This window comes from Varroa jacobsoni, unplaced genomic scaffold, assembly GCF_002532875.2.
Source record: "Varroa jacobsoni isolate VJ856 unplaced genomic scaffold, vjacob_1.0 scaffold_898, whole genome shotgun sequence".
Classification (NCBI taxonomy): Eukaryota; Metazoa; Arthropoda; class Arachnida; order Mesostigmata; family Varroidae; genus Varroa; species Varroa jacobsoni.
This window is the reverse complement of record NW_019213800.1, coordinates 117,965-190,053: the sequence shown is the minus strand read 5'-3', so window position 1 is coordinate 190,053 and position 72,089 is coordinate 117,965. Positions and strand designations below refer to the sequence as shown.

Here is a 72,089-nt window from a genome sequence, read left to right as displayed (position 1 = left end):
GTCTTAGTAAGTTTGCTAGTAGTCCAAGCGGTTTGGTTTTCGTAGTTATTCACGCGTTTCGTCTCTGTTTCGTCGCTATTATCGCGGCTGCTAGCGCAATCACCATCGATGATTACAATACGATACAGCCTTCACCAGCAACACTCGTTTGCTGCTGTGTGACTGTTGTTCCATGTTGCTGAACGAGCAGATAAACACTGTGTAAATGAACAACATGTACAGATAAACATTTCGATTGTGCTCTATTTAAGCAACGGGGTATAAGTGCAGTTATTGAAACACACACACATACAATGGGTCTTACCGACGGCAACGGCAGCGATGGAGGGAATTTTACCTCCGATATCAGTGCTAGGCGTTTCAACAGACAGATGGCTGCTCCTGCCGACACGAAGGGAACCTAGGCTGCAACGTATCCCTAAAATTGGCAGGCACATTGGTTACCCACTGCGCCAAAACTACGATGTGTTTTTCTCGGAGAAGCGCCAACTGACTCTAAATACCTGAGAGCCGTTGAAAGTACAGTTAGAGCATATTTGTTGTTATTTCGACAATTCAATTCAATAGACGCGTTCTGGCGAGCGGTGTTGTTATCCACGGTGAAGTAGAAAATAGATTTACTATTACTGGCAACAGAAACGCAGTAATTTCAGTTAACAGTGAAATTACGAAGACAACTCCCGACAAATCAACAGACAGAGGATGAAGACAAGGACTAACAAAATGTCGTTCACAACTGCTGGAGAAATTGCTATACGGACATCAAGCCCAAGACAAATTGCGCTTTTTTGTTTAGCACCCTATGACATCCGCTTGAACTGTCTTTAATTCGACTACCGGCATCGCTTAGCCCTTCTGGACAATCGCTGCCTACGGGAAAACAGGGCTAGAAAGGGAAAAGCAACCCTGTATGAATTGTATAGCTGAGATTACTCCTGATATATTTATGATAGAAGATAGAGAACTCGTATCGCTATAAGATACACAATATCTAAACGATCGTGCGATCGCAAAAGTTTATTTATGATAAAATGACCAATTAATCAAACAGTTGTTTTATTCCAAATATTCGTCATAATGTAGAACATCGCATACAGGCCAATTCTATCCCGTCTGACTAGTGAACGCAGATTCACGGGGCCGCTATCGCCGTCGTCGACACTGTGGCACAGCTTGCGTGCATAATATAGGACCTAGAGTTCTACTAGTGCTGAACGACAGAGGCGCTAAAGAAATACAAGCTCTGAACAACATGTCCTTGCGTTTTTGGGTTTATTAGAAAAGCGGAAGAAGGAAAGAGCCGCCTCACCGTGCGAACGCAGCCATCTTGAATAACTGACAACTCTTGTAAGAAACCTAGGTTGTAGTGTATTAAACGGAAATCTAACCTTTAGCAGCATGGATCGCCGTAGCATAATAGGATATGAAAATATACGACGAACATTACCTTAGCCTTTCTGTAACATGCATTTTAACATTGAACGCTGGAAAATCATTTACCGCTGTTACATCGCTGCCAAAATCCGCCAAAAGAAATAATTTCACCGTCGCTGTTGGGGTCCAATCGCGGCGGCACTGTCCACCGTGAAATAGGTGAAAAATTGCAGAAGTGTTCGCTTTTACGTGAACCCGCCTTCGCATACGCGTCATGCTTAGAGAACGCGTGACTTTCTGAAATTATCGAGTTTAAACGGACGTAGCAAAAATGATTATGAATTTTAGATGGTCGATATTTGATTTTCCAACTAACCGTCTAACAAACAAAGATACTAAATTAATGGCGGCTGCCTTTAAACTATGGCTTGACAATGATTGCCAAACAGGCCTCTCACCGACATAGCTTAAGTGTGCATTCACCTTTTAATAGATAGATATGCATCCCATCACGCACACATCACTATGGCACACCTTCTCTAGATGATTCCTCAACGGCGCGCCCCTGGCGAACATTGCAACCTCATCAGACTCAGCACTTGATGCAAACTGACATTAAAAAAATTAATTGATCCGTAGCCTTATTTCATGTGGCATTAAATTGTACGACGCGAAAGAGCCAGCCACCTATTACTACTTATTCCAGCAATGTCTAAAGGGGGAGACCTCGTTTGGCTTAGTCGTCAACCGTCAGTGCTCGAGAAGCGTACTTATATCACACGCATAAAAACAGGCCAACTAGTATTGTGTTTGAACAAAAGCAAAGTATATCAACAATAGCAGCAGCGTCGAGGAAAATGAAAACAAATATATATATATTATTGACAAACAAAGGTACGTTCAGCTCTTATTATAGCAACTGCAGATGCATCGCTGGAGCCTCGTCGTTATTGCCATTGTGATAAAAACTTCCTGGGTTCTTTCTTGTCGGTATTAGCATCACCGTAAACGTAACTGCAATAGCTGGCGTTACTCGCGTGATTCTTGCTGAAGCTGAGCGTTTTCAACGTTCTTCATTCTACTGCTGGCAACAATGTCGCCGTTGGTGGTATTACAGGCCGTATCCTATGTAATGAATTCGTTGCTAATGTTACTACCGTCACTGAAACTGCGTATTTTGGATAAAGCATTTGGACCAGGTCATTGGGCGTCGAATTTTAACCCGTAGTCCCTGCTGGTGTCCCAAATGAGCCATCGCGTATCCAGTTAGCCTTTGATTCGCCCAATTTATATGATCACAGTCTAATTTTTGCTCATGCACAAGACTGAAACTCCGTTTATGTACCTAAAAAAATCGTTAGCTTCCTGCTGCCATCGTCGTTCTTGTCGCTGTTCAATGCACAATGACTTGAGCTCGCGTACGGAAACGACTGCTGAAACCGGCTGCTTAGTATAATTCTCTAGCAATGGGTTATTGTTTTGATTAATGCTTGGAGTGCTGTTCAGCCTGCGACGACAACTGCTTGAGCGTTCCTTTAGGCTTTGACTAGCGTCGGAATAACCCTAGTATTACCTTCTAGCGATTGTTGTTGGTCGATCCGTTTACGAGACGCTCGCTTACTGTATAAGTTACATCGTCAGAGACGAATTGGGCCACTTTAGTGACCCTAGCTCGTTTATTTGATGCTTAACGATGGGTTCTAATAGGGCAACCCAACTCGTCAAAGGATAAATAGGCAACGAGAGCGCTGGCAATGCCCCACCGCTGCTATCGATGCTCAAGGAACTAGGTGGAGGACAACAAAGACAATTTTATATTATGTCTTACTTCGTTACTAGGCTTATCACATTCTCTCTCTCCCTCCCTCCTCTCTCTCTCTTGTCTTCCTTTTTCTCGAGTAGTCTCTATTTATGCATATTAAGATTTTCGCAGAAAATTGAGAAACCCGTGCATGACTCTGCAAGCCTGAAGAATTTGATCTCAATCCTGCTCGTCAGAGATCAAATTCTTTATTTACTACGCCGCTGACGACAACTGTTAATATTTTAATCACAAAGCCCAGAAATGAGGGAAGTTCTGCACGAACCACCGCTACCGCAGCTGGCGACAACCTTTTCTCTGAAAAATAAACTTGACAGCAGAGCGGGTTCCAACGTCCGAGACGGTCAACAACAACAACACAGGCTCGAGCAAAGCACTTCTTTCTTCACACCGCCTAAACAACTAAAAAAGATGCTTCCTCAAGCGTTCTCTATTGCTTCTTTACCGCACCGTGATCTAGAACTATTGTTCAATTGGAGTGTCGATATCTACGTTCAAGTCGGAACGTCACTATGTTTCTATATTTTTTAAACAGAGACAGCGATAGTTTCTCTATGTATATTTATCGAGACTCTATAAATATTAGTCGATATAAGACCCATCTTACTGGCAAATCTAACTCATATTTAAAGATTCGTTCTCGACGGTATTGAACTTTCCGATACGCGCAAACAGGTGCGATGTCGTACAGATAATCGAAAAAAATAATTTCTAAAGATCCACCCATGATTGAAAACAAAGATTTAAACGAATATATCAATGACTAAAATAATGTGTTTCCTTAATCTTAGTTATAAACTACTGTTCATATTAACGCCGAATTTGTTTTTTGTAATACAATGCCTATGGTGCCGTCATTGAGTGTGACGGCTAGTACCGCGATCCGAAACACGGCGTGATAAAAATATCACATCAACGAAAATGTAACGCAACCCTGGCTAACATCGACTGTGACTATAATTGAAGGTCGGTTGACCTACATTTATATTTATATGTAGGCTGCACCTAACTGTGTTAAATCGACGTGAACGGCTCTTCACGGAACAGGGCCGTGCGATGGGGTATCTCAAGAAAGAACTCGACGGCGACAACGAACCGCGAGGTCGATCTCTGCGAAGCCGTTCCGGGGTCTTCAACCGCAGAATGGCGAAAATTACATCTAAAGTGTCCTGAGGCGTGCAAGAAATCTTCTGTTTTTTCGTATGTAGTTGAACGCGATGACAAACGCGTTCTGGTCCGGCAGATAGCTGGGCTCCATCATCATATGCTGAAGCTCATAAAAAAGCGTTTGGAAGATTACAACAAGGGCGAACATTTTTATTAAATTAAAAGGACTACGCCAACAACAACAGCAACAGCATTTTACGGTATGTCCTTTATTAGTTAACTAGTTAGCTTTTTATGAGGGATAAAATGAGACCTCCATTTAGACAACTGCATCACAGCAACGGAAAAGCTTGAGAAGCTGGAATCGCTGAGGCCAGATTTCCAAAAACCAGAATTCCAGAACAACGCGCTTCGTACGGCGGAATAAAGGAGAGCGTAATTAAGGAAAGGTTCTGGCATAGGGACAGTAAGAAGTGGAGCAGAGATAGTGGGAAAAACAGTTGAGAATGTAGTAGTATTATGGTAGTAATGCATATTTATTGACCTGTTCTTAAAACTGCTTTAAAGATATTACTCACTTATACAGCAGTGCGCGGTTATTGACCCTATATAAAAACATTCGATTTTTTGTAATCAGTTTATAGACTTATCAGTTTAAAATTGCTCTATCTTTCAGCAATGCTCCAGCTGCTTAAAAATTGGGGTTGAATATCGCCACTGGCCTTCTAGGCAAGATTCCATAGAATATTTCCATATATGTATCCGGTAACAGCATCTTCACCTACGCATTGATATATTCCATTTACTACGTGTGTCAAACACTAATATTTGTCAGTAGTTCGTGTGATACATATGGCTAACTAGATCTACCCGGGAGCTTTGTTCGCGTCGTACTAGACATAGGTAACTGGGTCTCGCTCTCCACATTGGACATTGAGATCTACGTCCAGCTTGACTTACTGATGACTATTTGGCTTTTGAAATTCAACTGATGACACCTCGCCCATCCAAGTCTCATGTCATCTTTAAGCTCTAAACTCGTCACCGTATATTTCGACCTGCAGACGCGCAGCTAATTGTGGAAACAATCATGATCTTGCACAGTCCTTGGAAGCTATATTGCATTTTCTGGTCGACCTCGAGAAATGAATATAATTATTCGCTGAATTTCTATGAAAGAAGTTACAAGTAAAAGATAACTTTGTTCTTTCGACTCAAGTTTAGAGGAAAATCGATAACGGTTACTTTTATTTATTATTATTTATCTATTGATGGAACACATTGTGGTAAACCTAAACGCAATTGAATAGGATGTACGCGAACGAATTACCTGTTAAAAAGTTCAAAGCTCGTCGTGATTTTCTGTTTCTCTGCCGTCGGGCGACTAGAAACAGTAGCCGCGAGAAACGACGTGGCTTCAGGGGCTATACTGACCGAGTTCTCTGTGCGAGATAGACGAAGACGTATAATAGCAATATATTCTAGACTTATTAGTGACGTTTCTTCGGCAGGCGCTGTTTTTCCCATTACGGCTCGACTTCAACAACAGCTGTTTTCAGAGTTCCCGGACGGCCGGCTTTACCGGACGTCAGAGAGTCATGTAATCTACTAAGTGCGTTCAGATAGGTTGAACGGTCTTTGCCCCTTTGACGATACTCAAGTAATCTAAGCTGGAGAGTACGCTTGTCGTTTCCGTCAAGGGATTTTACTAAAATGTTGTTAAGGCAAATTTGTTCTTCAAATGCACTCCTCTTTAACGTCCTATACGATATGTACGAACATTTTTTTCGGTGTTGTAAAAAACGCAACGGCGACAAATGGGCGGCTTCGGCAAAATCGCACTGCAGGAAATTAAACATGAAGCGTAGTTGCAGCACCGATGTTGGGACCACTTAGGTAATAATTGTACACTACTCTATCAGCTACGTCAACTCTATCCATTTATATGTTCGACTTTAATTAGATGTAAACAGACTCCAACTCTAACTGTTTATCTTTTTTATATATTCAGTTTATTAGAGGCGGGGTAGTTCTATTTTTATCTAGGTAAATGTAAAATGAAGCCCGCAGCCATTATTTACGTGTAAATCTTCTACTCTATAGCAATGGAGGAAAACGCTTGTTCCAATAGGACTCTGCTGATAAACACTCTTTAAAATTCCTTACTGTATTGCGCACCTATTTTTCCAAGCATTTGTGCCAACTTCATGGGATCTGAATACATATCGGCGGTCTATTTTAACGAAGCAACAAAAGATTGCTTCTACCATTAATTTAAATTTTGTTTAACTAAAAAACTGCTCTTGAAGGGTCGTTATCAGTGCATTTGCATTAGGAACTTTGAAATATATATGGTGAGCTCGATATATATATATATATATCCTTTTTTCTCCTTTCAATAGACTTGGGGATAAAGCTTATTTGATTCCACTTTCGCTTTGAGTACCACTTCGTAGTATGTTATTAATCGGAGTCAAGCCGTTAAATTGTTTACAGACGGTCTGATTCGAAGTATCTTGGCAGGAAGCCGTATTGTTTCTCCGAAATAGACACTGAAGCTGCTAGTAGTGCGAAGAAATCGGAGATGTTATTAGTCAGAAAATAGAAAAAGTAGAGCTTCCGACAGGCTTGCAGTTTTCCGTAATTGTCCCTGTATGTTATTTGACACAACATATTTTTCTAGGGTTACCAGGAATGGATAAGTGAAATCGCAGACATGCCATATCTGCTCATGTTAGGATTCGTCAGACGTAAGGCAAACACGTGGCTAATTTAGCCTCATTAGTTAGTAGGAGTGGCAATCGGAGCATCGTTAGGCGCAAACGCGAATGAATTTAGCCAAAAAATCTCAAGTGCCGAGCTTTCAACATAAACGCTCAGGTCCTAGGATCTATGTATGAGTTAACCCGCACTGACGACAGCAATCATCGTATTTCAGCACATAGGGACGACTATTGAAAACGTATTTCAATCAGATTTATAATAAATATGTGTAATTTAAAACGTAAGTAATTTCGGCTGCAGATAATGGACTGAGCTTTGCCGCATATTGTCTCATTTTCTCAGAGACGTCATTTTCTTTTCTTCCACGATCCTTTTTTCAGGTAGCTGCTACTACCTATCGCGCCTTTACAAGTAAGGTACAGTTTCATATAGGCGAGCGACGCTAGGCACATCCTGGCTCTTGCGTGCTTTTGCTTGACTCAGATAACAACAGAACCTGCCCAGGTCAAGCTACCTTCGACCAAAGACTGCGGGAATATGCTAACATTTAAAGTTTCAAGAAGGGCATAAGGTGCTGGCGCTACATTTCAAATATTGGCAGAGCACAAGGCGGCCGGGCTGTTGAACGATGTCTGCTAACTACTGTGTATTGGAAGACTGCCACCTGCTGTTTAACAGATTCACTGTTCCGTTTTGTAAAGAGAGAGCAAATGAGAACTCTGTTATCGTTGCGTCGAAGTGAGGATTAGAATGTTGGCTCACTAACGGCTCATGGGAAGAAATCCGAGTAGAGAGTAGGAAAAGGCGGGAAAGAATGTTATCATACTCAAGGGCGGACGGAACGGGTAGGCGGACCAGTGGGGCAAACGACTGAGCAAGGCGGAATCTAAACGCTGTCGTTGCTTCCCCTGCGGAAAAGTTAAGTCGGTAGCTCAAATTGTAAGGGTGTGAAAGTGCTCTCCATCAGTGCTTAAAAGGGATCGTTATGGTCTTCGCGTGCACCTCTACCCGATGAATCTTACTTCTGTTTAACGGGCGGCAGGTCTAGTGCTCCATTTTCTCGTAACGAATCGAAGCTGACGTGCTGTCTCTTGTCTCTATTGTTAGGACTGACCTTGTAAGGTCTTGGCCTGCCGAAATAAGAGAACGCTTTTTTATCAACATTTGAGAAGAAGTTTTTTTTTGGAAAAACTGTTCTATTTTGCCTATTTAATGAGACACTATCGAATTTACCTATGGCGATCGTTTAGGTAATAGATGCTTCTGAGGTACACCAGTGATCATTGAATTACTGCAGAGGTAATTCTAGTCTGCCTCAGTGGCCAGTTTTTTTGCAGGAAAGTAGAAGTGGAAACTGACAGTCCTATTAGAGTTTTTTTTTTACTGCAAACGCAAGATTGAATAATATGATCTGTTTCTTTGATTACGTAAATGGTCGTTTGGATTTTGGCTGTAGGAGTTCGAGGTTGGCAAAGTACGCCTGTACGCGTCTTATAGCAGTAATACAACAACGCCGTCGTAGTTTAATTTATGCATGTTAGTTCATAGCATCAAGGACACCGATTATTTTTATTCTAGGCATATGGACAGTGGCACATATTTAATGGCTTATGGGAAACATTTTAATACTTTTTGCTAGAATCTTTTTGAGCACTGCTACGGAAACTATGAGATACGTATTATTTGCCTTATGAGCGCGTAATCTTTATATTGGTCTCTCCTGGCCTTTAGGTGTTATCTCAAACCTGGTTCACGCAACTTCAATTTTTTATCTCATGCTAGTTAATGATACGAAGTAGCTTTTTTAGAGTTCTTAAGGCACCGAATGCATCCACAACTAATACCTGTCGCTACTAGCAGGCCTGCCTCAGATCTGGGTCAATTTACAGTCCCTAAAATGATGTTCGCAGTTCATAATTTTGATTATCAAATTATAACTAAACGATGAGAAGCAGCCAAGGGTTTTCCAAATGTAAAATAATTCCTATCAGAATCGTAAAGATTATGATAAAAACTCCGTTTAACAGTACCTCACCTTGTGATCGCTAATAGTTGCACGGTAATTTTTGAAAATAAAATTAAGAAAAAATTATGTGACAATAACAATTATATAATATTTGGGTAAACCAGCAAGGCTAAGAAGCGTCGTTCTCAGTTTATGGGTAATGGCCGCAGTTGTAACTTTGGGCTTATATACACAGACTTCTGAGCGACTTCTGCAAGAGTATTTTGTCATGCGAATACGCGGTTAGTACGGAATGACGATGATCATAAGAGTCAAGGAGTTTTCGATGGATCAGGCCAAGCGGACAGGCTGAATACTAGAAGTTAGCTCATAAAGAACGCGGATCGACTGTACTCAAGTAGTATCATAGTCAAAGGACCTCAGTGTATTTTATGCTTCATCATATCAAAACTGAATACGGTCGACAGATGAATATAACAGTATCAGTAATGTTTTATATTTAATAAATTTTAAGGTCAGAAAAACAAAGAGCTACATCGAGCGATAGAAAAGTACGTAGATATAATGATCGTAACCGTTGTTCATGTACACAAAAACACAGGTTAGAGGTTACAAAGCGTTACATATTGGGCAGCTAGGAAAATCGCTTGATGGAAAGTGGGTCGCAAATAATAAATTTCATTATTCACTACAAGACTCTTTTGATAGACTCATATGAAATGAAAAATTTCGAAGAAATCTATCTTCCTATTTAAATAATATGTTTGTATACAGATAATAGTTCGACCCCTCCGATTCGTACTTTTTGCTTGTGTCTCTAGTCAGTAAGCCACCCTCGACACTAAAGCACCGTCATCACAGAGCTAAGTATGAATGTACGACAGATGATCCGTAAATCGCTCAGGCCTTCCGACGAAAATGATCGAACGCAGTTAACGCTCACCGACTGGCGAAGCTTTTCCTATGATTAAAAAAGCTAGCTTACAAACTGGGTGCCATCACTTTCTTTTAAAATTAACCTCTCACTATCACCTTTTTCCTATATCACTAGCCACTGTATATCATCATAGGAAAGAAAAATTACCAGTACTGAATCTGGACACTTACATCTATATCGAAGGCGGGAAAGAGTGTCCTAAACATCATATCAACAGATTTCGAAGAGAAAAAAGATAAAATTGGCTAAGCAAACCTGAAGTCGTATGGCAATGCCTACGTCGAATTGTTGCCTTCACCAGCCTTTGCGACAGCACCCGGCAAACATCCATAGCCAGCGCTATTTCCCTATCATTATTGCATCTACCCATCTAGTCATGCCTAGGACATAAAATCCGCCTTGCGGCATTGGTTACGGCGCACCAAAATTCCGGCCGTAGCGCTACCTAATCTCTATCGCTATTGACGATAAATAAATCGCAACGCCTGGATATTTTCTGCTTACGAAGATACGAATATTTCTATTTCTACTGCTGTGCAGTACGCACCGGAAAACGGACTATATATGTACATGTCCATACTCTTTATTATACCTTGTTGATACGGTCTGCAGGCGAAGCATGTTGACCATATAAAACGTGCAAAAAACGGCATAAATAATTACATAGATGTTTTAGGAATTATCTAGTATGATGGGTTTACAGGACGCACGGTGTAGGGATCTGACAAAACCTTTGCTCTCCAATGGAACCTTAATCCGTTCTTGTTTCAGTGTAACAGATCACTGTTAAAGAGTTGCCTCTGTCTCAAGCATAAGTGTTTAGTATCAATTAGAGAGAGAGATTTTTCATTTTTAGTAGGAAATTACGATGCAGGTGGGTTCATGTCGTGGCGTGTGTAACTAATGCGCACTCTTCCGAGTGCTATACCATGGCAAGCCATTAACATGCAGAGAATGCTAGTATATTCATTCACAAATAATCATTGACAAATGGTATTGGTATGTTGGAGAAGTTTTCACTAGCATGAACCACACTGGTTAACGCTATGCCGATGAAGTAATCCCAAAAACTCGAGGCTGTGAAGCACAGCGCGGGTAGCCAAACAAATTTAAGAACAGATGTCGCGCATATCACTTTATGACCAACTCTGATAAAGAAAATAACCTACTTCACTTATCAGGATACTCGATCAAATGCCAACGCATAAATTACTACAGGATCTTTTTGATTCAGGGAAATCTAAACAACATGCTCTAGTAGTTAAAGTATTAGATAACGTTCCAGGACGCGGTTTGATTAATTTCATAAATATTTTAATTACAATATTTCCTAAAAATATTCTAGCAATAAGTCACATTGATATCGTTGATAAGTGGTATAATCTTATTGAGTACGTGTGTTATTGTGTTCGGGGGGCAACCCTCATCCCTTTCACATAGTTTTGTTATTTTTTATCGATCGATGAAAATTAAAGGTTCAAGCCCAACAGATGTCTACTTTTATGACGTTTATCCCTTAATACTGCACATGTTTGATTCATCGGGTCATCAATAATATTGTTGGACTGTAGAGGTGACAATTGTTCTCCAAACAACAATGTTTCTACAATGTTACTGGGAAGTACGGTCGCTTGCAATAAGATTTTTGAATAGTACTTTCAAAATTTCCTAGCTTATTTGCTTCACGGACATAATATAATAATCCATAATCTGATCATTAAAACTCACTTATTTCTACGTTGATATCAAGCCATCAAATAACTACCATATAATAATGACGCGTTACGATGTCTATAGCATAAACAATAAGCTATTTAGATTTGGGTTGCGTACCGCCTTGACAATGTAAACAAACTATCGTTTATGTCAGTAAAGTCCAAAAATTCTTTTTCGTGCAGAAAGAAACTGAGAGAAAAAGGATTTCCCACCTATGCAGCTCTCGAAGGTATCCCCTGTTACATCTTTTTTTTTTACACCTCTGGAAAGCAGACAAAGATAGAGGCTGTTTGTAGGAAACAGAAGCTGTCTTGCTACGAAGACAAAAACCCGCTCTGTCTTCCAGTCGCATGCTTCAATGTAAGCCGCAGATGATTCGGATCAATGTACTTGTATTTGATATGGGTCTAACTCAGGAGCCCTTTGCAATGATTTAAAAACTGATTAAACCCAAATAGAACTTGGGTATGAGTCACCGATGGTATAAGAAAGGACTATATAAGATCGTTTTCTGGAGAGGTGGCTGAATAGTTGAACACAGCATTAAACCTAACGTACCTAAACGGATAGTTCGAAAAAAGTGGAGATCGAGACGAGAACACGTCTCAGAATTTGACTAGGAAAAAAGAAAAAAAAAACAGAGATGGATCCCCATACATATACTATCGAATTTGCAGTTATCGTACTTCGGCATATACATCCAATCGCTCTATGATTGTAAATGTGCGGGTTCGACTTCTTATTGCGCTCTTCCTATAGCGTGTTCGTTGGTTTTAGGGTCGTGGCCGTAAACTTTGTTGTGAATATCCGCCAATGCTACGCAGCATTGGTGGATATTCACAACAAGCATAGCCGAACGATTACCTATTCGAATTGTCAAGTTGAATCCTCAAAAATGACCTTATAAGCTGGAAGATTTCTCGCTGGCAACGTTTGCGCCAAACTATCCACGCTTATTTATACGAGGGCGTCTATAAGAATCGGGATTTTGTCACTATTAGGGTATAGGACCACATCATTTGGGCAGTTATAGGCCAACTGCAGATTCTAACATTGTGCTTCGAAATACATTCGTTGGGTAACAAGTAACAGGCAAATACGTCTAAGCAAAGATGTCGAGGTCTTATCTCGAACGACGTTGGATGTGGAAAGCTGTATGATTATATTTGCAATGTAAATTTCTACTCACTTCACTAGGTAATTGCTATAGCGATGGTGTAGCTGCTAACCGTAGATTACAAAGTGGAGGGACATTGAACGAGTCGTGTAATCCTCACGAAAGAGCTTCACTAACCCAAACATGCCGATCTTTCTCGATAACTGACATGCTTGACTATTGAGATATGTAGCGAATCTCTAATCTTCAAGAAATTTTTGCTAAAACGACGCGTTGTCTATTCGAGGAGCATCCAAAAGTATCGAAATGAAGATACATATCTGATATATTATGTAGTTCGCTGACGGTACCAGAAGCAGAGGTTCCTGATTCTTTCAGCCACGAACTTGTTTTTCCAAAACACAACGGTACTTCTTGAACTTCAATGCGTGCGCCTTAGTTTTCCCCTGAACAAATAGCCTGTTACATATGCAGTCACATATAGCTAGCCTTTTCAGTTATGAAAGTTCCATTAGCTAAATTTTGTTTCTCGAATTAGAACGAATCGGCTATATAATATGATAATGCTCCTAATATATATTGATCATTCGCTAGCTTCCTGTACCCTGTTTCCATCGTACTCGTCATCATCTTCTTATGCTACCTAAATAAATCTCCTATGCTACCTCCGGTTCAATTCCCCCGCACTCGCTCCTTCTCGTTCGGTCTATCGTAGCTTTTCATCACTGCCAACGTATAAACAAGTATAATACGTACTCTGATGCATTTAATGGTGATCTATTAAGTGTTGACATTGTTTATACAACGAGAACAGGTAGGATGTAGCCGAACGGAAGACAACGCCCGCTCCTTTTCTGTTTGATGACCAATGCATCTAGTCCCAGAATAAAACGATTATACGATCCGACACGCACAGTTCGAAGCCACTCCTTCAAGGTGCACGTACACACTGCTATCTGCGCATAAGATAGCACACAAACGGAAAAGTTCTGCCTTCAAAACAAACCGCAGCTGCAGACCGAGGTCGAAGCCGTCCGTCCATCAAAAAAGTACTACTTACCCTATGCTAGCATGATTCGGTTGAAAAGGTCGCGGCTGTTCGCCTGGATTGTGCTAGATTGGTGTACTCTGGTGTAATTGAGAAACGCAGACCTGATTGAATGGGGCGGCTTCATTGAGAGTGGCACGGCTGTTGTAGCTGCCGATGCCGCTATCGGGACGACATGCGGCTCTCAAGAGCGTCTAAGTCTTCATCAGAGTCCATCCTGTCACATTCCCTTTTGCCCCCTAATCTTACGAAAAAGACGCTCGTATACCGCAGCATAGGACGCTTTAGGTCCTTCGTTGCTGGTCGGCTGGTTAGAGAAAGAAAATGGTAAGTGGGCTTAAGCGGATGCTACTAGTTTGCCGCTGTCTACACCCATAGCTGTGCAGCTGACCCAACTCAACCATACAGAACTAAACAAGACCACTAAGCTAAGGCAGATACCCGTTACCTGCTAGCACACATACAATACAATTAGATTGCTTTACCGTACCAGCGCTGGCGGCGACTGCCTCCGGCGTCACCAACCGCTTCGTTTGAGACCTCTCCTCCCAGACGGCTGTCAGCTCCTCGCGTTATCCGAGACTTCCTGTTGTTCTCTTTCCGTTCTCGCCGCCTTCCGACGGAACAGACCATACCATACGATGCTAGGCACGTCACGTTCGACGTGAAGGGGTTACAAGGTAGTGAAACGATTCGCGTGACAGTAGTGTGGGTGTGGACTATTGTAGGCCGAGTTGACCCGGGGAGGGCATTGCTGGAGCTACGAGACAACTGTAAGGGTCGAAGCAACTATCGTAGATAGAGACAAGTAAATACAGAATCTCAATTAAGCGCGCTGAGCCTATCCAGGAGGCAAGCCGCTCGGCAATTTTAAACTAGAAAAAGAGAGGAAAAAAGGGTGGAAAAACTACAATTTTCAGCAAACGGTTGGGACCTACGACAGTGCAGTCCGTAAAGGACTCCAAGCGAAGCGAGTACCGCGAGGACAGGTGAATAAGAGAGTATCACTTTTTTATGCATTAAATCAGAGATCTCGGATCACTGGGCATGGCAAGGTAAGCGTTTGTGTATTTTACAAATTCCCAATTGAAGTTTATATATAATTTATTCTTTCATAATGAAAACCTTAGGGGGTGCTATTGGCTTATCAAAAGCTATTCAGTCAGTAGAACAATGCAAATAATTTCATCGTTAGTAGCGGGGACCGACGAGATAAAGATATACTTGCTTGCGATCATAAGGTAATTGGGTGTCATCAAAAATTAGTGAGTTTAGAGAAAAAGATAATGCTTAATACTGATCCTTGTGATTAAGTTCCTATTTCTCTAAGACAACTGAACTAATGATGTAGTTCATCGACGATTAGTGAAAATACTGCAAGAAGGGAGATATAATTGTGTTACCGATGAGGCCATTCCGAAAATAGAAAACCCCAGAGACACTGTCGGGCCTAAAACGGAGAAGATTCTGAATAATTAGACACGGATAATGCGCTACTTTTAGTTGAATAACAGGATACTTCGGAGCACGTTTTATGAAATGGTAACGAATACGCTGAAAATAAAGAAGATACTATTTATATTTTGGCCATTATCTACGACTCCATCCTTGGCTTTTCTTTGTTTTTATCTTAATTAACTAGTGAACTTCTTCTTTTACCTTTCGCTTTCATAGTATGCGCTAGCTTTTTTTCACTTTCCCTTCCTTTCATTGTTGCAATTATGTTATTTAAGATAATTTTTTATACCCTTCATGTAGGTCAGGCTGCGCAAAACGAGTGCATTATTATTATTATTATGACTATTAGAAGAGCAAATTAGTTAGTTAGATCGGGGCAAATTTATCATGCATGCTTGGTATTTTAGGGCCAAAGAAGGACAAATATACAGTTACTCTAAATATACGATTACTTGCGCCTATGATTTCTCCATTGGCCTTGAAAAAACCTCCTTGTATACAATAGCTCCTCCGAAGTCTATACAAGACCTATGTGAGATATATGTGGACCAAATACAGTAATCCCAAAACGTAGATGAGTGAATAAATACAGCTTAGAATTAATCGATTTACGAGTTAATTGGCTTGCTCCGAGCTACCTTTTTAGACCTGTTTTCTTTCCTGTGTTCGTGGGGTAAGTTCCTGGGCCAAAACAGAACCAGGAAGCTGTGGTGAGAGATGATTAAGTACCTACCGCTTGTCCTGCTCTGACATGCCATGTACATATACTGAAAATATTTGAGCAGATAGGTGATACTACGTAAATAAATTCGTGTTAATTGGCACACGCACGGTGCGGCTTCTAATTTTGGAACAGTGACAAACGAGCGAACTTCTACACGTACGGGTCAGATGTACTTCAGTGCTCTTTAATATGGACGTTGATATGTAACGTAAGATAAGATAATGTGTACCTTACCTTCGAATTTCGATTACAGTGACAGCTGTCACAAATCGGATTAGGTTTAAGGATTAGGTTTGAAGAATCCTTAAGTGAAGCATCTGAACGTACCAATTTTAATAGATGAATAGATCTCATACTAAATGTATAAACCTTAATAATAAAGTTATTATTATTTTATGTATAAGTGAAAAGAAAGATATGGTATTAAATTCATTTTCTATTTTTGATCCTAGTACTTCGTCTTGTTTTAGAATAAATTGATTGTCTATATGTATATATATATACATATATATTTATTTACTTTTCTCTATTTTGAAAAATAAATCACGAGTTTATTTATATAAAATAATTAATTTATTATTAAAGGAAATTGTAGTAAATTTTGCTAGTATAAATAAAATTATAATTATTTTATTTATTAGTATATTTTTTATTTTATTAATAGTAATTTTTTAGGGTTATTACCTTATATTTTTACTCAGATATCTGTAACTATAAAACTATCATTATCAGTCTGAGTCCATATTTTTGCCAATTTTTCACGCTTTTTTTGTTAACTCTAGCTTAGTGCTACAGTCGAACGCTTCAGTAGAGAGCGACAAATGCCCCTGACATCGGCAAACTCGGACCACAGTCACTTTGCATCTTCATGACAGGTATGGAGTTGCACTTTTACCCTGCGTTCTACTCGAAGGATGAAATGATTATGGATAGGCTATAGGCAAGCTTGCGAGGTCCAAGTTAGTCAAATGCATACTATCCCCTGAGACAAGCCAATTCAAGTTACAGCCTAAGTCATGTATACTATCACCGGCACTGATTAGCTCAACTTAAACGTTCGACGCCATCCATCTAATGGAATATCGTGTGAAAACACTTTCCGACTTAATCTTGACTTTCACAATAAAATTGGGCATCTCTTTGGATATTGAGGGCGGGACCACCTATATCTATAGCACCTGTATTTTTGTAGCTAGAATAGACCTATTTAAGGTCAAAATTAGCAAAAAAAAAAGCAAGCATACGGATATAGGAAAGTTATGCCCGGCACCATCTTCAAAAATTGGTTAGTAACATTGAGTAGTGGTTATAGGCATCAAGCTTATAAATTGTGTCTTTTAAATTTAAAAGATTTTAAAAAATTTATATCTAAACATTTTGACACTTGCCACTTGGGCAAATTACAAAATTTAATACTGTTAGCTTTAATACCTAAAGCATCAACCTGAGAGCTAAGTATAACTTCTTAATCTTGAGCTGTTCTTTTTTTCACAAGTATTTTTATCTCCTTATAAACTACTTTTGACACTTATAAAAATTGTATATCTTTTTTTGGGCATCGAATTCGATAAGTCAATATCACAGATGGCTGCGTGACCATTACGCCCGTTCTGTTTTTTAAATGATAAAATTAAATTCGTTCAGCACGCAAGTGGGCTTGCGAAACAGTTAGGCAAATCATCATAAGGTGTTGAGAATTGTGTCTATAGGAACCATATGATGAAAATGAAACTATGACCTTAGTGAATATACTCCGATACCGAAAGGATATCTGTATTAAATAGTTGAGCACGTACCGGCTCTGTAACTAAATACTGCCCACTACTGTTAATCTTTATACCTATATACTGAAATCACGTTTTCGAGTTTCACTAATCTACATTTATAAACTCAAACAGTACTAATACAAAACAAACAATCACTGTTATTTTTTAACTAAGGATTTCGACTCCTAGCGTACGATCACATCTACGATGTAACCAGTCCAGAAATATCATTTCTGATGATCATACTGATAAGATATCTATCTTATCAGTATGTACGATACTTAAGTTCTTCATTGTGTAACGTTTACGTAACAATACAAACACTATGGTAAGCAACGTTGGCAATAGGTATTCTGTTAAACCGTCGGTTGTCTGTCATCGTCGAATGGGTGGAGATAGGACAGCCAAAAAGGTGAAGTTTAGGTTCGCCTATTGAACTCGTCTATTATGTACACTGTATGTAAAATAAAACCGGTTATGATATTTCAGCCACAGCCACGATAACTCGATTGATTCTATTTGTCCGTTTATGTAAGCCTTGAAAAATCCTTGAGACCTCGCTTGTCCCAAAAAATGCGTGGAGCTACTATCTAATTAAGGGAAAACAATCCACCCTTTTATTTTTATCTTCTACAACAGTTACAAAGTTAATTTTTAGATATTCACTTCCTGCCAAGCCCTAACGTACAAAAGTACATTGTGATCACTCAAACTAGGAGCACAGGGGTTTCGCTACGGTATAGCCAGATGAACAGATGTCTTCATGTGATGATACATACATTTATTGAACGTAGCATCCCCTTGTTGAAGTATTTCACCGACGGCGCCGTTAACATCGACGTCAAACTTTAGGAAAGAGATTCAAAGTGAAACAGTTCAGAGGCTTGATCGTAATGAAGGTTTTACTTGTTGAAATACGCTAGGTTGTCTCAGCGTTATTATAGATAGTTACTATAGATATTTACCTTATCTGCAGGAGATACCTTAATATCCTTAGCAAAACACTCTGGTGTGGTTCTCGACAGCTATATGTGAGTACAGTTCACAGCTAGATCTTTCATTGTAAAACCATGTGTCAAATAGAATCTCATAATGCGAAAAAATATATAATAGGAAAAACAGTTCAAGGCATTTTGGAAAAGTAGATACATTAGGGCACGCGGTGAAAAATCATACAGTCCAATACACAAGCTACAAAAGGGATTAACTGGAAATAGCTTCAAACACTTCGGTTTCACTTAGAAAAGGCTACGATTTCATTAAAAAAGAGTAGATGTCCGTTTTAGAACACTTAAAAGTATATTAGCGACACCGTTGAGCGACCTGTTAAAGAGAATATAACTATAATCTCAAGCTTGTGAATTACTCCCAATAAAATTCGTCAAACGTACGATTTGGGGAACCAACGTCGCAAGCCATGCTGGATTTATGTTAGGAACCACGTTTGAAAAGGTAATAATCATTACCGGAACGACGCAAACAATCCGGGAGCGTGTTCCATGCTGCTGCTAAAAAAATATAGAAATTTCTGATTGTAGTTTGGTTTTCTGCTTTTTTTTTTCTTCATTCGACTTCTGATACTTAAACTAATATTGAAAGATTTAATAGGGCACTTTGGCCGTGTAACACAGGATAGTATTTACAGCGGTAATTAATCTACAACTGGAGAGGACGACCGAGAAAATCTCCTTCTACCTCAGCCTACCTTCTCGAAAGAAGTTTTCTCTTATAATAGTCTCGGTATTTTTTTTTCAATTTACGTCTGGTGCCATCGGTAACGACTAAGACCCTTGATGTATCGAAACCTTTCATGTTGTCATTGGTAAAAACTAATATAGCAACCTTTTTAGCTCAACGGTGATCCACACTCTAGCGAAACGAGAACACAGGGTATGCGGGATCTACACGAGGAGGGGATGGCAAGGCAGAAATTACTGACCACACTCGAACCGCCTCAAATGTGAATGAGATGCGGATAATTTTCATGACCGAATAGGGGTTAGCTGAAAATACTGTTCCAATCGTAAAAATCGGCGTACTCTAATAAGGATAATGAGAGCTGGTCAATCTGTTGTGAAATTCCGAGCAGAAACTTTTCAACCAAATACCGATTTTCAAGTTGGCATAGGCTATTGCATTGACACGTCAGTTTCTATACGTTTCTAACAGTATTAAGCAAACAAAGTAAATAAAAAAAAAAAAACCTGATGCTATTTACAGTGTCTTCTGAAGACATTGTGTACGAACACATGGACGATGTTCTTACTGTCTACTTTTTTTTAGGTATTATTAGATAATATTAGAAGATAAATACAATAGATCTCAAAGAATAGAAGCAAGTAAGGATTTGTTGTTATTGTGCTTTTAAAACAGAGACTGCGATCGCCTTTGGTACATTATACATTCATACCATGTGGACGTCTCATTATGCCGAGAATACAATGGCGGTGCATAATATTATATATTCGATACTGTTTATTTAGACATAACAGTAGTGGGCGCTATCTAATTCTTGTTCAACCTGAAAATATTTAGCACAGTCTTGTCCCTGGCTCTATTGGGTGTTGTGACATACCGCCTAGTAGAATGTTGGCCGACTTCACTGGCTAGAAGGTCTGCTTGGTCTTCTACGATTTCTTTCTAAAATTACACGAGCATGCCGTCGACACAGATTACCGACCGTTTGCAAACTAATAACTTACGGGTTTCATGTTTTTTTTTTTTTTTTAAATAGATTGGTTGAATAATTCCGTCATAATCAAATATATCATTGACATAGTCCTATACAATGGAGTATTTTGTTCGACTACCTTGACGTTGTAACCGAAACGTTCTACGTTCCCGTCTCTTTCGTCTACTTTAGGCATTAGTTCCACGTAGAATTCCTGATATAAATTTTAGCATCTAGTGGAAGAAATAGGCGGGTGTGAGCCACGGTGCTAGCGCTTCAGCCGCATGCTCAGCAATCGTGTGCCCCGTCTCTTGCATGTCAGTCTGTATATTAGACAGTTGCTGTAGGGTCAATCTAGTATTATTTATGTCCATCTCAACAGGGATTTCAACGGGGACCATTGCCGATTTGCTAAGGACACGGGGTATCTAGCATAACGGCAGGTTATTTGTGCGAGGCGTCTGTTCGAAAAGCCACGCTAGCGCAAGGTGCCCTGCCAGGAACCTGTTACCCTTGAAAATTGGAAGGCGCTGTCTTGCTATTCTGACAAGTATACTGTCTTGCCTCTAAATCTAGCTTTCTACGCGGAGGAAAGCCTCAACCTTCATAAATATAATGATCCCCGATGATAAGTTGAATATCATTATTCCAACATAGTTATACGTGGTTCGCTATTTCATGTCTCATCTTGGACATTTGTACGTAAAACGATAGTCATGTGTGTTGTTCAAATGAATGATACATGCCGCTTATAATAAGTTTGATCCGACAATTAATCCAACGGGCAAATGGCGTTGTAAGGTGTGTTTAGTGTCAATATCAGACTGGTCAACCAATATTTTATGAAACGTTTGCACATGGCTACATTGGGGAATGAATCGATAAGTTTCGTGATGTTCCTATTTCATGGAGTGATGGAGCTGAAAAAGCAAGTGTCAAACTTACAAGCAAAACAGAAGCGTCAGTGAAGGTAACTAATTGTAAAGTACGATATACCTTCAAAAGACTGTCGGTTGGCCTGACTCTGCCCTGCCACGGAAAACAGTCTCAATGGTGAAGTACAGCATCGTGCAACCCCTCAGCTCTATGTTTACAGGGGTTCTTCCTATGAAAACGTCGTTTGGCGCCGAAAATCGGCACCGGCAGTGTCCTATGCGAAGCAGGGAAGAATATGTACAACGCCGATGGGTCAAGTGCCGTACGTTTACAGTCTGATTATCATGACCGCATGGATATTGAAAAGGACATATATCATCAAAATGGAGAGTTCGTCGGAGACGTTAATTAGCTCGTTATCCAGGTCAGAAGTAAATGTGCTCTCCAGTCCCCTCCTTCGGCCAGGGCTGCAAAGAGGCAAATTGTAAAGAAAGCAGTTTAAAAAGTGCTAGCTTCTTGGCTCTTTCGTTCTTCATATATTAACGTAACATCGTCGGGTGTAAACGATACAACTCTACAGGCGAGGTGGCGGGAAGATTACCTAGAACATTGCCAGGAGGATAAAGCCTTCTTTAGGCGTGGGAATTCTGGCAGCCGAAAAGGCCAGGAGACAAAAAACGTTCACCTCACGCCTACCGATGACAACAGCACGAAGGGTTTGAACAGCAGACCTAGCTAAGTCAATCGGATTCTCAAAGGGTCAGTTTCAAAAGGATGAATCATTGCCAAGCGAAGCCACCATTAAAGAGCCGCCGATGGGAAAGGTAGCACCAAACCGAACAGTTAAACTAAGGCTGGCGGGTTTTTCTTGCTTCAATAGTCGAAGACCTTATGAAGCAGGTTCTAACTGAGTTGACGCCCGGCTCAGGGCCCGGCTTTACTACGTGAAACCGTTAATCACCACGACTGCTCGCGAGGACGATTACGAAACTTGCAGCGAAACCAGACCTTGAAAAGACACTAAGAATTACACAGCGGAATTGTAAGGTCGCTGTAACTCTGGCGATTCTCTCCCTGGAATTCCGAGACAGTACAGATATCCTTAAGCTAACAGAAATTTGGACAACTAGGCTTTTTAACTTACCGCGTTGCCATTCTGTGCATTGCCCTGCTTCGAAAGATTACGCCGCTTTAGCGGAATAATTTTCGGTTTCTACTATGATAAGATGGGCAATTTCAGGCCATATCTAGTGGACAATAACGTCATTACCTTACGTGACCAGCGATTAAGTGTAGTAGCAATCGATATTCGACCGGCAACTTTAGAATCAACGTATATACTCACGTAGAAACTCGATAGTGGACTGGAAGCGCTGCTCACTTGTTCTGCCGCTCCTCTAGTCGTTGCCGGTGACCTGAACACCAGTCTCGACCAGCACCAAACTCGAGCCGCATTGCTAATTTTCAGGGCACGCTCGCGGATTACGGTTGCTGTGTGCTCAATACTCTGTCGAGACTAGCTTTCCTAGGACATACAGGAACTTCAGTTATCGATACATTTGTGACGAACGCAACCAAGAGTTAGGTAAAGTTCCACGGTGAGAATCGTTCGCTATCAGAGAGCATTCATGCTCGCATATCGACGGCGATAGATCTCATTGTTTAGGTTGTACTTGCGGGGACTCTTAAACACCAAACCTGTCGCGACTATGTAGGGGTAGGCAAGCACCTACGAATATCTCTCTGTATTTGATATGGTAAATACCGAAACTTATGCGCAGCATCTGGTTAGGATTGTCCCATCTATAGCACAACACCTTCACCCCTCCCCAGAGCACAGGTCGTAGTTCAACTATACTGGCAGCTTTGCCCGGGAAACCAAGATGCCCTTCAAACGTATAATCAGAGTACAACTTAAGTTCTACCTTTTATTCTACCTTTTATTTTACGTTTTTAGGACGATTTGTCGACAAACGTGTGCTTCACAAAGGTAACAATACCCTTGACAGCTGGAGACTCGTTTGACTACTGATGCAGAACGTCAACCATACAAGTGGCTGATGCATCACGGTGGCCCGGTAACTTGATCGATTAGCCCCTCAGGCCTCATAGCCCCTTTCCCGGAGATGTTTGTCTCAAAAAATACGATATCATATGCAGTGCCCTTTTTCGCCACAGCGTGGGAAACGGGACTTTAACACAATGTGATACCCTCCTTCAACAAGATTTCACAGAGTGAGCGCAATCCGTTATACGCGGTGTCCGTTGATTTCAAGGCAGCCTTCGACTCGGTGCCCACGAACAACGTTATGCCTACGCTGGTTGAGGTGGGTGGTCCCAATGAATGCACTTGACCTGTTTACTGCACCTCTACAGGAGAACAGAATAACCGTCACGAAAAAGTGGTCGAACCCCCACTTTCCCGTTACACATGCAGTAGTCTGGCCCAGAGAGAAAAGCTAGACCTATTCCATCTTGTTGAAGTGACTCTCTTAGAACCGAAGGAGTCAGTCAAATTTGTTTTATATGCAGACAATTTAGTGGTGTACGGTCGGATAGGTTACAAAAGCAGCAGGCCATAGCCCAGCTAACGCGGAGGTCACGGATTTGGGACCGACCGTAAACAAGATAATGGCGATGAGATTTAGAAGAAGCAAAGCAGCGGCCACTGACATCTTATATTTCGCCGGGTCCTCTCTTGCTTGTTTCAATCAGTTTCCGGTTCTCTGGTTCAATCAGGTTTCTCTTTTCTATGAACAGCAGAAATTTTACTACGTACGATACTGAAACCTGCAGGAGGGTAGAGTTGGCCGCATGGGCGAAATCGCCTCATCAATTGCCTCGTAATCGCTTTCAGCTTGTCCGACCTCAAAGTAGCTCTGATAGCAGCACACGGGATGTGCATCATCTGGAAATATCTTGTAGTAAAAAACCTCTAATAATTAAATTGCGTCCAAGCCTCCTTCCTCAAGGAAACATTAAACTGTACATGGAGCCTCGAGTATCTCCTAGCACAATAGCCTGTTGTTCGAAGGCCGACGTCGTCGCTTCGAACTCTCATCAACGGAAAGCTTTAGAACTGAAAGCGAAAATTCGCCGAGATAAATAGGGATTTGTTTGCTTGGAATGCGACAAGGACCAACGAGTGGAAAAGGATGAACTTGCCAAACAAACATGCTGTTATCCGTTTTGCCGTACACAGGTTCCACCGTAGGCTCTGCAGGAAGCCAGGCATGCACAAGTCTGATGGTACACGAAGGCGCTTCAGATGCGGGTAGACATCATGCCGCTCAAACAACATCTGGAAAATCTATGAAGTGAACTCGTATAACCCATATGGCGCGAAGTGTTTTAAATGATCCTTTATGCTTACTTTCACATTGATATATTGTGTTGTTGACCGGTACATGCTGCTACTGGCAAAGGCGAATAAATGGAACTAGAGATTTTTCGCAGAAAAGGCACCTACTGACGTATTTAATTTAAAAATCTTTTTGCTATGGCAGGAATTCACTGCATGCACCAGTTCCATCTTTAACAGTTTAACAACAAATATATTAGTAATGGGGCTGGCTATATTATATATATATATTAAACAGATATAAATATGTTAGCAGCAGATATAAATGTGTTAATGATGTGAATTCACTAAAAATATGTAACATACTTTCAAAGAATATTGAAACACTGGGTGATAAACAGATACTATTCCAACAGTTACCAAAAAAAAGAACTTCTTAATTCCTTGTCTTTTAAAAATATGATAAATATAGCTTCCCATGATGTTTCTAGAGAAAAATACGTGCATATTTGACCGTGGAGTATTATTACAATTCAAACATTTACAATTACAAACAGACGGCCATTGTGTCAAAAACACCTCTATGTTTTCTCTTTTTTTGCTCACGAAGTTGACCTTTTCTTAGAGAATTAGCTTTACGATGATTATCAATTTCACTTGTAAATTTAAGCTTTGCAAGATTCTTCCTGTTTTTGGGAAAAAGCACTTGGTTCTAGCTTGTTGTGTAAAAAACTTGTAATTATTTTTTACAAACATATTTGTACGTTTATATGCTATCCAGTTCGAGTAAAAACAGTAGCCTATTGAACGTATAATTTTTGCACTGCACTTAGATCAATGCAAACCAGTATATCATATAGCTGGTTATAACATTTTGAAATATCGGAGAAACACTGTTTTAAGCACACGGACAAAAACCACGTTGATTCGCCTGAAAGTCGTGCAGTATATTTTCTGAGTAATAATAATTCTTCACAATTAGAATCCCTTAAACTTACTTAGCTCAAGCTGCTGTCATTGCATTTCAAGTTAGTCAACTTCCGCAGTAATCTATGAATAATTTTATAATAGTAACCGTGTGTCAAGCGATACTGGTAAGTGTGAACACGCTGAGCGTCACTTAAACATTCTATATACAAAAAATCCCAAAATTAAATTTTTAGGCTCTTAGGGTACCAAAACTACTAATACTACAACGATTCAAAACGTTTAATAAATATAAAAAGTACAAAAAACACAAGGTCTCCAAAAAATTTTTCATCGGAACCTATTTGGGCCACCCAATCGACAATCGATATTCCCCGACCATTAAATTCCATTTAGATATAGTATACATTTTTATGCGGAATTTGGTACATCTTCAAGCCGTTTTAATCTAGATTCTATGGAGGATTTTGCAGTTCCTTGTTTGCAGAGGTCTTGTTCGGACCTTCCAGAAGCTGCACGACAACTAGAAATAACATAAATTGTTGATTTTGGACAAAAAAAGAAACTTCACGGTTTCGGTGGAGGTTTGTTCCGCGTAAACGCATTGGATAATAGCTGATGTTCGCTCAAATTTCGAAAAGACGCACTATTTTTTGCCATAATAGGTACGCTATTTTATCTTGGAAAAAGCTAACTTTCCTTTGGGACCAAAAATTACGAGCGAACGCATCTCTGCTTCAACAAACAGCCCGCTAAAATTTGTCCGAACCATGTATTTATCTATATATATATTCATATCAAATATTAATATCAGAATTTTTTTGCGATCAGTTCTTAAGCTGTAGGCAATGCACAGACGCATTGTCTACAGCTTCAGTATTTCGCCATGTATGCAGACATAGAAGATGAACGAGCGGACACCAAGCATTTTTTTACGCACCTTCCTAAAATGTTGTTGAATGTATATATTGCCATGTCAGATCACATTATGTATTATAATCTGATCTAATCCACTTGTTAAAATAGCAGATAGGCGAACCAATATGTTCTGGCCCGGAAGAGCTGTCTCCATGCTATATAGAAGTATCTAATTCACACTGTTGTATCTACTTACTGCTACGAGGCTTCCAAAACTAGCGGCGACAGCGCACAGCATCGATTGCATGCTATGCCAACAGTGCTTGATAGCCAACGTTTTCATTTTTCTTTCGAAATAGGCCTAGCTAGGTATCCGCCAATTGCCGCGTGAAAATTGAATCGAGTAAAGTAGTTCTCTTGCATCAAATATGTTTTTTGGCCGGAGCTATTGTTGACAAAGAAGAAGTATGTTGCCTTTCTGTTTCTAAGGCTTGCGGTTCTTCTCTGACAGCTCCACGTCTTTCGACAAACTTCTTCGCATTTTTAAGTCGAAATGACTACAAAAATTACCTGTCCAGATAACAACGTTAAGTTATCGATGTTTTTCCATACCTATATACATGGACGTATGTCGACGTGTATGTATAATTAGTCGTCAAAGTAGCTCGATGTCCTACATTTCTAGGAATCTACCTGAAAATAAAACAGGAAACTGGTAATAATTCATCGGGAAGAGATAAATATGCCATGAGAAAATGCAGCTAACTAAAACAGAGCAGGTCATCATAGCGCCAAACCAGTTTAGTTACATATTCCATTCAGTCTTTTATGCTGATAATACCCGTACATTATGCTTGTATGCCCTACTGAGGCGTTTTCGGCTACGTTTAAGAAGGAGGCTAAATACACCCTGTACCTAAAGCAGAATCTTGCTATGGGGCTTTCGTCATATGGCCGGAACGCATTTTGCTTCAAATGACTGCAATATGTATTCTCAACGTGCATACCAAATGAGGATACTTTTAGCAGGTATTCTCTGGCCATCAATTTGCTAGTATTGGAACACTATTTATTTATAAGATTGACAAACAGTGCAACAAACGCGTTTTGATCGTGCGTAAATATTTAGGAGCCTCGAAATTGTATTTACTTAATCAAAAGGGCCTCTTGGGGGCAGCTGTCACTTGGCGCTGTATCTAGCAATGGTACTCACCAAAAGGCCAGAGCATCTTATCTTTAGAAAATGGAGCAACCTTACTTCAGCTCCTGCATTAGCGTGCTGTGCCTAACAATAACAATTCTTACATGAAACCTATTGTCGAATCACTGCTAACCACACCTTATCAGAGTAAACTTAAGCCGAATATTTTGAAAATGACCTCTTAATCCGGCCCAAGACGCATTTTTACCGCCAATCACATACCATGTTTCAGTAAAACTAACACATTTAATACATCATTCTCACGCAAACACAGCTGTTTAGTTGCGTACGTGCATAGAAACGTACAAAGATTATTATTATTTGCGTTTCGAACAAGGGGTTCGGTTTTACTGAAGGTGTCGTGGTCCTATCATTACCTGGGTAAGTGATGTCAGCACCGGACACTTTTTCTGACGGCGTCAAATATGTATCCCCCATTTGCGCTTTCCGTACGCACGTACGTACGTAAATTTTGCCACGGCAGAAGCGTCCCACGCGGCCAAACAAAGGTACAAATGACATACAGAATGAATGATAAGCGGCGACTAATGGATAGCGCTAGCAGCAGTTTTTGACAAAGCCAGGGCAAATAACATCACCCCAGCAGCAGCGAAAGAAAACACATTTCCTAAAAAGAGGACAAGACAGGGTAATACATCCATAAAAGGCCTGCTCTCAGACGCAGCTGCATAAAGAGCGAACAAGTGCAGCCTATACAATGTTTCCGGATGGACTGATGAAAGACATATATATATTTGTTTCGCGTGCAGAGTGATTGTTTTTTGAATTAATCAGGTACCATTTCAATTGTAAGTTTAGGTTTAGGTATGCCCCCCCCCCCCCCCTGTATGCGCGGTAATTTTTCATCGGAAAAATCAGTCCACCTCTAAAAAATGTAGTAACAAGCAACATTACTAAAATCACTTAATTTTTTTATACTTAATAGTAGCAGAATTCAAGTACCTTTATTCCTTAAGATTATGTTTTACTGTGTATGTCATCTTTTTACGTGTATGCGCATATCATCTCGTACACCTATACGACGCCTCTAATGAAAGGAAGAGCTTATACATAATACATGTGCATATCAATCGGAGATCCGCAACGCCCGTGTTAGTACACGACCATCCAAATGCTTGAAATATACTGAAACAAAAAATGATGCCAGACATTGCAATAGTAAACCTTGAAGTACCTGGCAATCGTGATGTCTTTAGCGGCTAATGCAAGAAAATAGTTCAGTTGTTTACGGGTAGAGGCTGAAAAAACGCATCGCAATGAAGTGGCAAGAAGGGATATTTATCCGGTTTTTTGGCACTGGTGATCCTGCCACATTGTCGTAATAGAAGGACAACAGCAGCGGAAAGGCCATGCTTGTTTCGTCCTCTAATGCATCTATTAGTTTGTGGCTTTGGTGAACTTGTGGGCGCAGCTTAGCGGTAGTCTGGATTATTCCTGTGTGTATTTCTTATCTCTTTCGGTTTCTGGGAATTTTCCCCACATGTAGTTTTGTCGTTAGTTATTTCACTCTCGCCTATAAGGACTTGTTAATAAAGACACCATTCTTCCGATAGGAAATTATGCTGGCGTTCACTAAACAGTAAAGGCTAAGCTAAATGGATTTGTAAGTTAAAATGTGAATGCCTAGGCCTAAAGGACGTTCACCCATTGCGGTCGAACGTAAGAGAAGAGTTAGAATTTATTGGCTTTGGCTCGCTTGCATAGTTTCCATAGAATTTAAAATAGCCTGTACTGATTATTGTAGTATAGTATGTTCTTACTTTTGGCTAGCTGGGGACTGGTCAGGAGACAGGACGTTATATGCAATTGAAATTATGGTTGTTGTCTTATTTTTACTAAAGCTACAAGCTGTAGCAGACGATCCGACAATTGAATATGTTGAACACAATGGCAGTTTATTTGATGTTGATAAAAGCAGCAATCGCTATCCTACGTGCTGTTCCCAACGATCTAGGATCGCAGATAATATTCCGTAAAAATTAGTGCTAGTACTAAAACTAGAGAATTTGAATTTAGGAAACTTCCTTTTGCCGTAACCACGATACATATATAAAGTCAATTAGCCCTTCGCGTTCCAATGTGCGGGCGCCCGTCGGCCCGGATTTAACTTCTGTAAGATTTAGCTCAGACGCATGCGGATCAACTCCCTGAGTTTGTCACTGCTGGAATGGGTCGAGCACAATGATTTAGGTCGGAGAATTTTTTTAAAGGTATGTTTCTATCGATTACCAGGCGCATAAGGACCTTAGGATTCACACATATATCTTGCTCGCTACAGAGACTGTTAAGAGGTTTTTCTATGCGCGAATTGAGGTTAACTATCGGAATTTGTTCTTGAATAATTCATCTCTGAGATCACAGTTAAATTTTCTGTGCTATAAATTGATACGTTTACAGCGTTTTATCACATTGACCGTTTAGCTAATACCAGTATAATCTGCATGGCGATTTATTTCGACGCCTATGGTATTTAGGTTGCTTATACCAAGTATAGTGAGCGGGAATTCCATACAGGTAGCAAGCAGCCTTTTATAAACGTTCGTTAGCCGTGGCTGGATGTTCTCCGCTTTAAATAGGAAGTTCTTCGTTGTCCTGCCTTTTCAGTGTGAATTTATACTACCTTAAAGCCGTTGTTACTAACCTGTTATGTTAGGCGTTCTGCGGCGGGTTAGACGGCGGTTGGTGGACCTAAGGGCACAAAAGCTTGCATAAGACGCTAACCAGCGTCACAATGTAAAGTATTTTTAGATAATTTAAGCTGAATCCACAAGGAATCTAATTTGACGTGCGTCGGCGACTTTTCATCGTATCTGTACAAACTGTATATCTTCCTCAGTGCATATATGTCCATTATTTATTGCCTATTTATTGCTGTTCTCCTCCACTCCGGTAGATTGGCGTTTGTCTATTAAGACTTTTCCTAATCCAATGTACTTTCGGCGTGTAAATATAGCACACAAGAAACCCCACTACTGCTACTCAAATCCGTTACCCATATCTGCTAAAGTTGGGGAAAAGTAAACCTTTTATTTTATCCGGATTTGTACCATATTTCTTCCCAGTAGAGTCAATCTGATCTCACAGACCAAACTTTCAATGTCGTCGCTGAGTTTGTCATTACCTATAATATGCAACTGAATTATAAGAGTGGGAAATTATATTTTAGCTTAGTATTCAGGTGTCTTCCTAATTCAGAGTTATAGACTCAACAACTTTTCCGCAACTGTTACAAGCCTGAATAATGAAGGTTGCTAAACATTAATAGACCTATGATCAGCTATTTTCCTTAGGTACTTTTGCGTGCTTGCGTACCGCCCATGGCCAAAAACTATTAGCACCGCTGCTTCTACCTGGCGCTTCACTAACAATGGGTATGACTTAGAAGACAGCTTTTTTCTTCATTTCTTCACACAGCGATGGCGGACGGCTTTATAGTTCGCTTAAGTGCCCTGGCACTTTGTGAAGGTCTCTTTAAGTTGCACATTTGTCCTGACGTGGTGTCACTGTCCTTGCTGAACATAAACTTAGTTGGATTACTGTGTTTATCGCATGCTGGCTTACTGGATGTGTGAGGCCTCGCTCGTCTATAGCCAGCACGCTCCGGCAGATGTCGTAAGCTGCTGTATGTTATAATAAGAACCAGCTAAACCATCTGCTATTAATGCATTGCTCGCAAGGCAACTACGGGACGTGGAATACGCACGCGGTTTGTCTACGCTGACACACGAACGGACACATAAACGCAGTAGTGTGTGTTACTCTATTCTCGTTACTAGAATAGATACTTATTAAATGTTTGGATGAAGGTTCCTGCCAAAGTACAATTTCTTGTCCACAACGTTTACTTGAACGACATGCAAAATCCGCTGTCAACCCTACCGAGAGAGAACGTATTCTGAAACTCGTAGGCAAAACAGTTTTGCGAACTCAGATGCTGCTCAGATAGCATTACAACAGTGTGACAGTAGCAGGGTTAAAAAATGCGCGTGTATTTATTGTGTACGACTCTTAGCTAGATAACTACATCATCGAGTACGTAAAATGAATTAGGTTAACGATAGGAGTTAGAAAAAATTATTCTTCCCCAAGCATCCATAGTCCTTGAATTGTAAAGCTTTATATACATACGCAGAACAATAGCTGCTTCATAAAGTGTTGGCATTAGTGATGGTGGGCTTCATTACATAACACACTGCATCGTTTTCGTACTCAATATATCTAACCACGTTCGATTGGTCTAAAAAAAGGTTTTCGTAGTTTCAGACTTGGTTAAGCATGCAATCTGGTTTCGGTCTAGGCCACGTTATTACACGTGAACGCTAGGGGAAAATATTTTCTTGTAGGAAAGCAACCGCAAAAAACCAACGAGACTGGCATTGATAAATATATATATATATATATATATATATATATATATAATGTGGCGTTGCGTTATTGACTTTGTAATATGCGGCTACGTATGGAGTAAGGCCTTACTTTGTTTAGGGCCTTATCGTCATGATGCAAATTAGATACAACCTTCGTGGGGAAGCTGCTTTGCATTTAAAAGGCATCTACGCACCAGCACCATAAGAAGAAAAAGGCTTGAGAACTTGGAGAAAAATAAACTTTCAAGTGGTATAAGTGTACGCGCACTCTCTCTGAATGTTCACCAGTACCTTATAGTTTAGTTATCCTTATTAGAAAGGCTATCTACGCGTACAAAGACCGCTTACGAATCATTTGGTAGCAGCGTTGAAACTAGCACTGGCCTTTTGTTTGAAAATGGTCGCACTTGCTATTTCCTTTAAACAACGATCGTAACGAAAATAGTCCATATAATAACTAAAAAGGCTAGCTCTGATTGATTGTTTATCTTATAGACAAGCCCTTAGTTGTTTCATCTATCTTTTTCAGTGTCAACAATTTCTATTGAAGTGCTTTTCCCCACCGGTTGCAGCAATGCTAATGTAGATAACTAATAGAAACATATTTATTCTGGCAAAGACACGGGGAAAGTAAGTGGATTTCAGTGTATTACTGGCGAAAGAGTTGCAAGTTGAAACTCCATATCCGCTTATATAGCAGACAGCCCACGTTGTGAAAGACACATCGGCGATTTATAATAAAAAACAAAAAGCAGACCAGTCATGTGTTCTTGAGATATAAAAAAAAAAAAACTGGCAACAAGTAACATTCCAATTATGAATAATGTTGATATTAACTGACCGCTTGACGCTACGAAAACATGTACCCCACGTTCTTATTGTGTCTTAAATTAATGCATATTAGGATTTGAAAAGGTACCTTTAGAAAATCGACCGAGTAGATTGTTTCGAGGTGTATAAAATTAAGATAAAGTTCCACCAGCCCAGAAGATGCATCATTTTCCTATCAAGGCTAATCTTATTGATGTTATTACGGTCTATATACTAGACACGTCGAGGTGAGGCTGGGCATTTTTGAACTGGCATACCTTCAAAAAAATGCGTCGCTGGAAAACTACGTTTTGCTCGTTAGCAGTATAAACACTTGGTTTTGATTTGATTATGAATCTTCGGTTAAAGTTTTGGTGATATACATTTGTGTTGATAGTATAGATCTTACATCGGCACCCCAAGGCAGAACAAAAGATTTATGATATTCTTTTTTCCTCTGGATATCTGATGGACATATTTGGTTTAAAAACACGGTCCGTTTCTGTCGAATTGAATTTAGGGCATATTAGAGGGAACTTTTTTCTCGAGTCCTACGACTCACGGGCATGAAGAATTTCCGGGCTATAATCACGATCAGGATTGAGGATCACAATACAAACTGCAAGTGTGTTTTACAGACTCATACTCATTTAACTATACTTCTTAACGTTAGAAGCGACAAAGGTGACGAAAAAAAAAGCAAATGCCAGTTTGCCGGGTGAAGTACTTGATACTGAAATCAGCTATAGCAGATACAGAATCGTCTGGAGGGCTAATTTTGATCAGTAAATAATAACGAATAGTTAGATCATGTTAAAGGCCTTTCGATTTCACCCGCCCAATTCAGAAGTTATCGCAGTTTAAGGTAATGGGCCAGTACTCACAGAAACTTGGTACTAGTGCACGTATTGTTGAGTTTATATTGAGCTGATGGTAACCAGAAAGCCAAGGACCAGGATAGTTTCCAAATAAACTCAAGTGTTCATTGGAGTTTAAGTCATCGTAGCAATGAGTCTGAAAACGCTAAAACTGAACGCTTTTTGTGGTTCCTCAGTTTGAATGTATGTGAATTCCATAGCTGTAGTTGTACAAGCCTGTTATTATGTCCTTTGAGCACTGCTGTTAATTGGCGAGCCCTGCCAATCAACTAGCGTGACCAGCAAATTTATGAAATTCTGTGTCTCTCTGAGAAGTAAACTAGTTTCTTTTGCCTCTTCCTAATGAAACTCTTCCCTATCAACAAGCATGTGATTAAGGAAAAACCATCACGTAAGGATTCCCTGCAGGCTCAATAATATGTTGTTAAATGATCTATAATTTTTTCCAAATTGTTTTAAAATTGGGAGAGGCATTCCTAGTGGCTGATAACTCGAAACCTGATCTTTTAATGATAAATGATTCTAAAGTGTTGAACAGCATCGGTCCAAATATTTGCTCAAGTTTTGTAAACAAGCTACTCGAGAAACCAGAACCTATGGTCATAGCTATAGCGTCCGTGAAACAAAAAGTTAGGCCGATTTATCGGTTAGCTGTTGTTTTTGTTCATAGACCTGCGTGAAACTCTATTCTCTGATCTCATCAGGAAAGCCTGACAGCAGCCCGTACAGGTTATATGAGAGCCGCCAAACCTCTTCCAGTGGTTTATTTCTATGTCGCCAAACTTTAAGTATTCAACCTTAATCATGAGAGTAGTAAGTATGAAAGTTGACCAAGATTTTTTTCGATAGCTCGATTAACGCGACGATGTTTCTTCAGCCTTCCTATATAGGACAAATAAGGTCGACAACCAACATGAGAACATCTAATAAAAAGTAAAATAAACCTTTAGATACACCAACTTGAGGGGAAACAAAGTCTTTCTTAGTGAGCCAGTATAGATACTGGCTCACTAAGAAATAGATAGACAATGGCTACGAACTCAAGTTCCGGGCCTAACAATCCTTTTAAAGGACACGTCATTCTAGGCCGTTCGGTGAATTTTCTAACTAATATATTAAACTACTTTCAAAACTGTAATCGTTATGAGCCGTTACCAGAATCTGACAATAGGTTCAGTCTTCATATAGCGGTTGCCTGCTGTAGCCGGATTCTAGATGAAACTGTATACAGGGCTGAATTGATATCGACCGGATGACTCAGCGAGCTGGCAAAGCTCTAGACATTTAGATATTATACAGCCAAATCATAATAGTCCGAGATGTCTCAATATTAGAGAATGCACAATGAGGCTCATCGCTGACGATGCCAGTGGTATCGGAGCTCCAACTCTAATAGCAAACAATTTTAGTTTATACCTTATATTCTCCCTTAAAAGTCCGTGATTCAAATAACATGGACAAGTAAAAATATGCTAATTGTTTTTCTTTTAATTATAGATTTGACTGAACTGAAACCAATTGAACGTTTGTGGTACGACAAACGTGTCATACCGAACGTAGAGGACCCCATGATAGAAAGTAGGTATAAATACGTAAATAAATTCAGTTCATTACAGTTAAGTGTAGTACTGTTATTCGTAGAATAATAGAGAATGACGATGTTGTTTTAGAGGATAGATAAACGTCTACTATAAATGTGATAATGGTGATTTCCCTGTGGAACACTACCATAGCTACTACTGACCTGTCATAATCAGCTGACAGGTAGTAATAACTATACGCTTGGCATACTGATAGCCGGAACGAGTATTATCAGATTGATGTCAGATATTTGACATCTCGTGCAGCAAGACACGCATTTTCCATGATCTATCGGGATATATACTTGTCTTTGAAAAAAAAGCCTTCAGACGGTCATTGTTTCCCTCGTTGTTGGCTAACGAGCGTTGAGAGTCACAGCAAATTCGACGGCAGGAAACAGATCTGTTCAGTGTTAGATCACTCGCCATGGTAAAAATTGATCAAAATAGGTGACGCAGTAATAGCTCTCGAGAAAGCTTATAGCGAACGGTCGGACGATATCAGCAGACATAGAAGCGGTAAAAACCAACGTTGATTACCACCCTCAAAGGTCAAACCCGCGCCGAGGATCAGATTTTTCGCGACTATCAAACGATACGACGAAAGAAATGAGAATAGCAGAAACAGCGAGGTGTCATGATTAGAAAAACAGCATGTTTTTCTATTGAATTGCCAGTCGAGGCACGTACACGTGGTCATTATGAATTCCATGCGATAGTGCAGTAGTGGCGGCAGTGCTTGCACACCACACTTAGGATTTAGGTTCGAAACAGGGAGCACACACTTCACTTCACGCACAAAAAACTCACATAGCACAAAACAAGAAACATCAATGATTTATTAACGTAGTTCCTATGGGAGCAAATCCATCTTCCATGGTACGGCGTAATGATCTAATTCTAGTTTAATCTTTACTGATGGATAAAAACTTTTGAAACCTGTTACTTTTATATTAAATATTATACTTTACGTCTCTGCAGTGAGTCCGTCCGTCCGTCCGTACCTTCAGTGATACAACTGCATATTGCCGAAACGAGCAAGGCCACAGCAAAGCCTCTTAAATCGTTTAACGATCGAAGCAATGAACGCCTCAGCGGCCTTTAATCTTAAGGACCGAATAAAGGAGTCGTTGTAATCCGGACATGCCATCACAAGATTTCAGTTATTCACAAAGAATAGATCCTGCCGAAGGTATTACCTTTCTATGTTGTGCTGTACTTCTAGCGTTAATTACGATTAGTCAGTATTTAGTAGATTGTGCAACAATGCCCACAACATTTTGCCCACTATAAAGCGTGCTTTACGTTTCTTCAGGTTCTGCAAAAAGCCTCTGCGCATGAACGTCTAAATTTCCATACTCCTAGCTCTAGCATAGGTAATACGCTCTTCAATGTAACTAATTCAGTCATGTACAGAAATATATACGTCAACTGTTTTAATCACGAGTAAACAGAATGATCGCACCGCATAGTTAGACGATAAAAAAATCAGATAGCAGCTAAAGAAATAGGAGGACTAATCGGGCATTAGATGATAACCATATATTGATCAAAGGGTATGAGTTGTGGATATCCCCGTAGAATCCTTTCAAGCATTGACTGATGCCTAGCGAAATCTACAAAACAACATAGTTTTAAGGGCTAAACTGCTATTTTACTTTGTTGGTTATTATTTTGCGAAACGTTTTTCAGTGAAAAAAAAAACACATGGTAATGGTACGTTTGTCATAATCGGGCCACATCCGTTTTTATACAACAAGATGTTGATGTTCATACTCGAATGGGTCAAATTATTTCGGTCAACTGTTAACTAACGGAAGCTGGAATCGCACCACGTAGTCCTAATGCCTATATTATATATACAAATATATATATAAATAAAACATTGCTTGTCAAAATACAAATCAGCTAGAATAAGTATACAGTTTTTGCCTACTCACACATATTTGTCTACATTTCATTTTTAACTAAGAGATTTATTGCCGCGCGAAAAAACAAAGTCCCTAGCTTTTATTATATTAAGACCATATACGCCGGAGGTTAAAGTCAACCTATTAAATACCTCAGTATTATGTAACAGAGTTTTTTTACCTCGATGATAAAAGCTCGATTTATTTTTTGGGGCCTAATCAATGCTTAGGTGCCATATTTAACCAATCATCTGGTAAACTAAGGAGTACTGAATATGTGTCTTTTTGAAGCAGTCTTTATTTCATTTAACCGCTTATATTTATAAGCAGTTTTTTAATTTACGATTGAAACAAAACAGAGGACTCTGGGAGAATCTATAGCATTTTTTTAAGAGACTTCACAATACCTTACGTCCTAATTAATTTTTCCTATACCTATTCGCATTTAGCTAAAATACAATATTATTCATTTATTTTAATGTGTATTTTAAAAATATTATACATTCGAAACCTTGAAATCTTAGACTCTTTGAGGCACATGGCACTCAGATTATAATCGGCATTTAGAGGGCGAGGATTCCCTAGGATAGAGGATGGTGACTTTTTGAAAAAATTAAAAAAAACATATTTTACTAATGTAACTACTCGAATATAAGGGAAAAATATAGATTGTTTTTTAAACGGTCGGAGTTGTTACATTTCCAAATTGTTACTATACTGCTTCATTTGTGAGTGAGCCCTTTTCATCCGAAGATTTCACGGCGCTACAATTAATGGAACCAAAGGTAGTCCTTAAAGCTTCGAGGGCCTTCGATTCGGACTGTAAGATCCTGCAAAGATCAGTGTGAGCGCAGCCTTTTCGAAGAATAGGTTCTCCACTAGGCTAAAGTGGTCCTCGTTCGGAATAATTTGAACGAATTTTTTACGAAAACGTTTCCGTTGCATCGACGCTGCAAAATGCTCCGCTTGCTTACGGAATCCTGGAGGATCATATTGACTCACAACTAACTGTAGATCCATTATATCGTAGCAGGGATGGGGAGTAATCGAATACTTTTCGCACTGCCAAGTAAGAAAGAAAAGCCCAAGTTTATTTAATATGCCCTTCAGTGAGAGTTATATACATGTTTTTTTCTAATATATTACATTGATTTAACAGCATTTAAAATAAGGCTATTGAGGGGTTGGATTTCGAGAACGCAAAGTACATTTCAAGCAGATTCGTTAGTCAGAAGTAAAACATTTATAGGATGATATCAATATCATTTTCTTGCGCCTCGTTTCAAATATGAGTCAGCCATTATATGTAGAAGTAGGGGTATGCAGGGCGACCCGGCTGCCTCGGAACGACCTAAGGCACATGCAAGAAACCAAGCCTAATGACACTTTGTTTCATATAGGAAAGATACAGCCATAGTTATACTAAAATTACACTGTCTGTAGACATTTGTTCGGATTGTTATGTTTATTTTCTATGCAGGCAAGTCGATGGCAAGAATAGTTGAGGTTATATTCGTAAAACATTACAGCGAACGTACCTGTTCCTTTGTAAAGCCGACCTGGACGCCAACTGAGGTATGCATGACTTCCCAGAGCGAATATATACCCGAAACACTGAACACTTTTCGAATGCCCTGCAGACTTGCCAGGCGAGGCAAAGCTGCCATAAGCAGGTGTCCTCCAGCGCTGTGTCCTACACCGATAGGCAGGACTCGATATAATATTTACATTATGTATAATGCAGGACGACCCGTCGTCATTGAATAAAAGAGAACATCTATATACGCACACACTGTGCTTAACAGCGAATGACAGAGTCGCGGTGAATTTGTGATATCAAGGCACGAATCGCGATAAATTATATACATAATAGCAATAAATCTGCTGTTCGATATTATTCAATGAAACCAAAATCGGACAACTTTGTCTGATAAAGCTTGTTCGCAGATGTTCCCCCAAGATTCATAAGGCGAAAGAAATACTTCGAAGCATTCGTACCTGCCAAAAATATGTTGCTTGTCGGAAACGTTTCTTGTATCTTCTCAATGCCCAGAACCACATCATCAACACAATTATCAAGACCCGATCCTTTAGTGGCTAGACGATAGCCTAAGGTAATCACGCTGATGTTGTGAAGATGCATGCCTCGTGCAACAAAGTTATGCATATGACGATCCCCTACCACCGCAAATAGAATAATGATAACATCTTCACGAGCATCAATACCGAATTTAATGTATAAATTTACAAAATCAAAATAGTTAGACGGACTAGGCAACTTCTATTATAATGGCTTTGTTTCGTTAGAAAGTTTCAGTATTCAAAATCCCTAAGCGTCAGACTAGTAACGCTGACTGAAACAGTCCTTATATGCTCAAAGAAGCTTCAGTCGAGATTACAATGTGCCTACCTTCTATCCAGTAGCCTCCATGGATGAAGACAAGCATTGTGTCATTCTGTCTAGTCCCACTACAGCGCATCACATTTAGACCTTGCCTTTCGTCTGGGCCGTACGCAACATGCTCTATCGGCCCCGTAAGGCCTATATTTTGGTTTTGAATCTCGTATAGTTGCAAACACCTGCCCGGACAAGTTTATTTTAAATTAGACAGTGTCACACTTCTCTGCACGCTGATGAAACTTGTACAGTAAGTAAATTGTCATACACATTGGAAACAATATCGGCAAGTTGAATTCTATTAATTTACTCAAAAACTGATAGCTCCCGTATAATACCACACGAGCCGGATGGTGGCAATAGTTAATTTTCTTTCAAGGATTCCGTCTCTATGCCATCAAGTATGAAGTCAATGGATACATTGTGTTGGCTCGAGCTTTCAGATCCCACACATTTAAAAGCTCCTGTCAAATTTGAACATAGAGAAATGTGCCTAAATAAGAGCACAATGCTGTGATGAATAGCTCAATGGGTGGGATAAAAGATACTGTATTAATGGAAAATCGTTTGAAGCGTCTACCTTAGAAGTCTGGCAGTGCCTCTAAGGCCCATCGACCATTTGGTGGGGTTGTACATCTCGTCGACATCTTTGTCGACTGACATTGGTTCCATTTCTGAAAGTAACTATATTATAGATCAATCATAATTAAACATTAGATGTTTGACTAGATCAAAAAGTGTTTGGGTTTCCACTCTGTGACTAGCCAAATATATATTAAGCGTAAGCTATTTGCCGTTCTGGTAATTGATATCGTTTCCATGATAGCGTAGCGGCAACAGCTAGTATACTCAGATATACGTGAAGTGACCTAGGCTGGAAACCGGCTGTATTGATGTACACCCTCATTTTTACTGAACAATGATAATTAAATTGAGCGATAATCCCTGCATGTCTAGTGAATTTAGAACGAAAGATCAATGCTGAATTAAACTATTGAGCCAAGATCCCACTTTTGGATATTGACAAATAGTCACCACAAAAATACACGCAGGCTTTGTTTGTTTGAGTGTTTTTTGATATGGGTTATTTTTTTTTTTTTTTTCTAAATAAACTCAGCTTTACGTATGGGATGAAATAAAAAGCAGGCTCTATGAGTTAGCGTTTAGAATTCACGAGGTAACGCTAAGGTAGGGCGTTACTTGCGAGGTTAAACTGGAGCTATATTCAAAGATTGCGTAATACTGCCATGATTATTCCTCATGACATACTCGCACCTCATGCGCGATACATTCGTTGCATACTTGGAACAAAGTGTTTGTACAATACGAAAGAATGCAGTGCACGATTTAGAATGTGATGATTTAACGTCTCCGGCCGACTACGGTTGATGCCGTTGCTCCTAACTCACTAAAGCTGTACCTGCATAGAAATATTCGCGTCTGTTTCACATAATACTTTCAGTAGTAACGTTTGTTCGACAAATATTCATTTGTAGCAATATAATAATATCCGTCGACGCTGAAGAGCGCTCTTGTCAACCGTATCAACCACTAGATAATACCAACTAATGCCAATAGAGCTAAACACAAAACTCGTCTATTCATCAATGTTGAATTTGATCATTTCACATACCCTTCGATCCGTATGATGTTCAACAACGGGAAATTAGCATCACTTTGCATAATCTACTCGTGCTCCTGGTCACCGTTGGGTGTCTCACTCTGTTGTCTTTCGAAGGGATCGCGGTCGTCGTCAGACGGCGGTGGGCCCGCTGTAGATACGCGCTGTTGATTGCCACTTTGTTTGGACAGTGTTACGAACATAACTCCACAGACGAACGAAACCAATACGTCACAGATTAATGCGACACTGTCCGATAAGCATCCTGTTAGCAGCCACTGCTGGATTCGCATATATATCTCTAGCTATTTCTCTGATTAGTCCGTCTGCTAATCTTATCGTGGAGCATATCTATCCATCAGTCAGCAACTACTAATTGAGGACCGAGAAACCAACGCCAGACGCTAATGTGGAGCGTACGGGCCGTATCGAAGCTTTCATTCGTATCTAGTCAGCCACTCATATTAAGTAGTAAAAGTGTGACGACTCTTTCTTGTTTGTCGTAGACTGTGTACGAGATTCAAGATGCTTCTCATCTAACTCTCACTCCTCGTTAGCTAAGCGAAAAACGCGTTCAGTGCTGCCCTTAGTGGACACACGAGAATTATTATCTCAGATTTACTCAACTCTATGCTATTAATCAATTACAGATCAACATAAAACGCTGCGTGCACGTGGCCACAAATAGAATTTACGTCTAGAACCGTATATTCATGATCTCTGGTAGGACATTTTTTTAGATACTTTACCTGACAAGCTGTAATTGGATTCTACAGTTTAACTAGTAAGGCTATGTTCAGTGAAGATGTGCTATCTAACGCAGATGCTCACCATCTTCGTCTGAGTCTTCCGAGCGGACTTTCTTCTATGTAAGTGATACTTCGGAACCACTGTTCCGTATCGATTTACACAATACCAGAGCGGACCTTATTTGGGCCAGAATCCTTCGCTTATTAGCAACTCTGATAATCAGATGTAAAAATCATTTCTCACGAATCAGACGACCCGTATATATGGGCTTAAACCTTAAAATGAGGCCCAGTTAAGATGTAAACCGCATCGCTTTACAGCCAATTTACATGAACGGTTGAACGGTATATTAGTAGAATGAACTAACTCGTTTGTCGAAAGAACTAGTAAAATTTGTATACACAATCAAGGTTGTCCTAGAATATGTTTAAAAGCGTCAAACGAATACTTGTTCGCCTAAGAACATTTAAGTTTCGCTAGCCCGTCTGGCTTAACGCTGACATCTCTAAGCGGGCTCGTACTTGAACAAGCGGAGAGGCGCGGATGAGATAAAGGCAAACCCGCAGGCGCAGCTGCCTAGGCGAGGCTGCCGCCGGCCGACCAGCGCCATGCTATAGGTAGTACTGATACTTATTTTCTTTGGACTCCTGTTTGGTCGTGTACATCCGTATGCGAGCTCCAAGGATATGCAATTCGCGTGTTCATCAGAATTTCCCGGGAGGCTCCCATTTCTTAACTGACCAGCAGCACGGAAAAACACAGCAGACGAGTAACGGACACAACATAGCATCCATCCTATAACATTATTATCCCTTTAGCCACTGCCGCTATAGCAAATGAGATGAGATAACACGCAATTAAGAGTTCGAGCGGCCAGCCACAGTCCTAGGAATTGCTAGGCTACACGATGATACGCATTGAGGTAGCTACAATACAACGACTGCTATACCCGTCGTATACCCGAACCTTTCATTGTGGATCCATAAGCTGGCTAGTAAGCATCCCATTGTAGCCAAGTGGAAAATTACACATTTAAACACACACATATTATAGGGCAAGCTAGGACAAAGGAGAAGAACCGTTACCGTTTCGATGGCAATGTTGCACAAATTATAGGTTTGTATCATCCACCCGCTGTCTGCCTAATATGATGATGCAAGGCTGAATTTAGCATATTACTGAGAAAAAAAAAGAGAAAAAAACGCGTCTCGTAAAACCGACTGGGTCAACTTATCCACGGTCGATATCAGCAAGCATCATATCTAAAAAAGAAAAACTGTTAGAAGGAAACGTATGGTGAACTGTACCAAAACGTTATTGCGCCTGTCTCACATTGTGCCGTGGAAGGCAGTTCGTTGCTTGAAAGATCGAACTTGATGTTTTCAAGTTTTAAGGCTTGATATGAGTCGTTGTTCAAATTGATCTATAGAACAGGCAAACATTTATAAAGACCGTTGAACGCTAGGAACGATGAATAGGTTTACGGCCAGTACCATCTATTTCCCGATTTGAATTTTGTGACTAGCATTAGTTGGGAGGGTATTAGAGACACAATGGGCTCGATCCTGGTTTAGATTGAGTAGTATGAAATGGCTTGCTATGTTTCTTGCAGACACGGCATTAACCGCTCATATTTGAAGGTATTTACTGTAGTGCTTGGAAAAACCGTTCGTCGTTTCCAATAATGTTTGATAGTTAGTAGACCCTGTTTATCAACTGGCTCCATTCCTGTAATGCAATGAATATTGATACTTTATTCTAAACGTGTCTTCTCAGTGATATTATGGGCAGGATAGATGTTTCGGTAGTAAACGGTACGGCCTTAGTTTGTAGGTCGAATGAGGCACGAATTTTATTCGTGTCTTTTGGAGTTTTAAAAGCTACGTCCATAAGCTATTTCATTCACATCAATCCGAGTCGGCATATTAAGATGCTTTCCGAAACCTCAAAGAGGTACGGTAGCTCTGCTAGGAATCATTTTTACTGGCGCACATTCGAATCGTTTGATACAACTGTTTAATAGAGGTGATACCTCTCAGTTGTGGAAATTTATTGAAGAATCTTTGTGGCAACGGGGAAATTGAAAGTTATGGTTTATTTCGATTTGAGGCAAAGCTTTAGGATTCTTAAGCTATTTGAAGCTATGAGAACGCACTTTTACAGAGTTTCTAACTAATTTGCGAGGTAGTAAACCTCAATCTGATATTTAGACTAAATCTTGTCAGTATATTCACATTTCAGAAGGTTTTCGAATACAATCTCAAGACGGGATTGTAGGACTAGTAGTGGAAAACGTTAGTAGTTGCAAGCTGAAACCGAAACAAAACTCGAAATGCTTACTTTGAAACTGCTAAAAATGCCTTAGAATATTTCAGTTAATTGGTTGGTGTAAACAATTAACAGTTTTTTTTTTCTGTTCGATTGAAAAACGTGAAATCGGGCTGGAAGAAGCTGCTCGACAACCCTTGTCGCTTAGACGTCCAAATCCAAGTCGAGAAGATGATGACTAGCAAAGACATCGGAAGCCCTTACAGTGCCCTCATTTAGTCAGTTTGCAAGTTCTGGCCAGTCTTTTCAAAGGTCACGGTTGAGGACAGGCGCTTTGGCATACCTTTGATACGGAATTTTCCGATACGATGAAGAATAAGTGGTCTTCCTTGGGGCGTTTGCATACTTTATGGCAGCCTTTAGCTGCCTACGCGCATCTATAGTTTTACAAAATTTTCAGTTGGGGATTGACCTCAATCGAGTTAAACTCGCACTTAGTCTGAAGAAGACAGGCCGTTTAGCTGAATCGTATTAAGAGCTACGTGAAGAAAGTCAGTGTCGGAGCCCTTTAGGTATATCTGCGTGGGCTCTGGATGTTCGTCATTTTTGTAAATACGGTTCTGTTAAAAATCGAGTCTGACAACTACTGTAAAAGATGGCATACGTAGATGACACGCCTATGTTATTGGTCACAGATCCATTAGGTTCGCTGCTGCTCTGGAAGATGCCCCTGGGCATTGAAGAATATTTTTCAAGACCTCCAGAAGGTCTTGTTGTTAGTACCTACCACCGGGTCTGATCCTGTTCCTTAGACGAGAAATAATTATCAAATGAATAGGCCTAGGTTTTGTTGCCTCAGGCTACTAGATGCTCTCGGCTAACCCTTTAAGGAATAATAGGACAGTCCGCTCATTTGTCAGCGCAAACGCCTAAATGCTATGCAATTATCGTGACTTCGAGAAGACTGCTGTTTTTATGAAAGGTTCCCTTCTGGTCTCTATAGCGTTTCTAGTGATATGCTATGCGCTTCCAATATGAGGAGGTAGCTAGCAGAGAGTATCCCGTAGGGTTCAAATCGTTCAGAACGACAGCGGTGTTACGTAGGGGTCGTGGAGTTTTTCCTGTTGCTTATGCATGTCGAACTATTTGTTCTTCGTTGATAAAATATGTACAATGCTGTTTGCCCTGTGTGCTTTTAAAATGCCCGGAGGTACTATGACTTTGTTAGAAATCTCTTCTTCGCTCACTATAGTTATCAGCCGTTCTCACAGCCGCAGGACCGCGTAAATAAGAGAACACGTAAATCGAATGTACATTCAGAACGTTTATATTCAAACATATATGCATAAATTTGCGGATACTGTTATTATATAATTTGGATTAATACACACGATAAAAACCCTGTCGTACGAACCAGCTGTTTCTCTTACTATTATCTTTACTCAAACTCGGACATTTTCATAACTGCAATTCGGCCAATAACTCAATGTTTGCTATATATATTTCTATATTATTATATTGACTATTATTATATAATATATACATTACACTTATTATATTGATTCTTTATTTCTACAGAGTGACCAGCTATGACCAACGCGCTACATAAGAATCGATCTCCTATGAGGAATCACTGGTATATTATAATGGTTTGAATTCAAGCTAACCAACTTCTGCCAACATAAAAAAGGTGACTTTAGCAGAGTTTACGTGCTATAGGCTTAACCCCACGTATAGGGCTTTCCGTTCGTGTTGTGATCCAGCCATCGGCTAGAATGCTTGGCGTCGGTGCCGAACGTAAAAGTCGAAATGTTGAAGTACCACTGGCCACTTTCTTACGCTCCATTTGGAATAGACAAGCTGCGTTGTGTTTAACTTATTTAAATCTTCTATCGGAAGCATAAGTCTAAACCAAGACTATTCTCGCGGCTAGTACTCGGCTACTTCACCTTAAATATAAGCATAGATACTAGCATACTGTAGTGCTTCAGAGGTCCGTCGGGGAGAAGACTAAATGCAATTGGAACAATTGAGCAGGGAGAAGAGTTACAATATTTATCGTCTTCCATAATGCGGATTTTTCAGAATGAAAGGGTGTTTAGGCCCAAGTTTAAAGCCAGATTACTTTAAATGTCTCTCCGGTTGGCGAGTAAACTTGTTACCATAACATTATCACAATGACCTTTGTCACATTAGTAGGCTACATAAAACATGCGGCTGTTCGGATTAAGAATATCAGAAGAGTTCGCTGGAACAGCAACGGTACCAGTGAGACAAGCTGCGCCTAGAGCATAACATAGCACCTTAATGCATATCCTTTACTGATAAAGAACGCTCATTTATATTCTAGTCTGATGCGTATTCATTACGCCATTGGTCGTATAATAATGCTGAGCTACTATTCCAGCGAAGAAATTTCTCCGTTTATTTGATTCAACATCTATTTACCACGTATACATTTAATTTTAGACTAGCGTGAATTCATTGTAGAAGTGCAGGCCAGAATTGCTTCATTCTAACTGGACTTCCTAACGCACCTTGCCATCGGAAGCTTCCTTATGACCCTATTACGCCATTAACTGGAACAACCTAAAGCAGCGCGTCTTGTCTAAAAAACGGCTGATTTTTTTGCGTCACCGAAGGCTCAGCCATCTGACGAAAGAAACTTGCCACAGCTTTCAGAATTCTATGCCTTGCTATAAAAGGAGTAGCTACTAAGCTCGCTGTATAGACTACACTATCCACGTAAAGACTTAGGAACTAAGTCACATGTCCATGCTATGCCTTTCAGTCCTACCTTTGAATGAGCTTAGATATGAAAGCTCCTGAAGGTCTAAGGAGTTTACAGGGCCAAGAGGCGCAAATAGCTCCTATTGCTTGCAGGTCATAAGCCGTAAGCTGTAAGCAGGCCGTGGCCGTTAGCCACTTGCGTTCCACATGACCGCGTGTAGACGTAATTGAAGGGAGGCTCAAATTCCGCTTTAAGACTCAGCAGCCGCTTTTGAAATTCGCTGGAGTGATGGTGTGGTAAGGCGTAACGACAGGCAACATAGGTTAAGGGGACTGACCCTGCTACTATTTGCTCATTCGACTTTTAAGTACATATACTTGCCTGCCTTAAGTCTTTACCCCAGGTTATCTTATATTTACAGTACTTCTATTTCAGTGGATTCGGTAGTGTTAGCTTCTGAAAGAAACAATAATATGCTAACTTCTACAAATATGTTAATATCTTATTTCAATTTACATTAGAGTCTATTATATTTTACTGAAGAAGCTAGGTATCGCTTGAAATGAGGATTTCAATTAAATGCAGGATGAGTGAACAAGCTAAGAGAAAATGGAAAAGCGGTAAAGAAAGCTAGAGAGTAACAAGTGATTTCTAACATTTTTTCAGTCGATCTAACGATTTGTTACGTTTCAGGTAGAGAGTTTGAAATAGATACAGCTTCGAGCGAAACACAAAGCCGAGCAAAACTACCGTATTATAATATCCGACAATTTCATCAGACCGACATAATGGAGAGAAATAAGTAGTTTTGTATAATACCGTTACCGTTCTATGAATTGCCAGAGATAAGTCGAGTGATCTATAGACTACAATTAGTCACGTTGGAAGGAAGTTTATTCGTTCGAAACTTGGAGAAAATTCTGGAAACGAACAGTTTTCGATTAACCAGTGTTAAGTTTGTTATAGATGGTGCACTAAAGGCGATAGAAGGTGACACTTGCTAATCCGAATTTCTTAAAAGTAATGTTAGTCGTACGCGGCTATTCATGAAGCTCGATTAAACTAAATTACTTACGTAGCAGGCTTCTGAGTTTCTGGTACGAGTTGAATGGTTTTACACCCATCTCCTGCAATTTCAACAACTATCGTTCTTGAAAAACACACGAAACTTCTTGAACTATAGCTTGTACGTTTCTGAAAAACGCAATAGCTCGTTCTTTTACCCGCCTTTCATGGTGTGCAGTGAAGTACTTTCGAAATTTACCATGTTGTAACGTTTGGATAGCAGACGACATCGATGATGACGCGTTCCATAATATCGTCGTTCACGGGTATTTTGTTCAAGTCAAAGGTACCAATGGGCTTCTGGAGCTTTTTAGTCAGTTGGCCTTCAGAATAAATGTGAAAATACACCACATGACCGAAATTACCTAACTTCAATAGTGATACAAAATATCTCAGCGAATTGCCTGCATTATGGACGACACAAAGTCGAACTTTAAAATATACCTAACCGACCTAAATTGGATTGCTCATTAACATTAACTTAAGCACCTTTAATTACGTCACGCTATTTGCATACATTACCAGTATAATGATGAGGGCGACATTTGGATACAAGGGGCATATTCTTTACATCATCGCCTGGCCCAGCTCTGACTATTCTTAGTCAAGTTCCTCTTAACTTGTCATTCCTTTAAGAACAAATTCACCAAGCTCTCTTTATTTCCTTCTAGCTTTAGTTCATCATGTTCTGCTCGGGGGCTCTAAATATTACATGTTGTTATATATCTCGTGAATGTGCCAATGTTTTCGTCTCTAATAGAGTTGCGCACAATCGAATGTATTGAAGTACCGCGAAGGGACGGCTCAACTTCAAGGAGATTGCAGATTAATTTTCGTTCATAGTACATCGAAGTACTTTGCTCTACGATCCAGTTGATCGTGTCCTTTCGAAGATGCCCCAATTCCGAAACGTTATTTCTTCTACATCATTTATTTGCATGTTTATTGGGTACATGTGTAAGACGAATTAACGTACATGGAAGAGCATAAAGCTTGGTTAAAACGTACTATCAGACTGTAAAGTAAACAGAGTTTCACTTAGTTCTCCTTTTTGGCGCTTGCGAGATTTATAGAATTGGAAAACAGGAAGCGAGAGAGAGAGAGAGAGAACGAGACAGAGAGGGAAAAATAAATGCAATTACTGTACTATTTAAAAAACATTATGATATTTTAGTTATTATTCCATTATTTACTATTATGTGTTTGCTTGCTTTTTAATAGCAAGTTAGATGACTTTTTATTTTCACCTATCTTATACATGAAGCTAATAGAACATTTAACGTTGAAGACCTGGTCGACGCAATTCTACAGTAAACTCAATGTAATAAGTACCCTCTATATAGGTCGAAAATTTTTAAAAGAGTTAAAAAAAAGACACTATTTTTACACTGTACATTTAAAAAAATGCACAAGGCAATGCAAACATGACCATACAAACAAGACTGCTGGCCGTTTCTTAAATTATCATAATATAATCTTTGTATTGCTACGCAGTTCAGTCATCCTAAAAATGGTGATGGCTCTTTTCCGGATGGATAACCGACTGCAAGACTTGTCCCGCTTAAACAGGGTACTGACCGACCAACTGATGCTTCACAGCAACCAATTGCCGTCTGCTGTGGGGGCTGCAAAGGTGTAGCTGAATAGTGCAGCTGGCGGCGCTTCTATACGTAAATTTTCCCGAGCTATTCTTCTTCTAGGCATCTAACAGCCATAGCGTCTGCCCAGCGGCCTTTTTTGTCGCCTGCTTGCTTTCTAGTTAGTTAACTCGCCTGCTGTATTCGTGTACCGTAAACTACACGACAATGACCTTACCGCTACACCTTCCCATCGTTCGGTTCAACTCTTCACCGGAGTTCCAGGAACAACGACCATCCTGACAGGCTCTTTTTTCTGTGTTAGCCCTATATCCATTTTCCAGTTGACGACCCTTTTTCTTCTTCCCTTCAATTCTACTCTTGCGGCTGCTAGCGGAAATACGCCGAACGGAAGTCACTCATTCTCTGTTGTTCATTTTACATTGTGTCCATGTCATGTCTAGATCTTGTCCATTCGGCTTCCTGCTCCCATTATGTTTATTTATTCTTCTTAGAGCAATGTCGTCACCATTATCCGCCGAATCGCCGTCTCCCGTACCGCGTTCCCAAGTCGAACAGTGCTCTTTGTTCTTCTCGTATCTGCTACTAGATAGTAAAGGCGTTTAAGAGACGACATAATCGAACGCCATCTGTGGAATCGACGAACGTGGGCAAACATGACAGCACACGTTTGAAACTGATCTCTGCCGATTATGATTTTTTCTTTCACATGTGACTTTTAATGCGCTTATAGAAATGCGGTTATTCGATGGATCAATGCATTACCGAGGTAGGTTGGACGGGTTTTCCTTGGTTTTACGAGTTGTTATACTCTAATTACTTGTAGCGCCTGCATTAAAATTAGAAATGAAACATTTTTTTAATGGAACAATAAGTGTACAACGATTATAACAATTGAATAGGAAATCACACAGATGTCTAGTACGTAAGAATTATGATATATGGGCCTGGGTCAAGAATGGATTGGTTGGTCAGCTTAAACTAGGATAATTTTCAATGCCCGCGACGGCAAAGTTCATTGGACGCCAAATTTACAATTAATAGGTGTTGGGTACGGTTACCCAGCTGAAGCATAGTGACGTCATAAACGATTCAGGTTTTTAATCCCAACACGCAGTTACGTCTAATCAGCATAAGTGAAATTATGAAATAACCTTTATGTATATACCGCATGTTCGATAGATAATACATAGTAAAAATGATGACGTAACAAAAGAAGTAGACTCGCAACGTTTCGTACTTGTAATATATTAGGAAGTGACCCTTACCGTGCAGCCATATTCCTAATTTTGTGTCATCGTTTACTGATACACGTTATTTACCGAAAAGAACGGTATAGATAAATGATGACAGAATTCTTTTTTCCCATTGCGAGGCTATCCATGCGAAGATGTTTTAGTTCGTACAAAGAAAACAGCTTTGGATTTCAGTATACGATGTTCTTGACTCAAACACGTTGTCCTTGACCAGGCCCACTGTGAGGATGTGTACGTGTGTGTGTGTGGGCTAAATGAATATAAGCATAGTTGTGGACACCCAAGGCATGGCTATGTGCATGTATAGAGACACATTTCACTCAATCTCAAACCAGCGCTATTTTGTCGTACTAGATAGGTTATAGATGACCACAATAGCCTGGCTGGTAGGGAAATGGTCGGCAAACGAGGAATAGCATTATTGAGCTTGTTCCCGCGTCCTTAAATTATAAGCTTAAATAAAAAAAATAATTACACTACTCACTATATGAACAAATGCACCTGAACGATTGTGTGCTATATTATTTTTATGCAAGACAAACAATTTAGATAGTAAAAGCGAAGCTTCGTAAAACTATATGTTATTAATTATTTAGTTTATTTAAGAATTGGGCAACTAAGAACAATCGGATATTCACAAAGGAATATTTGCCAAAAACGCTTTCAAAATGATCAGCTAACAAAATTTAAAGATCGTTTCCGCCTTCCGACTAGGTATCTTTCCCCCACAATATATGCGTCACATGGTCAGTGTATATATTTTTCCTACAAATGTTGATTTTACGTTATTCATAAATGAGTTATGTGTACTGCATTCTCAAAAACTGAAAGTAACGCTTGCTCGTCCCTGTGGATGACCACCCCTGTTATTTGATGGTCGTCGCATCGATCGATCTTGTCTGAACGGCCATAGGATTTCTTGTTTGGTAACGAATGTGCTACTTCGTTTGTGTGTCGCTTAGACGACTAAAATGTTCGACGCGATCCAACGATATTTAGTATTCGGCTTTTCGATTGGTTGCAAATCCTATTCTAGTTAGCGGCTCTAGCTCTAGTGCGGCCAGTTCTTCGGTGTCGAGAAGACGGGCCTAATTTCTTTTGCAGGCCTATCGCGTTCGGATGTTGATGTTCGAAACGGCCAACGTTGCCTTAGCGGGTGGCGATGTTTGCGAGTCTCCGCTGAAACATCAGTGTCGCCTCGCAACGCGAAAGTAACGAGAAGCTGCCAATTGACGTTAGTCCCCCTTCAGTGGTTTGTGGTTTGGTCGTTAAGTGATACGACGACGGCGGCTCTCCGATTAGCCGTCTCCAGACGCGTAAACGATTCGACGTGAAGTTGGTCTCGTTCCAAATCAACTAGAGGACGAATCCGAGTATGTATAGTGCAGTGGAGGCTGAGAGGTAGGAGAAGTACTGATAACACCTTGAGCGCCAGCGTCCACATCACCGCAGTGATCGGTTCTGTGCTTAGCCTGCCGCTTGTTGGATGAGCCCATGATCAGATATGAATTTCGGCAGAAAGCTTTTCGGCGGTTTCGGCAATGGTGGCGACATCTTTAGCAACAACAATGTGGAAATCGGTCCCAACCGAAGCCGATATCAAGGCCGAGTTCAACAAACAATATGCACAGTATGTACACGAGTGGTTTATTTTATTCAATATTAGATGGAACCCAAGGTTTGAAGAAGACCGAGCTACTATTGCAGATGTGTTTAAGAATGTTGAAAGCTAAAGGAACTGTAAATTTCCGGTTTTGGTAGAAGATGAGTAACCCAAGTGGAGCTGATCGATTGACAGGATTACTATGCCAACAACACAAAAAAACATTTAATATCAGAGAACTGGATACCTTTTTTGTTTTTCTTTTTTTATATACGTAGCTCCAGAAACATATTTGGAGTCGAATCTCTGCTCTAACATAAAGCTTTGGTGTTGTATTTTTTAGGTTCTTGTCATGCATATAAACACTCTCGCAGAGCTCCGTTATCGCCTCCGTCTGGCTAGCAACTAAATTGCCTAGACTATTCTTTCAAAAACCGATCATAACGTCAGAACCAGGTCAGCTTTTCCACTTCGTACCATCGCTATAGCGAAGAGTTCGGCAGGTGGATCAGAAAAAATACCGTCTGTGCTGCCTGTCATACTAAATAAAGAAAGGGTCACCGTTAGTTCCATTAGAGTACTTAGTGTTTTTGTGTTTTGAGGCCTTGATCCTTTCGCTAGTGTTATTGGTTTAGATAGCGACAGCTGTGATAGATTATGAAAAACACAGTTACAGGTACCAACAGTCTTGTGAACCGTACGCTGATGTCCCAAACTTTGTGATGCCACCAATGAATAAGTGATTCATAATTTATGTACCTTCGTCAGCAAGCTTGCACCAGACGAAAATTTTGATCGTGCCCAAAGCTAATGGCAGCTTTCAGCCCATTTGTGTAAGCTCATTCCTATCTAGATATCTGGGAACTTTCTGTCTAGGAATAGTCGAATTATTTGCTACCGGCACGGATCTCCTTAGAAGCTTTTCGGTAACTGCAGTGGAGCTGGCAATGACTGGATGTTTTTCTGAAGTGGCGATAAGTTTGCTGCTCCAAAGACAACTTGCAACTAAGCTAGCGGAAGACTCAGCTGCTTATCCCCTGTATCTCCAAAGATTCGAATAGGCGTTCTTATCCAATGGCAACCTGCGTTGCTTGGTAACCTTGTTTGATAAATTACGCTGCATTATGATTTCGTGAGAATCTTATAGGGGTTGGCATACATTGAGTAGGGTTCAGAAGGTACTACTGCTAACGAATGGATCGCAATCGAGGTAATGCCCGGAAATGTTGGAGAAACCATAGTATGATATACGAAAATAGTTCTTTTGCCGTGGCTTAATTTACCTTACAGTGTATATTACTTAGTGAGGTAAGAGTGTAAAAATGTGCTACAGCCAAAATATGTGTAAAACAAATCAGGATTTAGTTGGCTTGAATACATTATTTCTAAGCGTTTGCTTCAATAGGTCAAAAGCCCTCTGCTTAATCTCGGTCTTGTTTTCATGAGATATTCAGGTGCCGGGTGGACATGCTTTAAGCCAGCAGAATGTCATTTTTTGCCTGTGACGAGGACGCGGTACTAATGGTACTAACTAATGGTAAGTCCCGCACAAGGTCGCGAATGTTTCGCCAATCTGGTAGGTGGTGCCAAACGGTGGCGGCTGTTTTTTCAGCATTACCTAATCTTTGGTAAACGGCGTACCGTTGTCTTCTATAGCCCAGTTTCTAACTGAACCTTAGTCGGGTCTGTTGTCGTTAAGTGCTTATAGAGTGTATTGGTCGTTATCATTAAAAAACCTTGATCATATAAATTTCCTCCAAATAACGAGTTAAAAGTCTGTACTTGGCTAAACGAGCTTCCGGCGTTGAGAAAGCTTTTCTGAGCAACAAGCGACCACTTCGAAACGGACTGGATGTGGAAGCTAAATCACATTGTGATAGCGATAGATGACTCTTGCAAAGATACTAGCGTTGCCTGTGCGGCTGTTCTCCTAGGTGACTGGTACGACGCCCATCTCCTCAAAGACTTTAGGCTCAATTAGTTATGCTTAATGGTTGTTTGAACATGTGTTTACGATGCGACACATCGCAAGCCTACAAAATATATACCTGAAATTTTCAGCTTTCTTATAGTTAGAGAGAGAAATCGTCGGGCCGCTTGGCGGATACGCTGTTGAGGAAACGTGAGAAATATCATCAGCTCTGCTGATTGTAGCCGAACACTTGAACTCAAAAAGACTTCTTACGACTGGAATGGCTGACGCTCTGCCCTTAAGCTAACAGGTCTCTTCAGGAAATAAATAGATCGTACGACGACCACACCTCTTACAGGCACGTGTTATGCTTTAATACTTGATGGTCACCTCTCAAAACTTGCTAAAAAATTGCTCCTTTAGGGTCATTGAGACTAGGAGGCCGCCTTGTGTCTTAATTAAGCGAACACTCGGGAATGCTACAAGGAGTGCAGGAACTGGGAATTGGGTACATCATGGTAGTAATACGATTAAGGTTTTGTTTTGGTTAGGAATTATAGCTTCATAATTTGCGAAGGTTTTTAGGGTTCATTCTTGTATGGCAAAAATTAATACGTTTTATCTAAAGTTGAGTGCTAAAACTGAGTGTGGCTGAAACGTTGAAGGGCGCTTGAGTTTGCTGGGTGGGGACCTATGGGCGGAATATGTCTTACAGGCTATGTTTCGAAAGGCCAAATTTGTGTGTTTCCTGATAGGACAGAAGTGTGCGGCGGCCCTGCACTGGAAACTGCTCAAAACGCCGTGAGGATTTTCCAGAGACACTTCAGTCTTTCACGAACATTTCTTTGACGGAGCTTGGTTACTATGACAAAGACTAGAAAAATCGCGATGATCTGTAGGTTTATATTACCCAGTCTTAGTATACCATAGACTAAAGAAGCGGAATTCTAGCTTTTAATTATCATCGTATTGAATAAGTATTACTCTAAAGTATACGTTACAATATAATTCAAGCGGACCGCTGTTAGAAAAATACGAAATTTCTGTTTTTTCTTCCTCTGCTTTCACCGTAAACTTGCTCTTCCTCTCCTGCAAGTATCTTTTCGAATTCTTTTAACCCTTTATAATAAATCTTTACCTTTCTGAATCTTTAGATAACAATCGGTTTCCACATTTTCAAGAACAAACAGCCTCGAAGACAAGCAACCTTCCTACGTGTCTTTACGTGTCCTTGCACTTTTCTTGCATCCGGATTTCCGTAAAAATATTTCATGCGGCTGTCTAAATTAGAACAGTAAATTTTGTAAAACCGGCATTTGATACTATCCTCGCAGCAGTCTCATCCATCACCACCGCAGGCCACAGCACCTATTACAAACGACAGATATGTAGACATATGAAAGAGCGTGCGATTTCCTGAATTTGAACAGCATACATCTTCTCCGCTAGCGGGTGTTTCCTCAAATTGGTCAAATAAATGTCGTTCTATAGCCTTGTCTCCCCCCGGTTCTGGCACTATTGCCACCTATAGAGAATTTATCCCTCGAATGGTACTGCCATTAGATTACAGTCAAAGCGACTGTACCCCAAAAGAGAACGGTCACTTAAGAAAGAGGTATAACGCTGAGTGGCGCAATATTATGCAACGCTATTTTAAGGTGGCAGACGTTGCAAAAAAATTGATGTAGATGACACGGAAAGGATCGGCCCTCTTGGGTTCGATAGCGAAAGCTCCGTAAATACACAGATGGTCATGATGCTGGCCATCGTGTGGTGCGGCTGATCCGTTGAACTGCTCGCAAAGACAGGTCAGCTAGCGCAATTCGTTGCTCAATGTCGTCACTTCGAAGAAAATGCAACGAAGTAGTTAGAGAGAGAAGCAATCGGTAGAGAGCTATAACTGTGCCCGGAAGCGCCTAGTGAAAAGAAGGAACGAAAAACCTCCTCTTACATCCATATTACTTCTTCGCTACATATATCGTATACTGCGATAACAGGAAAAAAGAGGGGGCTGGAAAGGGTTACGAATCATCCCGTTGTGTGTTAAGCGTGCTGAAGACCGTTACTAAACGACGCACGAAAACAATGCAACGGTCCCCTGCTATTTACGCTGCTTTAGTACACTTCGGCATTCTATAATGATCCTTTAATGATGCTTAATCAACGAGCAATGTATTATAGAGTAATGTAGAGGACGTCATTCAATGGTTCATTTCAATGTGTTTGTTATAAGAATTCCCTTGGGTTTAAAGGCAGCACCTAGGCTCTGCAATAGTATTTAGCCTCCTCATTATATCTAGAGCGTTATCCTGGATGCGAGCAGCAAGTTTAATCCAAAAAAACAATATTTCTCGGGCATAGATGGTAACCAAGGAGGATAAAACTGAAAAGGCAAGCACACAACTGACACACGGTAACGTCGTATTATGGCATACTGATACAAATATCTTACTTTTTTGACTAGTTATACAGGTACCTTTTTATTTTTTTCTAAGTCTTCCTTGCCATAATGCTGTGCCAGCACTGAAGACAGATAACAAAAATCGATCCATAACAATGTTAGTCACGTCTAGTCCGACGCCGAAAAAGAAGCTCAGAGCCTCTGACACCCAACTGCGACTCCAGTGGTTGATAGTGCGGTATTCGGGAGCCGCTGGTGGTGACCGCATAAGAGAATTTGCTGGCTTTTGGCTTCTAGGTAAGTTCGTTTTAGGGAAACTCAGGGACGTGGGAAGAGGTGGAAGAAGCACACAGTAGGAGTGCCGCCATCAACAGGATCTCCGAGAGCTTTTTGGTTTTCTTCGTACAGTTTCTGGCGGTCATCTTTGGTCATAAGACAGTGGACCCCACGTCCAGCTTCAGTCGCTACCTTTCGCAAAATCGGACACATCGAAAACGGTGCGCCCATTATAGACACTGATACAAGCTGGCTATAAAATGCCTCTTTAAAATATCGTACGTGAAGGAAACGGAAAGAGAAACATCGTAGTTTAAAGGTGCTTTCATGTAAATCAATAGAATAATAGAATAGAATCCAAATGGTAATAAAAATTGTCAATTTTTAATATTGTGTATTTCTACTAGCTTCTTTCTCATAGGTTGTGGTGCACAATTTTGCTAATCTATTTAGTGTCTCTATGCCTCCTATATTCTCACAGTAGTAATATAGTTCCTATAATTAAAATGGCATGTAATCCAGTGTAGATTCCATAGTTAAGGCAGACGCGAATCACTCAAAAAGTATAGAGAATTATACCAATGGTAAAGATCACATGAGCATAACTTCTATCGACAGTCCAATGATTTTTTAACAACTCAACTTACATGCGCTGGTTAGCCGAAGAAACGTTTTATCAAAATAAGCAGCGCGCATTGTATATCAATCATAACTTGAAAGGTATACTTGACGTAGAGGAATACTTGACGTATTAGCAAAAATTCGAGAATGAAGGTAGGAGTATTCGAGAAAGCTCAGAATTTACGCTGTAGCTTCATATGGTCGCCTCACATAGATTACGTTCAATACTAACTGACAGCTGTTACCTTCAGCATTGGGAAGAGACGATGACATGCTGTGCAGTCTCCGTGAGTCTATAACATGAGCAGTCCAGTTTTGTGGGCGAGAACAGCCCGCGCATGCAAAATAAGTATTCGAATGAGTCTCGAAGTTTACCTGTAACAGTAATTGCCGGAGATTCTCAAAGGGAAGGCGTAGCAGGACTCGTCTCGGTCTAGCCAATGCTGTTTAGTTCCGGTAACTACTATTACCACTCCCAATATTAAGAACTGATCGTAGTTGCATCATTTCATCATAGAAATCGGTTCTACATATTCATACTGTACAAATGGTTGACCGAATGCCTAAACTGCAATATAGATAGTATCATCTCGTTTTGCCGAGATATTCACTGAGTTGAGGATTTTTCGTAACTTAACTATGCATCGTTAGGGGAAAAGATTCTTTACGCATTAAACATTTACACCTAGTCGTTGTCTATCTACGACGATAAGCCAACGGGCTTCGTTTCGTTGGGAGCGGGCCGTCTAAAGAAACGCTTTACTTAATATCGGAACAATTTTTGTAAGTTTATGAAGTGTCAACAAAAATTAATAAGTAAGCAGGTGTCAAGGTAGCCTTCAGCGCTGGAACTTAACTCGTAGAAATTCAATTTTCGTTCCTAAATGCTTGGGTTAACAACGAAATGTCGCATAGCACAGTTAAAATGCCAGCTTTTGAGCCGTCGGTATATATACAACTGGCTTTGGTCCACGCAGTCCAATTCAATGTACCGTTCGTAAGGTCGTCGGGGAGTCGGTGTTTATCTCGCTAGTTCACATTCAGCTAACATCGCTGTTCAATATTCACGTCCGCCAGCCATCTGAAAATACAATGGACTCAAACAAATAACGGGCAAATATCTGCAACCTCGGCTCGCCATCTACCACGGTCCCAATGCGAGCCTGTAGTAAGTTCCATCACATTTTTACAAGATGGCGGCATAGGCGTTGACTGACGACGTATTTATTATACATATGAATTTACAGAGAGGGGTGATTACTAGTATTGCTTATATAGAAGCTACAGTTGGCAGTAGGTAGTCAAAAGGATTATAATCGATTGGGTCGGATCTTCTTGCCGACTTATAGTAACAGAACGATATGGCCGTAGTCATTCTAGTACTATATTGCTGTAGAGGCCGTGGCAGAAGGAACAGAAATAGCAGTGGTTGCACTTGTGCAAAAGTTGGGGTGGGCAAGCTCCCTGCGCTGGTATCGTTCATCCGAATTGTCCTGGATGAATAAAGTTGACGGTCGGTGACAAACCGTCTGCTTGCTGTGTGGCCGGCGGGTTAGAACCAGCTGAGGTAGGGAATAGCTCAACGAGGGCGCAATATAGGAAAAACGTGGTTCAATAATGAACTTATAATGTGAGGTTCGTCCGGTCACTTCGAATAAGCAGGCTTGTGTCAACAGTTTCGTTTATAGACAGGAGACCTAGTTTACTCATGCAGTTTCGTAACCGCGCTCAACCACGTCGACATACAAGCTGTGCTCGAAATGCAGAAGCAGATCCCTAAAGCATACACCTACCCATATACACAGAAGCTTTCACAGATGGAGGCAGATGTACATAATCGAACTTGAAGATCCCCGTACGATCCATCCGACCTTCCGGATTGTAGCAGTGGTCTGTCTATATTCTCTCACAAAAGCGGACGTTGCTGTGTAGATTTCTTGTGGCAGTGGTTGTATAAGCGCCGTAAAGAAAATGGAAACAAATTCTGACGATGGTGGGGCTAGTGAATGGAAAGGTCATTGCCGGTTTATAATGTTGCTAGATCAAGTGCGACGAACGGACTAATGGCGCTAGTCTATGATACGTATAGAACAGTGTCTTGCTGTCGGTAGTATAACGGTTTGCACCGCCTACGAAACTGGCGTGGGGATTTCTATTGAAAAGACGTAATTATAGCACGTCGAATATAAATATGGAGCAGATTAATGCGAGCACGAGAATCGGATAAACCAACCATTACCTTGGTAGGAATGTTGAAAGCTATTGATTAATTCGTAAACCTGCTCTTTGATCATTCACTGGTTAAGATTCTATGTCCTATTCGTCGTCTATTTTAAGGTCGTTCGTCCGTGCGGATATGGCTATTTGAGGCATATAATTACATCCAGATACCACGTCTAGTTCAAACTGTCTCAGTGGCTGAAAGAACATGTAAATGCTTTACTTTTGAAGTAAAACTCCATATCCAACCGCAGAATAATAGACTGTCATGACATACGGTCCAATATTTTTTCTTCAGTCTGTGCACATTGGCTGTAGTGTAAGGCTTTACTTAACTTTGAAATACGAAAATAGCACTCTTAGTAGTGAGCAAACGTTTGTGTACAAAGTTTCGCCAAGTTACGTATCAGGTCCTACCTCTTAATCTTTTCGGGCAGCCTTTGATGTCTTCGTATGCGATATCAATAAGACGCATGGCGTATCCAAAGTACAGTAACGCATTTTATTTCTGATGGCCTTCACGTTATCGAACTGCATCGCTTCGCAGCGATTTCGTTGAACTTACTATAGCTGCGGACCTGAAAACAGTGGATGACTATCGTAGTTGATCATATGGAAAGTGTTATTTTAAGTCTAAAGAAGAAAAGGCAAAAATAGCGGTGTATATCTTCAGTTCTGGCGATGTACATATGGAATAGCATGTTGGAGAGTCTTCAACTGGCTGTTTGGAGATGCCCCTTGTCAGCAGAGTAATGCCACCAGTTGAAGCGGTGCGGTTATTCTACATTGGGATCACGTACTACTGCGCATCAACGGCCGCCTCCAAAGTATTTCGGGGGACCCTGTCATGTCTTGTCTCTGTGAGGCTGTTGCTCCTTGAGGAATTTCTACCAGGTTAGTCTTCAACACGTACGACAGTCTGGGCTGCTACGCTAAACAAAGGACCGTATCAAGCGTTTGCCTTCCCCGTGCTGTGATTAGGCCAAGCATACACAAAAAAAAAAATGTAAATAACGCGACGATATTCTTACGCAGATAGAAATCGGCACGACCGATTTGGGTTTACTGCGGCGTATAAACTGTTTTTCTCACTTATTTACAATTTCAATCACATAAGCCGCTGTAGAAAAAACATTTCGTTGCAATGATTTGAAATATCTATTGCAGTGCCTTTGAGAATACCTTAACAGACCTTTTTCGCAGAAAATTAAGTGGAGGTAATTAGTGGAGCATTTTATGTTAAATGTTCGGTCGGAATAAATTTCCGTCTCTAATTATCCCGAGCTTCCCTAATACATAAGACCCACAGCTGGTTGTGGTGTAACTAGCCGTACAAACTGTAATACAATAATTTGAAAGAACGGCATAATTTCCACTCAAATTGTCTATTTACGTTTATAAATATGAATATTTTTGGTAGATAACTTTTCATATATGCAACGTTAGAATCTTGAGCTAGTAAAACATGTAGCTATTAAGCATACTGTTGTGAACTCATTGTTATTTTTCGAAAAATATTGTAAACATGAGCTTATTTGACCTTTTCAGGTTTTTGTTCAAACGTAGTTAGTAGGAATTATGAAATTGAGGCCATTTCAACTAGCCGGACTTAAGCCCATACATTTTATATTCAATTTGCAAATCGCATCTGCCTCACGTTTTTAGTATGTGTTCCGTGTGTATACACAAATATTCCTGAATTAGTACCACGGTGTTTAAATATGCTCGAGTCAATGTACTTTTCCAGGACTGTGTCCGTCTGGTGTGTCAGGAAGCCAGCATTGCGACTTTTCTCCGGGCGCGTACATATGTACAACAGTGCTTTCTTTTTTTTCATCCGTATATTGTTTCCGCGTGAGTTGTTGTCGTCATCCCCAGACGAGTTACCCGCACCCGTAAGGGATACTCGCTCACCTCCGCACCTATTTGTGCTGTATGTTACCTTCGCTTTTTCTTTTGCCGTTGTAGCGCGCCTTTTCCTCGCTATTTGTCACCTATTTTTCGTTTTTATCGTTCTGCAATGCAGATTTCGAATGGACGAAAGGTGATGAAGCCCGAGCTTGCTGCAGACGTTACTGCTGCTTTCTCTTCCAGGAAGGTTTCTCTGTAGGCTTCTCTGTCCTGTTCTCCTTTTCCTGCCTCGATTCTCTTCACAGTAGTGTCCGCGGACTAGGCCGTTAGTCCTGCATGTCCTGATCGTTTGTATCGGATATCACTTAGCTGACGATCATATTTCGATCACTCGTAGGTCGTTGTTACAGCTGGTTGTAGTGCACAATTGGACGACTAACGTAGCCGATGCAGCATACGACCGAGGAGCATAAGAAACCGAGACCTCCATTTATGACAAAACCGTTCAAGGGCCGGCAACTCTCACCCGCTTTCCTCGTTATTGCTGGTGCTGCTGCTGCTGCTTCTGCGTACAATACAGCCCCGAAAATAGTGGCAGAAATGGAAATAGCAGAAGCAGCTACACACTATGGTCATTGCTATGTGGGGCACTAGTTGGGCAGTGTCGCTGTCACATCAACCATATCACATACATCCACATGCAATCATACATATCGCATTGCAAGTGTCAATGATCTGTTATCGGATTACATGCGGCGTGCAGTGTATCATTGCTCGTATGGTGGACCGTGGACCAGTGCATCCAATACCCAGCTAGCCCCGTCCCCTGTTGCTTACAAACACAAAGAAGCGAAGGTATCCAGAGAGCCATTCGATGATTATTGCTGTTGGTATCGCGGTTGCACTTCTAGCCTCCAGTCATATACCTCGATAGTAAATTTGAAGCAATCGTGTTTGCTCGACTGCGGCGTTGTCCAACTTGCGTATACATACGGGAGCTATTGCGGTCCTCATATCAGCCCGAAAATGCTCGGCCGTCTCAATGAAAAAGATTTTAGGTCAAGGATATATTGTACGATGTGATAAAAGATGGGTATAACATCGACGACGACAGTCCTGGTGGCTAACGCTTAATGGCGATCATTCTATGTCGATAAACGGTCTGGCTCAGCCTAATGACGAGACGCCTTAAATACGGGCGGCAAAATCGCTCTTTCACCGATAGTTTCTCTTACCACGGACAATCAGCCTGCATCCATTCCAGCTGAGACGATGCATATTTTTTGATAGGCATCGTTCGCAAGTTTTAAACATATAGCTTAGTACTGCTTTTTTGAGATGTACGATTCTTGAAATTAACGAATGCAGTAAATGAAATTATTTTACATTTAATTCCTGTGATTTTCCAGGTGCTTACGATCTATAATAACGGTGATGTCAAAATAATGCTCTCTAATGTGACGCTCTGTTTGGCGCTGACATTTTGGGGAACGCCATCTAAAATCTAGCCTTTAGAGGTACCTGTAACATTGTATCAATGCGATCAGCACAACATTACAGCTAGATAATCTATACGTAATTGTTTTGTGCATTTTACGGGTGCTAAAAGTATCATACTCTACTCTAGACATCTAAAATGAAGAAGAATTCAATGAAAATCCAAGATATGTATTTATTTGACTGTATAGCCAAAAAAAAACAAAATGCAAATACTGATAATTTATATGCTGAGCAAATGAACCTTAAAAGATATAGATATTCTATTTTTTCCGGACTAAATTATGATTTCGTCTTTGCCCTGTGCTAAAAAGAGAAGTTCAGGCCATGCTCGTCTGTCTCCGTTATGTCGTATTGTTACCTCGCAAAAAAAATAAGCAAATTTTTTCTGCCAGCGATCGTCGTACGACCCTTCTAGAAGCGGAAGCGCATCGAGATAATGGAAAGTATTGTAGAAAAGGGCTAGAAGATGGAAATATGTAGTAGCTTGAAGAAAAACACGCGGACGCCTCGGAGCTACACTTCGAAAAAATACAATATATACACGTATGCAGAAAAACAACGAGCATCGCGCAGCTAAAAAAATGTCGGTCATTTTTAATAAAAAGTCACGTCGTGGCTAAAGTTTGCACTGTACTTCTACTAATGTAACAAAAATGGCTGCTTTTCCTTTCCCGATCGTTTGTGCTTCACAGACAAATTGTCCTTCCGCCATTCCGTCCTCTTAATGAGTGAATGGCACGTCTTAAAGCCTGATAGATCTTACCACCAAAAGAAGGACTTCAGTGAAGAAAAGTTTGCCGTATAACATTATGTAGTCGAGAAACCGCTTCAGCGTGTACAGTTATACCAGTGTAAGACAAAGTGCACGAAAAACATTATACACAAATCTCTATCTGTATGAGGTAGAGATACACAGAAAAAAAGCACTTAACTAAAAGATGTGAGCAGCTCAGTAAAGATAATTTTACTTCAGCCGCAAATTTCATTTTGCAATATTCAAAATCCGGTCAAATCTTTCTAGGCGTGCACAACTAACGAATTTAATTGTCGATTTTAATTCGGTCGTTCGCATCTGTACGTAAAACTTTACGTATAAAAAAATACTTTGCCTGGCATATAGATAGATTAAGTGCAATCCTGGATTTAAAGAACAACTCCGCGGAGGTCCCTAGGCTACGACCATGATTTCAAATAGCTACCAGTTAGCTAGGACTTCTATGGGTAAAAGACATATTGTTAGTTTTTCCAACTAGGTACCTGATTTATCAGTGGAGTATATTCTAATATCTAGCCACTAGCTAAACAGAAGGATAACCACAGAAACACGTTAGGGCACCGCTGCTAGTTAAAAAGGTTTGGAGCATAACTGACGTAGCAGCCGTTCTCACTTTGTTAACGCTAACAAATTGTTTACCGATTGCTCATGGAACTAGCGCTGGCAGGGTATATGACGAATGGTTTTTGGTCCCTGTTCGTTCTACGGCAAACCATCAAATAAATACAACAGTATTGCAGAATTGACAAGCAATAACGGAAAATAATTCGTAATTTCACAGATAGTTACATGGAACTACAAACGAGGAAATAGATTTCTTTCAACTTTTGGCGCGTCATCCAACTGCTGCCCGGTTTCAATTCAAAAAATAGTCTGCAGCGCCATTTTGGCTTACTCTAGTAATCTATCGGGCACAGAAACTGTGAGTGTTTTCTATGTTTCTTCACTTTTCCCGAAGTTCGATATGTTTTGCTCTGGATACAAATGAAAATTGTCTTAGACTTGAATGGATTAAAAGCTATTTTTTTATGCGCAATGAACCAATTCGAGATCCGCATTCCTTATACGTTGGGGTGCACAAGCTAACACTTCCTTGAACAACACCTTCCGTAGAACATTATCGCGTTAGTACGAATATATCCGAGTTCGGATAGGATTCAGTGCTTTAATGGAATGCTTAAAAGCGGTACCGGACTGAAAATTCGAAACGTAGAGTGTTCGACGTACGGGCATAACAACGGTGCCGACATTTTAAAAGCATATGCACTGCTGACTGGTAACTTACATGACCTATGATGGAGATTTTATCTTTATTCGGATGAAAAACGTTTTTTCCTTATTTGTTTTTATTCTGACATGATGGAAATTGACTCGTCATGCTTTGGTGATCGTCTCGTCAATGATTAATCCTAACTAAAAAATTACCCTTCGATTCATTGACAGTTCTGAGGCTGTAATAACATCTCGGTAATCAGAGAAGTACGATCTTGTATTGCCTATGTAGCGTGAGGTGTGCTGAAGAACGATTATAACACACGAGCTGGCATTATAGCAGTTATATGAACTTTCTCTTACAATTAGGTTACCTTTTTAGTATAATTTAATAATAAATAGTTAGTATAATGTCGTTACATAATGTTACGTGGTCGTTTTGTTTTACCTTTAAAAAAACAATACAGTTGACATTTTTAAATCAACGTGCCTATTAGGTCATTAGTGAATATAGCACAAGCTGGCTTATTACACTTGTTTATTAGATACCGCGCTTACACTATGCTATCAAATCTTACACCTTTAAGGATTTGCCGTACTCCCAAGACGGCTGTTTGTTTCGTGGCAGTGCTGGCGATCTAGGCCATAGAAGCGCATTATATGGGGCGAGTTAAAGCCCTTTTGGGTATCTTCTTTCGACCCCCACGTACGCGTGGCCCCCTAGCGTGTTCTCAAAAGAAAATAAGGCATGGCAGCAGCAGTAGCAAAAACCTTGCTACAGGACGCAGCCATGAATATCAATCAGGCCCCATTCTTTGTAAACGAGCATCCAAGAGGCTATTGCATTACTATCCTTTGAAGAGCCGTTAGGGCAGATAGAGACCCCACCTCGTTTTTACTATCCCGATAAACCTACCGCCGAATGTGCTTCCAACAGAATCAACCTAACCGGTCTGGATGCAAACCTCCCCTAGGTATCGCGCAGATGAAATGCTACACATTGTAATGTCGAGCAGAATGATGTTAACCTGTTGACAAACCTATTTCTAATAAATCTTAGGCGATCACCTTTGTCAGAGATTGCTTAAGAAATACGGCTAGTAAACGCTTGTACATAATGGCTTGCCGATGTTGAACAATATCGCAGATTTTTTTTTCATTCGTGATTTTTATGACACTATGAAGTAAACAACGTCGATTATAGCTGCCGTATTAGATGAGCCTGAGTGCCGAAAATAACAGACAATTTATGTCCCTGTTTCATTTGGGCACGGATGATCTGCTTGGCGAAACTATGAAGTGTTATTTCCAAATTCTTACGGCTAATTAGGCTTTGAGTGCCTATGCGAAACTCTTTGACCCGCTAGTTTCCATTTGAGAGATTTTGCAGCTATGCGGCGTGCGCTGCGTACGGGAAATCACAATAACCATGGCAGGCCCATGAAGGCAAAACTGAAATGACTCATCACGCTGGCATAGCTGGGGATGTTGATCCGTGTGTCGATCACGGTCGCTCTACCTGTAACGCGTCGCTTGCAACATACTTCCTTTCTGGAGAGGTGGGCACCCTACAACGCCCAAGCCAGTCATTTCTCGTATCGTTCAGCTTTGATCCCACTTGGGCCCTTTTTGCCTTATTCGATAGTACATCCTCACTCAGTTGCGCGTTTTTTATTTTTGACTTTTGCCAGATTCTTAGTATTCCTATATCTGTTTAGTGTATGCCTACCCTTATAATAGTACCCATGTTAAAATAACAACTACGACTAATGCTAAACTAAAAAAAAAAATTATATATATAATTCGCTTATATTTAACTGTTAGCGTTTCAAACGTTTTCATGACGAAATTAAAATAGATACCCCAACATTTTGGAAAAATATCGAAGTAGCTAATATAACCAAAATCTGCCTTAAACCTAACTTCTAACCAACATGCGCCCAGCGCCAACCTAAGATTAAGGTTTCAGTTCGCACTATCTAGGCCGCATATATGGATCGGATCTCATGAAGGATAACGGTAAAGACCCGCAGCCCCAATGGCTCGTTTTGCACTTCCGATGGACACCTCGCCGATTGTTGGTCTTCTACAACAACCGATGGGCTTACTGAGTACCCTGACAGTCGACGCCGACGGCAACAGACATCAAGTGCGCATCAATGCTTCAGCTCTTCGTGACTGCGTCTTCGATCTTCTTTTAAGCGACGGCAAACAACGTACGAGTTATGGCACGAAATCCTTCGCGCCTGCGACTCGGATACCTTTTTGCTTTCGGTCGAAGCTAGATTGCTAGCTCTCCACGTCGTAGACGTTCCTTTTTATAGTCTTTTGCCACAGCCGATGAGCTTTACCCATGTGTATCTTATAATGCAATCGGCCCACAATGAGGATACCTTGAGCTGACTAAGCGGAATAATTAGCGCCAGATTCATTTTTTGTAACGTGTTAGTGGAGAGTACGTGTTACTTTGGCCCCCAACGAACCAGATAACGCAGTGGGTTGTTTGCGCCATCTCTCGATGAGGTGAGCTTTCTGTAATATTTGCGCAGATCCTTTGACAGCGCTAGTAACATGTCTTCGGAAATTTTCTCTAATACCGGAACGCACACGACGATCGTTTCGGGCTTTGTCACGCGTGCGACTGACCATAAGCGGTCGTATATCGGGCGAGTTGCCGCTCTCAAAGGTTCAAATGGATGCCTACACTGTAGCTACAAGGCATCACGTAACTGCTCAGAGGTGCTGTAAACCCGTGCCCGTAGAAAATTAGTTACAAATATCTTTACTGCGCGTCACTGTCTCTGTCGACGTGTTTCTTATAATAAAATCTCCTTTCTTTGACGGTCACACTTCTCACAAATATCAGTCTAGCATACGCCTTACTCGCGTAACGATTGTCTAAACATGCACCTAACCATTTTCTTTCAAGCAACCACTGTATCTGAAGAAATACTGCCTACGCATAATATTAGCTAGGTGCTCATAAGGTCTATTTATGCTGATATAGCGTAAATGGCATACACGATCACATGACTGCATGCTTTTGGCGTTCTCTCTAAATTCACTTGTTTGAGTTACATACGTCCATCCACGGATATCTCGACTGTTCACAAGTTCCTTCTAGTTACGTCGTTCTACTTGCACTCATCTGGTGAAAACTGATCAGTCTTCGCAAATGGGTTCATCTCCTGGTGCTCATTGCTGCCGTCGCCATTAATGACGTGAAGTCTGACTTGGCAAAGACGCTTCTAACGAATGACCATTTCGGTCGAGAAGATACGAACAGTATGGACGGCATCGATGCCCTGTTTGAAGTTATGGGGTGAGATGCTAGCTGGCTTGGAGAAACCTGTTGTTAACGTTGAGTGTTGTGCGTGACGTGAGTGTGCTCATAAAAATCTCCGCGATTTTTGCTGGAATCGTGGTTTATCGATACCCCATCATTACTGAAACACTGGCGATGCGCAACTCATGTATGTCTTGATAATTTAGCGACCAGCCGAAATCGGGCTGATATCCTCGGCTTACATGACATATTCGTCGCTGCTGATTGTCCCTCCTTAACACCCCTAAGCGTCTCACCAAACCGTTTGCTGAGCATCCGAACCATCAACTCTAAACAATGCACGAATGTTCTCCAGGCCATCCAATTTGCGTCAACGTTAAGCCTTAGAACTTCTACCTTCAAAAATAGTCACCCTGATTCAGCTAGAGAATGGTGTTCTTCCTTAGCTGCTTTCCTTTGGCGTGGTACAAGGGATTTCACCAGTGACGCGGTTCTAAAGTAACGATATAGTCTGGATGTCGTGTCGCTATGTCAAGTCACCAAATGTCATCATGCGGGTTTTGTGCCTCACGTTCGACTCTAAAATTCACAGATCGCTTAAGGGTTAGAGCGCAAACGTTTACCATGATGGCACAGGAGCTTTCGGCGACAATGCGGATTCCTTACTGGTAAGTTCCATAGAATCAACACTGGTCGATCCTGAGACAGAGGATTTCTAACAACACTTAGAGACATATCGAAAATGTGTGGCCTAATTTCACTTGGGCACGATCAACCCAAATGGCGATACAGCTAAGCACTATTCTCTGGGTCTTACAACGGGGTCAGCTGTTATAACATTACAAAACTTGCCAATCACTACTAGAGAGACCAACATACCGGTCATTCGCGTAACCTGATCACTCAAACGCAGCAGCTCCTATAATCCACTATGCGGGTGATCCGAGATCCCTCATCACGTTGGCGCTGCTACTGCTGATGGTAACCTTTGAATCGGTCGTGGATATCATAACGAGAACAGGCGGTTTGTGACGCCTATATGGCTTTAAAACGACGGCGATTTGGAATAATAGAATCTCGTTCATGAAGCTGTCTTTATATCCGTAAGTTTAGTAAATATCGTCTGTCCATACATTGAGTATCCCCGAATGGATTAGCGTGCGTGCCTGCCTTAGTAAGGAACTATTGTACTACGCATACATAGAACACGCTTTCCAACAACGAACATTGTTTTGCCGAAGCGGCGATGAAACCTGAAAACACCTAATATATCAAAGTGCAATGTAATCTATGTGAGTGCGCAGAGCGGTATTTTTCTAAGCCGTATGTATCCACAGGTTTTCGCGCATAACAGAATATAGATAGACTCGCACATAGCAGTCAAGTACGTGTGACTGTGTCGCAATGCGCTTTCTACAACACTAGATATTTATTCATTGGAGCTTATCCAGTTTGGCACATTTCGTATGGATGTCACGCCGCGATGAATGTTAAAAGCCCATTCCGACGGGAGGTATTAAAGAAAGCTTTCTCACAAATTACAGAAGATGGCTCGTTGGGGAAGATGGAACGTTAACAATGAACGTAACTAATCGCCATAAAAACAGTTCAATATTACGAAAAGGTAGCATATAAAAATATAAACTAGGCTAACTAATACTATCATTCTTTCTTGCGTAGGTGTAAAAAGGGTAACTAAAAACAATGGCGAGAAACCTCATCGATTCAATCCGTACGAGATAACGGAAATTTCCCGGAAAAAAACATATATGTTTACTTGGGGACTTTAGGTACCTGTTGTGTAATATATACTGTAGTAACAAACTGATTGACTCACTAAGTAATTTCCACTTCTAGATACTTTGGCCGAGACCAAATACGAATATAATCTACAGCGACCAACGAAAACATCTGGCATTGCTCCATGGGCTGCTTTTGACCGAGACAGCTTGCACAAAGCAGATAAGAGTCTTTGAGCTTTATCAAATATTTAAAAATTTACAATCAACTGTTGCTGATTACGTTAATTTCCGCGACAACAGTACTTAAAATAACAGCTTATGTTTAGCTAATTATCTATGTATAATTTTTTCCTGCTATTCTCTTTGTTCTTGCATTATCCAAAATAACAAAACAGTGCCCCTAGATATACATGTTATTGCAAGTAGTTTTTCGCAATCTAACTGATAAAATCAAGTGCTAAATGAGGTTCAACCGTGACTCATACTTCATCGGCGTAGCTAGTATGCGACTCTATATATAACCCTTCTACATAAGATGCACACAGCAACTACGGTTGACTGGCAGACCTTTGGGCAGACAATACAGATGCGGAAGTGGAACGAATCAGCAAGCAAAGCGTAGATAGGTCATGTATGACGATATGAGCTTGTTTTGTTTAAAAGCCGCTGAAAGACCCGTCCTACCGTTAGGTACTTAGTATTCCCTCACCCTTACTACTTCGTTCCGGCTAAACCAGATCAATTTGGCTTCCAGGTAGGCAAAAGTCGCTTTGTTGCAACTGCCGCTGGTGTTATAGGACCGCTTATGTAGACCCCGGGCTGATGCACCGGTCTGCTGAGCCGGTGCTGCTGGAACGTGCGGGGGAGGGCAGAGGCGTAAAAAGACAAATAGGTTTTCCCGTTAAGCTGAAGCTATTTGTACGCGACGTGTCGTTATGTTGCTTCAGTCACTTCGGCTAGCTGCTCTAAGCTGCAGGTTTCTGCTTGCTGACAGAATCTGACTTGTCTACGTATTTTGAGTCTGCTTATCAGGGAGACATGCACTCTGCAGGCACAGTAACTGAATGGGTGAAGTCGCAGAGGTGGAAGTGAGGCAGCATCAGAACTTGATTTGAAATTCCAGAAAAATTTGATGCCACCAATAAACACACCAACTTAGATCGTCTTTCGCCCCCCTTTAGCGAGATTAGACCCTCTAGGATTCTCCACGACCGAAACAAGTATGCTCATGTTATGCGAGTTGAGTCCTTTACTCGTACCCTCTCAGAGTTGTTTAAATTTCTCGTAAAATCTAAACGTAATAGGTGTACAGAAGCGGCACAAGGTCATCTACGTTCAGAACCAAAAATCAAAGGACAAGCGAATTGTTCCACTAGGCGTAAATTAAATGAGTGCTTTTTTTTTTTTTGTTTCGGGTTTTGTGTATTACCTGTCGCGATTGTCGTTGTAATGAACCTTGTTTCTTTTGAAAAATCGGATATATTCTGGGGTTTTGTTTGTGACTAGAAAATGCTACATCTTTTATGGCGACATAGACACATGTGTAGATATATAATATTAAAACCGATTTGCTCGCTTTTACTCTAGTAGCATACCTTTATAGTATCTAAGGTATGGCCAGATGAACATTTTTTTTATTATCTACACAAAAAAAAAATAGTCGTGGTTCACTTGCGCTCGATTTGCGCATTCCAATTGCTTAAGCTATCAGAAAACCATTTTAAAAAATAACATTCTTTTCAGCGATATGTCGATTCGAACTTGTCTATTGGAACACAGACGAGGAACATCGCTTTGAAACCGAAAAATATTTAAATCGATGTATCAAATCAGGCTTTGCATTC

At 40.5% G+C, this 72,089-nt stretch overlaps 1 protein-coding gene and 3 long non-coding RNA genes across 7 annotated transcripts; 1 reads left to right on the top strand and 3 right to left on the bottom strand.

The window, feature by feature from the left end:
* Positions 1-25,529: 25,529 nt before the first annotated feature.
* On the bottom strand, positions 25,530-28,160 carry LOC147752903 (uncharacterized). Its single transcript, XR_015312808.1, has 2 exons — positions 27,971-28,160; positions 25,530-27,085 (listed from the first exon to the last, which is right to left on the bottom strand). It is a non-coding gene; the product is annotated as an uncharacterized LOC147752903 (long non-coding RNA).
* A 9,277-nt stretch (positions 28,161-37,437) lies between these two features.
* On the bottom strand, positions 37,438-41,591 carry LOC111264785 (kynurenine formamidase). 2 transcript variants are annotated; one of them, XM_022840935.2, is made up of 6 exons: positions 41,191-41,591; positions 40,138-40,231; positions 39,570-39,739; positions 39,158-39,337; positions 38,698-38,852; positions 37,438-38,221 (listed from the first exon to the last, which is right to left on the bottom strand). In XM_022840935.2, exons 2-6 carry the CDS (start codon positions 40,227-40,229, stop codon positions 37,952-37,954), a joined length of 867 nt encoding a protein of 288 aa, XP_022696670.1. In that variant the 5' UTR covers positions 40,230-40,231; positions 41,191-41,591; the 3' UTR covers positions 37,438-37,951. The 2 variants fall into 2 exon arrangements, with proteins under 2 accessions (XP_022696670.1, XP_022696669.1); XM_022840934.2 differs by having other exon boundaries at positions 40,138-40,241; positions 41,191-41,590.
* A 10,122-nt stretch (positions 41,592-51,713) lies between these two features.
* LOC111264786 (uncharacterized) lies at positions 51,714-53,026 on the top strand. Its single transcript, XR_002683080.2, has 2 exons — positions 51,714-52,476; positions 52,793-53,026. It is a non-coding gene; the product is annotated as an uncharacterized LOC111264786 (long non-coding RNA).
* A 2,226-nt stretch (positions 53,027-55,252) lies between these two features.
* Positions 55,253-69,522, bottom strand: LOC111264788 (uncharacterized). Of its 3 annotated transcripts, XR_002683083.2 has the most exons (6): positions 69,383-69,522; positions 60,297-60,457; positions 58,652-58,740; positions 57,905-58,034; positions 56,838-57,230; positions 55,253-55,729 (listed from the first exon to the last, which is right to left on the bottom strand). It is a non-coding gene; the product is annotated as an uncharacterized LOC111264788 (long non-coding RNA). The 3 variants fall into 3 exon arrangements; XR_002683082.2 differs by lacking the exon at positions 58,652-58,740; XR_002683084.2 differs by lacking the exon at positions 58,652-58,740 and having other exon boundaries at positions 56,838-57,226.
* Positions 69,523-72,089: the final 2,567 nt, after the last annotated feature.

What these genes read in the sequence shown, in the direction of transcription:
- LOC111264785 (XM_022840935.2), bottom strand. Translation starts at nt 40,229, where the DNA reads ATGGAACCAATGTCAGTCGACAAAGATGTCGACGAGATGTACAACCCC. An exon ending in TGGAGGCTACTGGATAGAAG is followed by an intron (nt 39,338 to 39,569) that starts GTAGGCACATTG and finishes TTGCGGTGGTAG; the next exon opens with GGGATCGTCATATGCATAAC. An exon ending in TCGGCTTTACAAAGGAACAG is followed by an intron (nt 38,222 to 38,697) that starts GTACGTTCGCTG and finishes CTTACTTGGCAG; the next exon opens with TGCGAAAAGTATTCGATTAC.